Here is a 72,089-nt window from a genome sequence, read left to right as displayed (position 1 = left end):
AAAGTATAACAAAGCAGAGTATATCATTAATAAAATGCATCTTCTTGTATGGAAATATTGCAACCAGCCCTTAAACTAGCTCAGCATGTTTCATGCTATTAAAAGCTGAGTTCAGCCATGGATGTATTTTGACTAAGTTTAGGAGAAGTGATGCAAACCCAGATTTTATATATATATATTTACAAATATAATGCCGACAATGTGTTTTGGTTTACAACTGAAAATTGATTGGATTTGAGTAGGTCTAGGAAATTTCAAGGGCGAAAATGATAGGAACTTAGAGGATAAGTTTTGCAATATCTTCCAAAAATGCAGAATATTGTGAAGAAATGGAGAAAGGAGTGTAATGTTGCATAGCAGGATGTAAATGGTTAAACTATAAATAGTAACAACATGAGTCTGTCTATTATGAACTCGTTAGTTTCCTGTTAACAAACTGTTTTCTATCCACTCTCCAGTATATTTAAAAAAAAAAGAAAAAGAAACCAAAAAGCACTTACTATATCTGTAATGATTAACTAAAGCTCTGTTAATGTTTGTCAGAATTCCACATGTAAGTGACTCCTATTAAAGCAGCTGAGGCCATAGGGTAGCAGTTATATATAGGATAGTTTATAATTTTGATCTTTTTTCCTGTCATGACCTCGCAAAATGAGTTCCTAAAAATTGGAATCTGAGCCTATACATAGTCATAGCAACAAGCAGAAAAGTTTCCTCTCAGTACCTGTGAAGTGGAATTCTAATTATGTTTTTGCTTGTTGGTTTGTTTGAATGACAAATTTTTCTTGGATAAGAAAGTTAAAATTTCAAGCAGAAAACTCTGACCATTTTTCCTGAAGAAGGGAAGGCTGGCTCCAAAGTATACACTTTACATTGAAAGATGCTACTTGCAATTCTCACGGAGCTCAGTACTGGCTGTATTTACCTCCAGTTGTACTAGGTTCTAGTAGTAAAATTTATTGAAATAATTGGTGATATCTTTATCTGAGCTGGTTAGTTTAGGCTGTTCTAATAACCAGTGAAGAGAATCATGCTTTTCAAGTGTCTTAAAGATATCATGTAACAAGAGGAGTGAAAAAGTTTAGATAACCGATGACCTGAAATAGTCTTTTCTTCTCTATTGTCTGTAAGGCATTCTGGCTGATAGCTGTGAGGTAGAAGACTACACTGTAGATGTATAAATGTAAGGGTTGAATCTACACTGGAAATGAAATCCTTGATTTAGAAAAATCCATGACCTGTCTTTTGATAACTTCTTTAGGGACAGAATGTCAACACATTTTCTGGAGGGAATGTACACATTATATAGAAGGTAGCTAGTATTGCAAAGACCATTTTTCCAGTTTTCCACCCATATGATTGATGTGACTGCTAATTATGAATCCATTTGTAGGGAGGACATCTTTATATTGCATCATGGCCCATAGAAAAACAAAACAGTGGAGAATCCCTTGTTCAAAGAATCATGAAAAGAGAGAAAACCACTTCTGACCTGATTTATTCAAAGAATGTTGGTGGGCATTTTCAAAGAGATAAATGTTCTTGATATATATCTGTAGTAGTCACCAATCTCTTCTGCATCTTTTGACAAATGAAGATTTGTCAGTAGAATTAGGAAGGGAGAAAGGAAGACTACAAAGGAAGACTACTTCCTTTCTCTAAGGAAGACTACAAAACCCAGTTTTCATATATTTTTGCAATGACTGATAGTATCAGAGTTTGTTGTTTGGATTGCATGGGTATTGGTCAAACATTATTCCTAAGCGAGATCTCCTGTCACAAAAAGAGAAGAAAAAGAATGAATAATGAAGAGGGATAAAGGCTATCATGATATGGAAAAGGCACTGGAAATCCACTTAATAGCTTTTCCTTACAACTTCTCTTACATGTTATTTGTCTATATTGATAGACTGGAACACATAACACATGAGAATTCACAGCCACAGTGCCTAGTCTTTTGTTGTATTCCTTAAAGGAAATATTTTTTAAATTTACTCTTTTATCCTTGTAAGGGCCCTGCTAAAATACAAGAGTGTAATTTTGAGTAAATTGGTGACCCTGTTTGGTCAAGGAAATGGTGTTTTCAGAAGATAACAAACATATTCCCTATTCAGTTTCTAGTTTGCTGATTTTAATCACCCTTCTGGAGTTGAACATTATGCAGTTATGCTGTCAGATTATCAGTTTTATTGCATATGTGCCATTTTCCCAAAAAATCTTTGATCCTAGCAGTCAGTTTTAGATTATTCCATTTGAGGGAGAGGCAGAGAACTGAGTGTGGTCTCGCAAGTCTGGGGAAGTGTGGTCAAATCATGTTAAATCAGATACTCATCTTTTCCACCGGTTCCCATGTGGGATAATATTAGTCTCAATCAACCAGACAGATAATTATCATGCTTAGAAGTTCAGTATAGCAACAACACTGTTGTCATGGCACGGGGGAAGGTTTGGTAAGAGATGTGAGTAAAGGGAAGAAAGAAGTCATAGTACCTGAAGAGCTTTCTTTGCAAGGCAAACTCACAGAAAAATAGCCATTTTCCTTTCCTTGCCTTTACTTGCCTTTCCTTGCCTCACCTCCCCTTGCCTCCCCTTGCCTCCCCTTGCCTCTCCTCCCCTCTCCTTGCCAGTACTTTTTTTTTACAGAATACAAATAATTCATCTCATTTATAATTAAAAATGCAATAGAATTTTTGGTTTTGGTCTAAAATTGACTTTACGTTAGACATTGAAAGGGGAAGAATTTTGTTGTCTTTATAAAAAACCCAGTGAAAGACAGAAAATTGTGGTAAATGTAATGGAATTCTTTGCCAACTCTGTTCAAGGTTGCCAAACAATTTTGTAGATTAATGAAAAAAGGTATTGTAACTTTCTAGCCACTGTTGTGGAAAACAAGGATAAATTCTGTCATTTTCAAGAGATATACACCTCCTGTTTAGAAATACCATATTAAAAAAAAAAAAAACAAAAACCAGATACTACTTTGAATATTTGACTGCATCAAAAAAGATTTTTAAGATACACAGTTATGAATTGATGAATAGTACATGATTTTGTCTCTTGATTTTTTTTTTCACCTTGAAATGGGGCTGAAATGCTGTGACACAAGTAACATAAGAGAGTATCTATGATAACTTTAATAGTTAATAATAATAATAATAATAATATGATTTTTTAAAGTAGATGAACAATTTGAATTAAAAGTACTTTTACTATTGAAATACAATGCTCATAATTAGGGTTATAAGCCTAGTATATATTTTTAATTACTCAAATACATAGTTACATATAGTGAGAGGAGTTGCATTATATTTCTAAATAATATTTAGTATTTAGTGTACTATTTGCTTATAAGGATAAGCTAATTAAATAGTTTTCTAAAACTAGTTTTTAGATGCAGCTTAGCAGCTTCTTTTTTCAGCAACTTGCCTAACACCACACAATTTTTCTCCAATGTCTTTCTGTACACGACATTGTGAGTTATATTGTGATACAGGATGTCCAGAAATGCAGAAAAGCCAACACAATAGCAAGAAGGCAAGATGTTATTTATATTTTTTATCATCAGCTTTATTGGGTCATTTGTGCTCTATTTCCTGTAACAGAGGTCAGCATAAAAGCAGATGCTATAATAATTAATAGATTTATTTTCCCACCTATGAAAGGCCATGGAAAATTTCATACAAGCTTAACTTCTGTCTAGAACAGAAATACTTGAGGAAAAACCACGTACTATATTTTACTAGAGGAATTAAAAATATTAAGAGATGTATATTCTCATGAGAAGAGTGTTTAGTAAGATGTGGAAAGGCTTTCAGCGCTTTATAACAAAGCACATTCCTTGTAAACATAGTTTTCAGGAAATTTCGTATGCAAGCTATCCACGCCTTTTCCTGACAATGCATTGTACAATATCTCTAAAACCACAGCTCTTTATCCCAGCTCTAACACTTACAAGGATTATGGTTATCTCAGACAAATGGAGGGTCAAGGTTTAGTCCTTTTTTGTTTAAATAAAAGTCACTGAAGAGTATTACATAAAAGATGGTTGTATTTAAAACAATGTGTAGAAGTCAGCTCAAAGTGTAGGAGTCGGCTCAGAGTGTGCCTTGAAGTGTGGCGAAATTTGCTTTCTCAGACCATTGAGACTCATATTTGCATCTAATGCTCCTTGTATACAGGACTGTGCAAGTTTTTTTAAGTTCTTGGAATATAAAAATGGTTTTCCTAAATTTAGTTCTTAGAATATCTCTCGAAAGAGATAAAAACAGTTCAACGAAATTTCCCTTTGTTTTTTATTGAGACAGATAATTTTTTTCTTGCTTTCCCAATATGACAAAAGATGTTCAGCTTTTTAAAGCCCTTGTTCTATTAAACAGTTTAGGTAGTTCTTTACCTCTAAAGAAGCAATATATCTAGAATGTGCATTATTTAATTTTTATAAAATCTTATTAAGATTAATTTTTTTCTGGCATCATAAAATTATCTGACAACAGGTTTCTCATATGCAGCCAAGTGGAATAGAAATATATTCTTTTGAAGGCTGCAAAGGGGCATAAAATCTGAAAGGCAGACATGAATAATTAGCTTAGTTCTTGGATGGAATCTAGTGCCTATGCATTGCATATTAGATGCAGAATTTTTAATCTTAATTACTTTCACATTTCAAAACAGTCCAGACCCTCAAATTCAGTAGTGGAGAGGATTCCTTAATAAGTCATGCAACTGCAATTTTTGCTAAGATGTGTCTTCTGCATTTAAATTATCTGTCTAATCTGAGCCATTTGTCAAGGCTCATTGGAAAGTCAGAAATGAAGTTCCCCCATAGCCATATCCAATCTACTTTTCTTAGATCAGCTGCGGTAGCTTTCTTGTACTTTCTTTTTTCCCCCCGCCAACTCTAGAGGGAGCTTAACTGTTGACTTCAGCCAAGAGTACAATATTTAAATGGTTAAAAGTAGGAGCAGGGTCTTGGATTACAATACAGGGTGTGATAAAAGGTATCTGTTGAGGGTGGGGGCAGTGATCCTTATCTCAGTGGCAGATATTCTGCTAATGGGCCGTCCATTGAAACCAGGTGGGCATTGTTCTTTATCTTTTCACAACCCATCCTATCTCTAGGGAGGTATCTTCTGCTAATGGCCCATTGAGTCCCAGTGTGTGACTAATAAAATTATTTCATCCCATTGGAAGTTGCTCCAGCCAGGGGGAAGAGCCCAACATTTTTCACCAAAATAAAAACAGAGGTTTTGGGACACTAAGGGAGCCCCTTTCTCCACCGGACTCCAGAGGAAAACCGGATTTCTCCACATCACCACTGGACCTCCGGAGGGAAACTGCACCTTCTGCAGGAGCACTGGTCCAACTGAATCACATCTGTCACTGCAGGAGGATGCAGCCACCATTTAATGGGACTGCTACCAACACCCTGCCTGACAGGGTGTCAGGTTGTACTCTGACTTTGTCAGGGTTTGGAGTTTGTTTCTTTGTAGTACTGTATTTCTATTTTGATTTCCCTAGAAAAGAATTGTTATTCCTAATTCCCATATCTTTGCCTGAAATCCTCTTGAATTCAAAGCTATAATAATTTGGAGGGAGGGGGTTTACATTCTCCATTTCAAAGAGAAGCTCCTGCCTTTCTCAGCAGACACCTGTCCTCCAAACTAGGACAGAGCAGTGAAGTTTACCTTCTGTTATCTTTCTATGTTTATGAATCTTGTGAAAGCATTACCATTAGAATTATTATTATTATTATTAAGAAGATATAATTTAGTGTAAGTTAGATCATAACTTGATATGGATGGGCATTTTTCCTTATAGCTTGTTTCCTCCATCTGTAGTTCCATAGATTCAGAGCACCTTTTTTTCTTCAGTATCAGAATTTACCAATGTTTTATTGGAAATTTTTCAATGGTTTGGGTGCGTTTCTTTTTGTTCAAGTTAATTAACTTGGAAGTGAAAGTAGCTAAACAATACCAGACCTTGAACAAACCAACATGATTTTAGCACAATGTGAGTGAAACTCTGATCCAAAATAAACAATGTGGTAAGTTCTTGAAATGATACAATATATTCTGTTAAGTATTAGAAAAACTCTGTATTAATAACTCCATATTTGAACACTCAGGATAAAAATGTTTTGCAGCTTTCCCCGGGTGCTTCATGTGTCAGGGATAGAAAAAGACATTTAATTGCTTGTCCTCCAGTAAGAAACCTGCAATGATTTATTAAATAAGAGCAGAGGTCTTACCTGATGCTATGTTTCTAGCTGTGTAAATCTATAGAAAATGAAATGAAATAGAAACTGTACCTACTGAGGTTTTGCCTGGAACTATAATTTAATCTGTGGGTGGTTAGAATCTGGACTGCCCTAGAATGACATGCTCTAGGAGAACTTGAGACATTTTCAAGCAGCTAAGCAGGAAATCTGGACTGAAATTACAGGAATTTCTTCATTTAAGATGAAGGATTTGCAATATTGGCTTTTTGGTTTCAATGGTTGCATAGATCTGAAGAATGTTTTCTGATATTGATACGAGAAAACATTACATTTTTTTAATCCTCAGGTTTGTTTGCTCTCAAACTGGGTCAATGTTCTATGTTATTTTAGAGACATGGTTTAAATGGTGGACTTGACAACGCTAGGTTAATGGTTACACTCAATGACCTTAGAAGTGTTTTTCAACTGAAATGATTCTGTGATTCTATGATTCTATGCATATTTGCCAAAATGGGCTTACTGTCTAATTTTTGACATCTGAGAATGTGGTGAAAGCTATTTTTAAGTCTTCCTTTATTGTTAAAAAACAGAGAGAGTTTCTTCAGGAACTGATTCTTCCCACCTTGCAGTAGTGGTTAGATGAACATTGTCAAGTGATTCTCTCTTGGAAGTGAATGCAGACAGAGTTAAAATAGTGGATTTTAGAAATCATCTGACATATAGATGGTAAGATTCCTTATACCCCAAAGTTCTAGGTCTTAATTACTTCCCAGAGAGAATCTTCCTCTTGCCTTCAGAAACAAGTCTGTTTCATATGTAAATATTGTCTCCAGACTAATCCAATCCCTTTAGAGCAATTGTACTCAGAGCTGCTGGACTCTTATTGGAGGTAGCCATGTCCTTTCTCTTCCTTGAAAACTGTCAGTAGCTTTGGTGCAATATTATTTTTAGACTGGTAAGTTCTTTCTTACTCACTTTGTCAATAGTTTCATAGAGAACTTACAGTAAAAATCTCTTGTTTATGTGTGTGTTACATTATTCTGGCTGGAGTACAGGATCATCACTAACTCAAGTATCTTTAGAATCTTTGAAAAATTGCTAGTAATTTTTGTGACTGTTCATAAAAGAGTGCACATTTTGGAGATGAAATACCCATCTGTGAGGGTTCTCACTCAATAGGGCAGAAAACTATTGTCCCTGAAGACCAGTTTCAGGGAAACCTCTGTCTCCATCTTAATATGAGTAGGGATTCACAACTGGCATCACACACAGTATTTCTTCCAGGAAATTATTATTTGTTTCTACTCTGAAAACCAAGTGTGGCCTGTACCACATCTTCAGAAGCTGTCAGTTTCTGATGAAATACTGCTACAAATTAATACTTTAGGTTTTATTCCCATAGCTGCATTGGCTGCTACAGTTTTAGATGGTCTTCTTTAAAAATCAACTGGATCTGTTAAAGCTTGGCTGATGATTACCTGACAATTTCTTCTGCTGCATGGTAGGAAATTCTAGTGGTTTTTAGGACAGCAGCAATGCAAAATTATAGGGATTTTCCTATTGTTGTTTCAACTCCCTTTTTTGGTGTGCATTTAAAAATTTTTGACATAAAAACCTCTAAACCCATACAACTCCCAAAACCCATCAAGAGTTAGTCCTGTTGTTTTTGTCAATTGCTGCAACTTTAACCATTAAACAATGGAACCACCAGCCTTCACTCTTCCTGTTAAGTCCCATCCTTAGAAACATGGGTATGCTAATAAGAAGAGCTTTTGTTTCAGCTCTAAATGGACTTTTATTCTAGAAAATGGTAATAATGATTCAGTATTATCTTTTGACTTAGCTGAAAATACTGACATTCTTAAAAAACAATGATTTTAAATAGCTTATGAACTTTAAAAGCACCAAGACCATTTTAGCTGACAGCATGGGAATCCTGATTGGTGAGTCAAGCAATGACCCCTAGTTTCCCTCTACAAGAAAGTTCATTAGAGATGAACCTAATTTTGCAGTCTTTGCAACAATATCCTTCCTTTTCTTTTCTGTTGGGTAATTAATAAATATTTGTTTTCACAGCATTTATATTTAGAAGAATTGCTTCTTGCTTATGCAAGTAGTCTTTTCAGACCAGTTGAATTTATTCACTTAAAAAAATATTATTTTAGTAGTCAAATACTGCATGACTGAACTCCAAATATCAAATGCTTTTCTTAGTTTGGATCTATATATGATATAAATAACTTATTATTTTATGATTATTGAACCAACCTAACATTTTAAAATTTATGGATTTTAAATGAAATTGTCTCAGATTTTCACACTGATTTTTTGTTTGCTACAAAGAATTTTATATATTGTCATTTTCATTCTAAAGAAACAAAACAATTTACAATGTGATTTAGTTCCTGTTAATTTCAACCCAAAAAGTTTATATCTCTGCTTAAGGTAGAGGGCAAAATTATAGGTGATGGGATGCATCTTAAATCTTTTCTTTATGTGGCTTTAAAGATTATGAAATTCTCTTGTGATCAGTGAAAATTAAATTTATGTGGTGGTTAGGCATTAGCACAAAATTAATTTTGTTGTCTATAAATTCTGTCTTGGAGCTTATGAGGGATGACAGAGTAAAGCTGTAGCCAAGTACTCTAATAAATCTCTTTCTAGGGTGTTCCACTTTTATAGATGGCGTAGATTAATTTCCTGTTTCATTATTTGAGCACGTATGACTTTTCCTTGCTCCATGACAATTTCTGTGATCTGTTACTCCTTCAGTTCCAAGCACTTTGTCCTACATCTTCACTAGGGCATGCAGGTGGAATAGTCTTCTATTCATTAGATTCTGGCTGTGTTGTGTTCCACCAACAGCTGGATGTAAGGCCCCAAAAACCTTGCTTAAAAGGGCTCGTGGTTTTTCACATACTCTGAGTCAAACACATGAGAGAGAAATACCAAGATATCTTGAAGAGGTCAAGAGAACAGCAAGAAAAATACTGGCAACTGTAGGAAATCAAAGAACTTTGGCAAAAGATTTTGAGTAATAACATAAGACACTTCTCAGAAAAATAACTTATTCCGCTTAACAAACTCTAAAACTCTCTGATTTTAAATTATGCAAAATCTTGGTAAGAGGGAATTAGAAAAAAGGAAAAGAGAGAGACAGAAGTGATAGAGAAAAGAAAAACTGTAGCTACTACTCCTCGTTCTAGCAGTGTTCAGCTGACAGAAATTACAAGAGGAAGTAGGGTCAAGACACATGCTTGCCTAGTGTTTCAGGTTAGATACCCTTTGACTTTCCTGGGTCCTTTACTGAGGTGGGATTTCAGGTCTAGTGGCCACTTAGGAGCTGGATGAGGGGCTTCAGAAGTGAGATTGTCTTGTGCCAGTGGCTGACAGAGCTGGGATACACTCCTGGGCTGGAGTGGGGTGTATGGAGCAGTTCACCACCTCACCAGAGCAAGGCCTGACCTGACCCTCCCTTCACACCTGAAATACTTCAAGCCTGCATTCTTTCCAGTCTCTCACACTGGAATAGCTGGATTCAATTATGCTGGCAAAAATGATTGCTGCAAATTTGGAGCTAAAGTCCGACACTGCAAAATCATAAGTTGCATTTCCCAAGGGTTTTCCTCATCCTATCTGAGGACTATAGATGTTTCAATTTGGGCAGAAATATCTGGATGGCAAGTTATTTTTAGTAACATACAGCATTTTGTGTCTGAGTAGAATAGTGTCTTTTGGAATTATTAGGCATCTGATTCATTTCAGGCCTTATGTTGAGAGGAAAATTGAGAGCAACTCTAAACAGTCAGAAGTCAAAAGAGAGTCTGTCTACCATAACAGGCATCTGCATCTGTGAGAATGTCAAGGAGATTTTTGGATGATCTCTGAGACCAGTATTCCTCTGCTGGAAGTACTGAGGAGAACTAACAAAGTGGGATGAATATGGGTTGCCCGATCCTGAGTGATAAATTACCTTTTCAATGCTTGTTTACTTGTTGGTTTCATGTCCCTCCGAGTAGAGAGTGCTTGGGGACAATCTTCCAATGACACATCTCTCCTCAGTTTTCCCACTCTGGTGGTCTCAGCACTTTTGTAGCCTTTGCTCTTCTGATTGCTTCACTCAGCTTTGGTCTTATGGTTGGTGTTGATAGCTATGGGCAGAAATATTACATACTAACACGTACAGGATCTACTAACACATACAGAGCTATCAAGATGAATTACAGTAATTTCATGACCATAAGGCGCACTGGACTATAAGGCGCACCCCCCGGGAGTCGGCAAAATTCACAACTTTGTAGATCATATAAGGCGCACCAGACTATAGGGCGCACTTTTTTTTGCAGCGAGGCTCTGCCCCCAGCTCCCCCCGTGCGGTTTCTGGCCGAGGCCCCGCCTCAACCTGGCAGCCATGGGCCCCTGGGCCCGCCTGTACCCGGCAGGGGCGGTGCCGCGGGCCCCCAGGCCTGCCTGTATCCGGCGGGGCCGGGGCATGCCCAATGCTGCTCCGTGCTGCTGCTCCGTGCCGCCTCTCTGGGGCCGGGGCATGCCCGCTGCCCCTCCGTACCCCCTCCACAGGGCCAGGGAGTGCCTCTGGAGGCGCCGTCCTGCCTCCACAGGGCCGGGGTGTACCTGTGTAGGGGCCGTCCTGCCTCCACCGGGTCGGGGAGTGCCTCTGGAGGGGGCGGCTCCGCCTCCACGGGGCCAGGGCGTGCCCGCCACCGCTCCGCCCTGCTTCCACCTGGCAACCATGGCCCTGCCGGCTCTCCCCGCGGCTCACAGCTCTCACTTCCAGGTAGGCAAATTTCTGAACTTTGTCCATCAGATAAGGCACACCAGACTATAAGGCACACTTCCGGGTTTGGGGGAAAATTTTAGTCAAAAGGGTGTGCCTTATAGTCGTGAAATTACTGTACTTGCTTTCCAGAGGCTTTGTGTACAGATGCTCCAAAAAGTGATTTCTCATCCCATCAGCCTAGAACCTGAGACAAACAAGAAGTACCAGAGCCTGTCATGTGGAGAACCCTTTGTCAGACACAAAGAGAGGAAGGGGAGCCTGTGGATATAAAGGACGACAGAGCTTTCGACTGTGACAGACTGCTCCAAATCCACTAAGACCCTGCCAGGTACAATACTTAAGCAAGGCTATACTACTCCTGATGCAGGTACACTGAGAACGAAGAAAGTTAGGAAAAAGATAATGGAAGTGGAATTTTCATTTGGGATGTCTTCAATACTGAACTTCCAGCTTCACTTCTTGCTGTAGGCATGCCAATAAGAAGCAGTCTGGGCACCAGGAGAGATGGCACCTCCTCCAAGGGATAGATTGATTTTGCTGTGTTCAATTCTGACCAAATTTGTATTGATATGTGATCTAGTAAGGGACAGAACTGATAGAACGATTCACTGAGTGCTTCCTGAACCAATATTCACAATGAGCTGAGAGAAATGTACCACGAATCTCTCATTTGTATTTAAAAATTGCTTGCTGGAAGAAGAACAGAGAAAGCAAGTTTGCTGGAGTTCTCTGTATGCAATAACCTTGTAATGCAGGATTCTGATTCCTCTTTGTTTTTTTTTCTGAGAATAATATACTGGGGTGTTTTGTGTTGCTGTTTTAACACTCAGTTTTATTTCTGGGAGGACACTGGCAGAATTAGCACACTATCAGTTGGAATGATGGAAGGTGTAATTAAACATGCTTTTGAAATTAACTGTAAGGGCTGGCAGCAGCATCTTAGTGAAGAATACAAGTATTAAATGAAAGAATATACAATATGCTATTTATATTTGCCTCTGTAGTTTGTGGAGTAACTTGAAACAAGGAAGCAATCTCTGTTTTTTCAACCCCCTTCTCATAATATTGTAAAACTTTTCAGTCCTTGATACATAGCACTAGGCATTGCTGATAAAAACCAGAGGGCAATTTTGATGAGAAGAAATCATAAATCTAGGATTTAGCTACCAAGAAAACAGATCAGAAGCTAAAGGACAGCCAGGCTGTTTCTAGTTTAGCTAGATTTAACAGAAAATAAAAAAACAAAGCACTCTGTCTTTTGCCAGATATCTTTGTCATGAAAATACCATCCTGAATAAAGGAGAGAGTGTTTTGACTCCCAAGAGAAACTGTGAAGGTGCCAAGCCTGAGGACAGCCATTGTGCCAATAGTGATTGTGCCCAGTTCCGTTCCTTTGGACTGAGTCTGTTGCAAAATTTTTGTTGTATTTCTTGGTGTTAGAAAAACTGTGGTCTCTCTTTGTCTCTCCCTCAGCTCAGAGATGAATAATGGTTCCATCCTCTTCCTTTAACTTAAACCTGTAATAGTTCAAGAAGTCTGTCAGGAGTTTCTAACTGATCTTGTGACAGAAGTGTTACTAAGTACTTCAATGTCCAAACCTACTATGAACTGACAAAGCTGTTATTTATATCAATCATAAAGCCATATAATCAGAAAAAGATGGGAATGTTATATGATGTAACTGTGCAGAAGTTCCTCTACTGACAGATGGAGATTTAAGGAATAACAGATTGGGCGGTGTGTGGGGTGTGTGAGGTGGCAGGAGGGAGAGGAGGGGAGATGCCATAGGCATAGTGTTATAAGTACATGACATATTGTTGGCTTTTTGCAAATATTGGGATAAATGCTACATGCATAATGTTAAAATACAGTAATTTCACGACCATAAGGCACACTGGACTATAAGGCGTACTTTTTTTTGCCGTGAAGATCCGTGCTGCACGCAACAAAGTAACTAATTAGTAACGGAATCCCACGATCATGGAGTTTACTGGCAGGTGCTCAATTTGCAAACCTTTTTCACAGATTGGTGTAGCCTTTAAACGCAGCCCCAAGCGCCCTCCCCATGTGTGGGGCCCTGCACTCCCGCCCGCCCCTGGCTGGCAAGGCGGGGCTTGGGGTGGCGGCGGCTCAGGGTGCTTCAGGGCCACCACCGCGGCTCGCAGCTTCTGCGGCAGCCCACTCCCTCCCTCCCCACACCGCCCCAGCACTCTGGCAGGCCCCTGGTGCTCCAGGAGCCCCGTGTCCCCCTGTTGCTCTGGGAGTCCCGTGCCATGCTGGGAGTACCGTGTCCCCCTGGTGCTCTGGGAGTCCCACGCCGCCCGGGCGCTCTGGGAGACCTGCGCTGTTCGGGAGCTCCAGGAGTCCCCTGGTGCTCTGGGAGCCCCACGCTGCCCCGGCGCTCCGAATGCCCTGATGCTGGTGGGCTCGCCCCACACCGCCGCTGCTCCAATGCTGGTGGCCTTCCCCCCCGCCTGGGTTGCGCCGCTGGGCTTTCCCCACCACGCCCGGGTTGCTCTGCCACTGCCAGCTTTTCCTCTGTGCCAGCGCTGCCCCAATGCTGCCAGGCTCGCCCGGGCCTGGTACTGTCCCGATGCTGCAGCTGGACAGGCTCTGCTCGGCTCGGGACTGTTGTGGGCTCGCACTTCTGGGTTGGCAAATTTCACAACTTTGTCCGTTATATAAGGTGCACCAGACTATAAGGTGCACTTCCAGGTTCAGGGGAAAATTTTAGTCAAAAGGGTGCGCCTTATAGTTGTGAAATTACTGTAGCTTTTCTGCATGAATATAGGTTTTTTTCTTTTCTTCTAATAGCAGAAGTTAGACATAAGTTTTTTAGAGATAGTGTGCTTAAACTATCCGCCTCGTTGAGATGTCAGCCCGTGAACGTGTGCTGGGGACCCTGCAGCTGACACGGCAATTATCAACACTCACGGGCTGCAAAAGGCCAGGACCACCACCCAAATTAAAAATTGATAAGAAGAGGATTAAAACCACAAACCAAGAAACATGCATGCTCTAAAGAGGCGGACCCAAGGAGTAGCCATGCTAAACAGTTCCCAGAAAAAGTTTGCTTATGCATGAATGACCATGAATATGCAACAGGTTGATGTATTGTGAAGTGTATTTAAAGGGACGTTCCCAAAGCAGCCGTGTGCTCTTGCCCCCAGCCGTTTTTACTCTTTACTTTATGTTTGTCTCCTATTGGCTTTGTATTAAACCTTTTAAATTTTACCAGGACAGTGAAAAGTATTTTTCACAATAGTACCATCCTACCCACCACAAATCCTTCTTCTGGGGTTTTTATGCTTCCTTGCAACACTCCCACTCCCTCCCACTCCTCCACACCCAATATTTCTTTTTAGTGTGGTAGGGAAAGAAAGCAGAGAAATGCATTACCATTAGGAGTTTTTTAAACGCAAATTAATGGGAAATTAAATTTGTTTTAGAAGCCTAAATGAAGTGTGCCATATAACTACATTATGGCCCTGTTTATTAAGTTCTAAATACAAACTAGTACAATCTGCTAACAGTGTGGACTGTATGAAAAAGGGTGTGTTCCAGTGAGGAGGGCGGTGGAGTTCCCGTTCTGTGAAGGCACACGTGCAACTCTGCTGGGAGAAACAGTAATGCTTTTTTTTCTGGGCTCAGGGAAGCTTCACAGCCCAGATGCCCTACAAACCAGAAAAACTCCAACCAAACAAATGAGACCAACCAATGAGAAAAAGCCCAGGATGAGGACTGTGCAGCAGGAGCACTTTCATCTGTCAGAAGGACAACATCTTTTAACCTGAGTGGGAACATTGTTATTAATAAAAGTAAGGAGAATTGCAAGACTTAGTAGTGAATGCTGGTCAACTCTTTTCTCAGTTTTACTTTTTAAAATGGAAGTATAATTTATTTTTAGCTGTTTCCAAACATAGGTATACTACTTGAGATACAATAACACGTAATGGGATTTAACGTAAAGATGTCAATGAAACTGAGAATTAGGGAACAGCAATCCACTAAATAAATTGAGGAAAATGACTATTATCACTAGTGTTAGAATGTACAGTAATTTCACAAATACAAGCCGCACTGAGTATAAGCCGCATCTCTGGGTGTTAGAAAACATTTCAGTTTTTGTCCATAAATAAGCCGCACCCGAGTATAAGCCGCTCTGTTGTTCGCAGCGAGGACCCGCGTGCAACAAAGTTGCCAAATAGTAACAGAACCGCGGCAGGGCGGGGTTTACTGGCTCAGCTAAGGCTGTGCAGGCTCGGCCCTCTTGGGGCTGCCGACGGGGCCAGGTGGCCCAGCTCACTGCTGCCACTCGGCGTGGCCGCTCGGGGCCAGCCGCCGCTGCCACTGGGCTCGGTCACCCCGGCCCGGCACTGCCCTGCGGTGGCAGGCAGGGACGGAGCCCCCCCGCTCCCAAAGCAGCGGTGGCGGGCGGGGACGGAGCTTTCCCGTGCCTGTGGCGGCGGCAGCAGGCGGGGACGGAGTTTCCCCGCTCGTACCGTGGTGGCGGCGGGCCGGGACGGAGCCCGCCTGCTCCTGCCGCGGTGGGGGGGGGCCGGAGCCCCCCGCTTACCCCACGGGCCGCAGGGATGGCAGCACCGAACCCCCCGCCTTCCCCCCCGGGCCGCGGCAATGGCAGCATGGGGTCCCCCCGTCTCTCCCCCGGGCTGCGGCAGAGGAGGGAAGGAGAGAGCTCTCCCTCCTCTCTCCCCGCCCCACGTGCTGCCTGCAGGGAGCCAGGCTCCACCCGCCGTGCAACAGAATAACAATTTGTAACAATCGCAAAATGCCGGCTTTTACTGGCAAGTTGCTCGACTCGGCACCTCGGTTTCCACTTCTGGGGGTGGAAATGTCAGAAAATTATTCACATATTAGCCGCTCCTGAGTATTAGCCACATTTCCTGTTTGGGAGCAAAATTTTAGTCAAATTGGTGCGGCTTGTATTCGTGAAACTACTGTAATCAGTGTTTTTAGCAAGTCAAAATTTTTTGTCACTTCTTGGTGGTCTCAGGCCAGTTTCTTCGACAACTTTAATAATCGGTGACATTAGTGGGTTTTATATTGATTGATGAACCCCATGGATTTGTTTCTTTCCAGTTCTGCTGTGAAAATCTGAATACATCTCCAGTTAAATCAACAGAGAAACGAAACTTTTTTTTTTCGTTATTTCTTCTTCACTCTTTGCTGACAGTGAATTTCCAGAAAAATAACACAATATAGTGGGCCTGAGACCAATATTGTTAACATCTAGGGAATCTGTTCCATTGCTTTCCCATTGGCAAAACCTGTCTATTGGATCAAGCCTGTAACTTAAGAGAGGAATATAATGTAACTGTGAATGCCTGCTGAGTTGTACTAACTCTTGTTTTGGTTGCTAGCGGGAGAGTTGGCTTTTATAAACAAAGATATTTTTCATTACTTCATTGTCTTCATTTTTGCATACGGCCTCATTTTCCTTTAGCCTCATTTATAAAATCTAGGAGTTTCTGTGCTCACTTGCCAGATGATGTTTACTTCCATTATGAACAGCAACGATGTTAGGAAAACAACTTTGGAAATGTCTTAAACACCAACTTTTTTTTTCTGCATCATTGCTCGTACTTACTTGAAGTCATGTGCTACCTAAGGACAGGCTTAGGCACAGGTGAGTGATGCTGAACACTGAGTCATATGTGCAGCATTCTCTGACATCCCTACCAGCCCACTTCTTTCTGAAATTCTGATGCAATAATTTCTGCCCTTCCCCATTCTCCTAGGCAGACATTCTGATATTGTGCTGTCTCTTATCCCCATTCTGAGCACCCAGAGGCTCCCTCAAGCTTTTCCAGCTCTTTTCTTTACTCTGACTTCCACTAGTCCAACCTGCTAAAACTCTCACTGACATTTCCCGGACTCCTGCCCACCTCCAGGACTTCCTAGAACCTTCTAGATACTTGTACAAAAATACTGTGCTGCTGAGCAGGAGAGTAGTTCTATCCAGGTATCCAAGTTTAAAGAGCAATATACTGAAATGTATAAACTTGGATTGAATAAGAGTTTGAAGATTGCAGGAAATGCTAATTTTTTTACAGGGGCTTCCTGGATTTTATTAATTGGAATTCATAAGACAAGAGAATTCTACTGGGAGTTACAATAGCTATTGCCATACCAAAAAAATAGAAAATGGAATTTGTTTTATTGTTCAGTGGAAAATATATATATTTCTCTGCATCAGAAGAGACTCGTTACTTACAGGCTTGTAGCCAGAATCACTCTGAGGAACAGAAGTCAATACCCAGCTAATTTTCAAATGGTCTTGCTATGTGATAAGGCCAATTGTTTTCACTATGCTGAGGCATCACAATGGTAAGCAAGAGAAACATATAAAGGATTTGTCTAGTGTACTGTGCATTTGTTTTACGCAATGGTCTGTCCACACTGTTATGTTCTTGGTACCTGTTTCAAACCCATATTAAAACAACTGGAAATTTATGGGTTTTTTAGACATTTCTCTCAATGCTGCCACATGAAAATTTGTCTCATTCAGAAATGAATTAAAGTGTAAGATGGAGACCTATATCCTAAACAGCCAAGCTCAGTTATCACTTTTCATTTGAATTCCTCTGCAGATTATATTAGAAAAAAGAGTTTGGAAGTATGCCTACTTTTGTCTTGCTTTTTTCCATGATTTACATAAGAGAAACTGCACTTACAATATTTTGTGCTTCCTCTTTACGTGTTGCAAGAAAATTTCTGAATTGTAGATTTAAAATCCAATCCAAACCAAAAAGGTGTAATGGCATTTCAATAGCATTATACTACCCTGGAATGGCAGTGAAGGCACTGGCATGTCTACCTAAAACTGCAGTTGAGTGTGTTTCAGAAAGTATGTAATTTCTTTACTCAATATTCTGCCCTTATTTTTAAAACCCTGCAGTGCACCACGTGTAGCCAAATCATGTGCCTTGATGCAGGAAAGTACTTGGATATGAATTTGAGTTTCATTTCCAGGGAATGCAAAGAAATTACAGGTATGAAACTACTCAAAGGAATGGTACGATGGATTCATATTTTGCCTTTATATATCTTTATGTTGATAAAGATTTCCTCAGTGGCTGTGAGGGGACAGTCTTGGCTTTTGCAGAAAATAAGACTGAGATATGTCCCTCCTAAACCTGTTATTATACACCAAGCTGCTGATGCAAACCATAGGCAGCAGAAGACCTTTCTGTGGAAAGGTCTGGGAGTCAGATTGTTGTAGGGTTTTCAGATACTGGTTTTGAACCATTGGTAAGATTTGATTTGATCTTAATTTGGAGTTTGTTCACAGAAAGAGTATATTCAGGAATTCTGTTAATCATACAATGAAAATGTCAGCACAGGATATGTGACATATGACACAAATACCCATTGGTCTTTCAACTTTGCTTGATTGACTAATTACTCACAGCTTTGAATATGGACTAGAATAAAGAACATCTGGAACAGGAGTGCTTTGAACAACAATTTAATACATCTAGGCTTCACACTGATGTGCAGGGTATATCTAAAAGACAATATAGTGGAAGTATTATTACTGACTCTGCAGTATTCCTTATTCAAACTGACATGAATTTCAGCAGGGATTTTAAACAAAAAATGGCTCTTGCCAATCCAGTGCCTATGCTAGGCCATTGCTAGACCATTGCTATTACTCAACTGGAATTCTAATTCTCTGCTATTCTATACAGGAACCCCTTTTATAAGAAAAAAATTACTCCAAAGCAATTATTTTTGAAATGTTAGAAGGGGCCCTGATTTTTCATGTAATGCATAATTGTGTTTGTTTTTATACAGCTCCCCAGGAACTATTACAGTTTTTATTCTCAGCCTTTCAGTAAGCCAGAAAAATGAATGTGGGAACCATCATGCTAAATCAGACCAGTGGTCCACTGAATCCATGTCACTGTCCAATCTCTAATTAAAACCAGCTGGTTGAAACTGGGACACATAGAACTACAGAAGATTGTGTTTAATGTCCACATCTTTTTGCCTGTTAGTGTCTGATCACATCTTAAAACTCAATGTTAGTCTCTGCTTTACAGCTGACAACTGTATTTCAAACACTCACTCTCTATGTGGCATTGGTTTTTTTTATGTTAGCTTTTCCACTAAAAATAATGTGAGAATGAATGTGGCAAAGAACTCAAAATAGTATTAAGTTTATTGTGTTTTTCCTAGACTTAGGAAATGATTAGTTACCACATGCAGGTTCTCTTAGAGCACTAAAATATTCTAGACCTGCTGTCAGACCAGCAAACAGTAAAACACTGCTGAGTTTCTGATTATACATATTTGTCTAATCTGATTAGGTGACTCTTACAGAATTAGATATGTAATTGATATCATTAAGATTTTATTCAGTTGATATGGCACACAGAAATTCCAAGAATGTGCACAAGGTTGTGAGTGGGACTTCTAGAGTTCATTAGTGCCGTCCACATGGCAATGGAACAGCTCTAACATCTCTGTGCATGGTTCTAGACCCCACTGCAGTACAAAATATGTTGTCCAGGAGAACTGCAAATGGCATTTCTGATCACCCTGAAGTGCCATGCCAGCTGCTGCTACACCAGAAGGAAATTCACATATCTCCAGGGAATTAAGCTGCAAATCAAATAAAGATTGTTTATTTCTTCAGATACAAGAGTCCATGTAATATCATTACATACAAAGAAGCAGATACCACAGGCGCTTATTTTGCCATCTACTGGTCCTCCTTTTACTTATAGTTTTTTTCTCTGTGGATATGCTGGGTAGTAACTTGCAGAAATGTAAGCAGAAAACAGCTATAATTTTCATTATATCTCTAATCTATAGCTATAAAATATGCTTAATCTGGGGTAATAAGATCCTGCAAGATCTTATTTTTAGTCATGCCATTATTGTAAGTATAACAGTGCTCTGATAAGTGATCAAATATTAATGTCGGTCTTTCATATTTATAAACTGCCTAGATTTCCTAGATATCTTTACAAAATTGTGAATTTGAAAAGTGGACCATACTCTCTCTCAATAGAACAAGGATTAGGAATTTCATAACATTATATAATGTGGTAGGAAACCTGCTTTCTGACCTGGCTGAAAAGATAATTTATGCAGTCTTATGACTCAGTGGGCCTGAAAAGAGAGAAAAAAAAAAAAGAGAGGAAAGGAAAGAGAGCCCAAAGCCTATTCCAAACATCAAATGCTAATTGCAGCTGAAGAAAAGCACCTGAATTTCTGTCACAAAGGGAGAAGAGTGTTGCCAGGAGCATTGCACTGACCATTTGACATTTCAGCTGTCGGCCCTGCAGCATATAATCATAGGGTGTATTTAAGTTCTCCAGAAATTGCAAGTCTACTAAAAATGTAGTATTCTGACAGCCATCAAGCTGAAGGAATGACAGGTAAAAAATACATATTAATATAAATTGCATGGTGCTTTTTGTTATAAAAAGTGATTGAGCTTGCATTTGAGTAAGTTTCTTTTCATTCTTCTTTGAAAACCTTGAAGTCACTTGGTAGCAATAACACAATGTAATTGTTTTATGAAGCTATTATGAGTATTTAGCTTCATAATGACTATCTAAGTAGACAGAAATTTTTTCACTGCTGCAGGATGAGAGTCTTTGTGCCTTTGAAAAGCACATGCCTTTTCCCTCAGCATATCACACAGTTTCAGAGATGGTTGTGAGAGATTTGGAAATCCACAGCTGTCTTTCTTTACTACTCCATTGGAAGCTGTCTCTGCTAACAGCAATAACCTCTGCTTCTTCACATGATAACAATTCCAGAAGAAATGTCTTTTGTGCAATGGCTTCCAGATCAAAGTCATTCAGTGATCTGTGTGGCAAAGCCTAAACTGAATAAAATTTCAGCTTGGTGCCATAAGGTAGAATCCCATGTCACAGCAAATAGCAATTGCTTACCTCTGTCCTTGTGGAATTCTGTTTGAAAACTTGTCTTCAAGTGCTAGAGTACTTAGGTAGGTCCCTGCCCAGCACAACATTGATACATAGGTATAATATGAAGTATAGACATAATTTTACTAAGACCACAATAGTCTTCACATCGTGTGAGAATTTTATGAGTTAAAATTAATTACAAGTTTTAAGTAGAAAATGCAGGAAGAACATTTCCGTTATAGTCTGAATAATATATTTTTTTTCTCCTCAGTAAAAACCTTCCTTGAAATGTTTTCTTCAGCTTCACCTCACCAATGCCAAAGAGATGAGTTTGAACAGCAGATGTTAAGAAGATACTTTATTAAAATACTTGCAAAGATATAGCATAAAACAAAGCTGTGCTGCAAGTCAGTCTCAAATTTAGAGTATTGTGGACACAGCTAAATGGAATTACAGATTGCAGACTAAAATAATGGGTGTATTTATTCTTTCCAACTGAATATGTGTTGCTTACCTTGTATAATAGCTTGATTTTTGGTTTAGGGCACTTTATTGGGTCTTGGACGTCTAGTTTACACAGTTACAAGGTTTACAAATCTTAATTTAAGCTAAGATTTACAAATCTTAATTTCTGATTCATTTTATTGGAACATGTGACAAATAATGACACAGAAATGAAAATTCTGCATGTGACTTGTGTATCCATTTGGAAAAGCACAAAAAAATCTCTACCTTGCTTGCAAACCTGGTTTTGCTTTAGACAGATATACCTGAGTTTACATGGAAACAGTGTCTAGTTTACAGCTAAAATAGTGTCTCCATAGCAAATTACTACTGCAAGACTTATAAGAATACCAGCCCAAAGGCCAAAATGGTGACTTAGGACCACCTACTGCAGCATTTTTCTTGAATAGTAAAAGGGTAATGAAACTCAGCCACCCTTCAAGATTTGTCTAATACTGGGAACACTCAAAGGCTCAAAAAATTATAGAATTAAGTACAACATGAATGTAAGAAGACGCATCTTGTGTTCTGATGTGAATAGAATCTTGAGAGCAATCACAGCAACCACAGACCCAGACTGAGGGCAGACTCTGGGCTTGACTGTGGTATGAGATGTGTTCATTCTGTGTCACAGCCACAAATCTACAAACAAGACTGAAATGGAGATATAGAAGGAATTTAAAGTTGCTTTTCTGATTTAAAAAAAAAAAAAGACAGAATGATGATATTAAATACAGGGCAAGAGGCCACATACAATCCCATAGCTGAATATTCCTGTGGGGAAAAAGAGAAAGAAAAACAGGCTGACATGAAGAGGTGCCCCTATATTAATCTTAAAGCAAAAATCTGTGGTGACTGCTGATCTGAGATGGTTTATTCCCCATCTCTAGCTGTTAAGTTTACAGATCTCAGCTGGGCCCATTTGGTATTTATCCTTTCTCTAGGGAGAGAAGGGAAAAAACAGAGTACAGACTTCCCAGTCTTTGAAAGCCCAAAATAATAGCTGTTACACTTCACATTGGCTGACCTTTGCAAGTGAGGACATGCCTCCAACTGGCTCAGATATTTTCTCAGTAGAGATGTCAGTGTGCTGCACATACTCCACGTTACTGAGGGAAGCTTTAGGCACTTCTTAGTAATCAGGAAACAGCTTCCATTTTCATGAGAAGATTCCATCCAAACTGCACCTGGTGAGTTCACTGTGTTTAAATTGTGTGACACTGCTAAACCTAACAAAGAGTATTGCTTCATAAACTAAACACATACTTTATTGCAGTAGTGCATCAAGAGATGACTGCCTTAAGACAGTTCTTCAGATAACTCTGTAAACACTATAAAATGATTACTTCAAAATATGAAAGCACAAGAAAGACTGTTCCTCATGGCCTGTGCTGTAGACTTTATGACCAAGAGTTTAACTGCATCTGGTTTAGCCATTTTCTTTCAACTTCAGAAATATGACAATGAACGTGGCTTAAGAACTAGGATGGATTTTTATCATGAGAGCATGTCTGCCTAAAACCTCTTTTCTCCATAGCAGTGCATCAGCCACTATTTTAAGGGCAGCGATAAGACTGTATGATAGAAAGAAGAAAGGAAATAGCATGATAAAAATTAAATCAACTTCAAAATAAAATTACTTCATACTCCAAAATGTTCTACATTTTGGGCCATATAAATACATCAAGAAAAAGAGGGCAAATAATGAGAAAAGAAATACTATCTGTAATTCTTTGGACTATACTGAAGAATTACTCTTTAGGTAACAACAAGAAAACAATATTCGATTGGCCATGTAAAACACTTAAATTAGTAGATGGACTGCAAAGTGTGGAAAGTGGTGGAAAACACATTCCCAGTATTGGCATAGTGGTAAATTATATTTTAGATTCCAGTCCACAAGAAGTTAAGAGAGGCTTGGAAGATCCATTTTAATTTGTCTGGGATAGTAGGGGTGGACTTTAGGTAAAAGTGCTGGGAGTTAAATGACCTGGAACCTCTTGAGGATGACATGTGGAGTATCTTCATTTTACAGTTACTGGTAAGATGAATATGTTCTATTTTGCAGCTGCTATATGGCCACCTTATATCCATTTCCAAGTTCTGACAGACAATGGTGTGAGACTCAAAATTATTTTTGTTCAAGACCTCTTCTCCTGCAGTATTGATTTTAGTGAACAGTATTAAAGGGAGCGGAATTCTTTCATCTCCAACCAAACACAGCAGAAGTTGAAAGCATGCAGACTGGACCTTTTGAAGACACCGATACCAGCTGAACATCTTGTGGGAAAAATCTTTGTGCTTACATGACCATGCTGCTCTGTGTTACGTATCTTGGAAACATAAGATTAATGTTGTGCAGGAAATACTCTAACAGGCCAGAAAACTAAACAAACAGCAGTCATTCCCCACTCTCAGCTATTTCATCAGCTTTCTGCTATTGTTACAGATGGCTTGACTAAAAGAAGAAAGAAGTGAGTCTGAGGACCCCTCCTACAGGAAAACCTGCAGAGCATCATAATGAGTAAGGAAATCTCTGCAAACTCTATTAGAGGGTTCTTCTCAGTGATTCCAAATGGGGAGAGGCAAGATCGGCTTTTCTGTCAGGAACACAATGAATTCCTGTGGATATCAGCTACAGACTGGTGTCAAAGTGATCCCAGGCAATCAATTGCAGAGCAAACGATTCAGACATGGAGATACCTAACAAACTTGTACTAAAGATTTTCCCTGGGGAGAAACCGCAGGAGCGATCACACACATTCCTATTATGAAAGAAGTTCTCTGTAAGTTTCAAGGGTTAAATAACATCAAGGCCCTCTCAAAATAAAAAACAAACAGATCATCAGGGAAATTGATTCTGATTGTTAGAATATCAGGAAAGTGTATCCAGTTCAAATATTTTAAAGGAGATTTGTCTGACAAACCATATGATACAATTTATTGGACAATAACCTGTGCACACGGCAAACTGCTGTCTAGTTGCTAATACTGGGGTCATGAGGAGGGGAAGAAAAAAATTGCTATGAATAGAGTGACCACAGCATTGCAAACAGAAAGTTCATCAAATGAACTTCAATATCATGACAATGAGATTCACAAAAAGAAAATTTCTTTCCTGAATTACAGACTAGGAGAGGTATGTATTCCTAAAACTTCTCAGAGTTTCAGGTACACATGAAGTCTCTATATGGAGAACAGTTCACAGTTTACTGAACATCAAGAGTAGCCATGATAATCCTAATCAGTCATGATTTAGTGTGCATGCTGGATTTGTGTGGCAGGGTTTTGATAGCAGGAAGGCTACAGGTGTGGGTTCTGTAAGAAGCTACTAGAAGCTTCCTTTGTGTCTGATAAAGCCAATGCTATCTAGCCATCGGTCAAGGCTCAGCCATCAGATGGTGGTAGCACCTCAGGGACATTTAAGAAGGGGAAAGTCCAATACCAGCAGCAGCAGTCAGAAGTGATGAATAAGTGAAACAACTCTGCAGGCAAGGTCAGTGCAGAGGGAGGGAGAGGAAGTGCTCCAGGTGTGGGAGCAGAGATCCCTGCAGCCCGTGATGGAGGCCATGGTGAGGCAGCTCTAGGAGGTTCGTAATGGAGCAGAGATCCACTTGCAGCACATGAACACCCTGTGAGATGGCCATGCTGGGCCAGGCTTCTGGAAGAATCTGTGGAGCCTTGGAGGGACTAATTTTGTGAAGCAGCTGTTTAGGTTTACTTATTACCCCAGAGGGAACTCATTCCTGTTGCTGAAGGAATGCAGTCAGTTGAAGGAACCCATCTTAGGGTAGTGCGTGAAGCATTGCAGCCCATGGGAAGGATTCACATTGGAGAAGTTAATAGAGAACTCTTGTGGGAGGAACCCCAAGCTGGAGCAGAGTGAGTGTGAGGAGTGCTTCCTCTGAGGAGGAAGAAGCAGCAAGAGACGATATGCCTCATTGCAACTGACTGCAGGCCCTGCTCCCTATAGCCCTGCACTGATGTGGAGGAGTTAAGAAAATCAGAGCAAAGCTGAACCCTGGAAGAGGGAAGGGAAGGTGTTTTAAGATTTAGTTTTTATTTTCTCATTATCCTACTTTGAGTTTATTGGCAATAAATTAAATTAATTTTCCCCGAGTGGAACCTGTTTTCTTCTTGTGGTAATTGTTGAGTGGCCTCCTTGTCCTTGTCTTGACCCATGGACTTATATTTTCTGTCCTCTATCTTGCTGAGGACTGAAATGATATAGTAGCTGTAGAGGGCACCAGGTGACCAGGTAAGGTCAACCCACCACAGGGTGTCTTTAGCATGTGAAATTGTATGTCTTTGTTTAAGTTAAAATAAAAAAATGCTACAGTATGACAAGCAATTATTGAAGAAACAGGAAACAATGCTTACTGGAAAAGGGTGGACAAGAGAAACATATAAATACTGTGTGAAACACGTGAGAGCAAATCCATTCTGAAAGTAAGCACTGGCTGCAGTGTGAAGACTTGTCTAAGACTTCCTGCAGCATTGGGATGCAGCACTGGGATGTGATGAACCCAGTGTTAATTGTTAATGCTCTTTCTGCCTTTATGATGTATTTATTAAATTTACGTACAACTGAATTCTTCAAGAGCTGGTAAGCCACAACTGAATGTGAAGTGTCAATAGCGTATATAATTATTACATTGCTTATAAAACTAGCACTTAAAACCTCTAGAAGAAATTCGGAATGACATCAGTTTTTCATCAGGCTTTTGAGTTTCAGTTGCTAGAATGACAGACTGCACCACCATACATCAGTTTGCCATTTTATCTGTTTTTGAGTTGAAGCATTTCTCCCCATCTTTACATGCTCCATTGGCTGCCACTATCCCATTGTTGGCTTTTCAAAAACTCTTAGATCTTTCTCCATCCTGGTCCTTGCATTTGGACAGAGATTCGCAAGATTACAATGTCTCTTCAGCCAAATACATTTATTTTTTCCCTCTGTGATGCTTCCAAAGTCCTCTGCAACAGTTACATTACTGATGTGCAGCATAATAAGATGATGAGACAGTGTCTTTGTTGCCTCTACTGCTTCATCTGGCTCTTTCCATCTGTTGATTCCTGTAGACTGCAGACATTTTCAGCCAGGATTGTAATTTTCTTCTGTGTTTGTAAACAGTATAGAGCTGGGATCCCAGCAGGGCTCTTAAGAGCTTGTAAACAGCAACAGCACCAAGCAACAAAAAAAATAATGCATGCAGCAGAAATACTTTTGTTGATGACTCTATCTTTAATGGAGAAGATAGTAAATATAGTAAATAGTTTTCCTATTTTTTAATTATTATTGACTGAATGGTGTTAACAGCATGAATAAGCTGAAAGTGCTGCACTGAAGGGATTTATGGGCAACATGTGGTTTAGACATTGCTTGAATTATTTTGAGGGAAGTAGCTAAATGAAAATCATGGAGTTTTAAGTGAATTAAATGGTAGCTGGAATCTGTGCAGGTAGTCTTTAAAGAATGGGAAAGGAAGTGAAGATACAAGGGGGCAATGTATACAGTGAGAGAATGCAGGAAGGAAGCATTGTCTAAAGTAAGCAGATGGTTGTCAGAAAATTATATTAAGCAGTGAAACAGATCTAGGAAACAAGAAAAAATAGGAAAAGGAGTTTTGAGGGAAGAATAATCACAAAGTAGAAATGAGTACATGGCAGTTAAGAGCCTAAGTATTTCAAAACATTTAGGATGCTTGTCTTTTTGAAGAAAATATGGGAAATTAAATAAATTGGGTATGGACTACTTCAGCAGTCAATTAAAAAAAAGAATAAACAAATTAAGAAAGGGTTGTTTGTTTCTTATAAACAAAACAATCAAAGGAGTCTGCAAAGAAAAATCGAAAGAACCAAAAATTTAAATCATTATTAGTGTAGCTTGATATTAAAATTAAAGGAAACAAATGGGTCATGGTTTACATCACTGTAATCTAGAAAACCGTATTCCACATCTAAATGTGAAAAATGAAAATATGGTAACCTATGGTGGGAGCTGAAGCCCACTGCAAAGGTATTAAGTTTGTTACATGGATTACTGTTTTTGCTGGACTTGGAGGCACACTTATGTTAAGATACAGACATTCTAACATACTGCTTTGGATGCATTTTTTCAATAGGTGCTTCACAATTTCTGTGAGGGATCTTAGTATGTAAGAGGATGGTAATAACAGGGAGGTAATCTGCATCAGTTCCATGGTCCATCTAAGACATTTACTTCAAGAATGTTAGAACTAAAGAAAACACTGAGTAACACATCTGGTATGCACGTTACATTATTAATTTATTCATTATAATACCTTTATGTTCAATTTATTTTCTAACTTTGTTTTCATTTGTGTGTGTTTGTTTTATGACTCATTCTTTGTGGGGTTTTTGTTTTGTTGGGGTTTTAATTTTTTTTTTTATTATTTCTTTTTAAAGAAGTACTTTATGTGTCAGACCATCATGGAACAAACTTTTTTCAGTGAATTTAAACTAGTAATTTTATTTTCTGACCAGTAAGAGCTGGCTCAAAGTTGGCAAATTCTGTAAAGAAGCAACTGCTCATATGCATCTCAGTGGTCAAAAAAATATCACTACACATGATAGGACAGATGCCTGCTTTGTGTGACCACCATTGGCCACTGAAGACCCCCAAATAAGGCTCCATGTGCTCCTGGAACCTGGACTGTAGGATGAGCCACCACACTAGGAACTTGAGATAAGATAAAGAGGTGCTATTTTCTGAGTGTTATCTGAGACTTACAGGGAGGTTAGCAAAGCTGGGGGAGAAGAATATATCACTGATAATGGACACAAAGAACACAGAATTTATGGGTCACCTACTCACAACGCACAGATCCAAAAGAAGTGAAAGACTGAGCATGTGGACTATTTAGGATTAAGGGAGAGGAAAGAATTTAACTGGTAAAATAAGAGAACTCTATAGCCAATGATCATTAATTCCTTTGTTTGCTAAAACATATTGTAAAAAGTTCTGAATGGACTGAGGTTCCCCACCACTGATATGCCCTGAGTAAAGAAGGACCAATAGGACACAGCTGGATCCACAATTGTGTTGATCTGTGTTTCTCTCAATCTCTCTCCACCTGTCTCTTCTCTATCTCTTTCTATTTCTCTACCTCTCATTTTATTGTTAAACAAAATCTGTACTATTGATTTTGGCATATGGTCTCCTTTATACCTCAATTCAGGCAGAGACAGTTGTCTCTAATCAGATCTTAATTGTGTGAAAAACACGTTTCACTGTCTTGGTAAAATTTAAAAAGTTTGATACAATGACAATAGGAGACACACATAAAGTAAAGGGTTAAAACGGCTGGGTGCTTGGCAAGCTACCAAGAGCACCGGCTGCTTTGGGAACGTTTTTTAAAGTACTTTTTACAATACATCAACTTGTTGCATATTCATTGTTCTTTATGCATAGTTTAACTAGTCTAACTTTTTCTGAGAACTATTTATCATGGTTACTTTTTGGCTCTGCCTTTTTAGAGCATGCATGTTTTTTGGCTTGATTTTAATCTTCTTATTATTATCTTTTAATTTGGGTGATGGTTTTGGCCTTTAACAGCTGGTGAGTGTTGGTAGTTGTCGTCTTAGCTGCAGGGTCCCCATCACACGTTTACCGCCTGTTATCTCAACTAGATGGGTAGTTTAAGCATACTATCTCTAAAAAACTTCTGTCTAACTTGCTGTTAGGAAAAAAACTATATTCATATAGAAAAGCCATTTTAACATTATACATATAGCATTTATCCCAATAGTTGTGAAAAGCCAACAATATGTCATGTACTTATAACAATAGTCACCATGCTGAATGTGACAAGAAATATACAGTTTGTGAACTGCCCCTGTGGTCTACCACTTAGTACCTATCCTTGCTTTCTTGATGAAAAAGAAATTTGAGGATGATGTTTCAAAAAGTTTTCTTCCTTAAAGCTCCCTAAAATCTTCCCTCTTTGTCTGAAGTCCCCCATGTCCTATTACTGCATGCCCCTGTAAAATGTCCCTCTCCAGCTCTCTTGTAGGACCCCTTAGGCAGTGGAAGGCAATCTAAGGTCTCTCCAGAGCCTTCTCCAAGCTGAACAGCCCCCAATGTCTCAGCCTTCCTTCATAGAGGACTTGCTTCAGCCCTGTGATCATTTTATAGCCTCCTCTGGACTTGTACTAACAGATCTACTTGTTTCTTGCATCGGGTGCTCCAGAGCTGGATGCAGCACTGCAGGTGGGTCTGAGCAGAGCAGAGGGGCAGAATTGTCTCCCTCACTCTGCTGGCCATGCCGCTTTGATTGCAGCCCAGGAGGTGTTTGTCTTTTTGGGCTGTGAGTGCACATTGCTGGGCTATGTTGAACTTCCTGCCCACCAACACCTCCAAGATCTCCTCAGGGCTGCTCACAATCCATTCTCCACCCTGCCTGTATTTGTGCTTGGGATTATCCTGATCCAGGTGCAGGATCTTTTGCTTTATATTGTTGACCTCAGAGTAATTTGTACATTTGCACAGGGGTATGTTCTGCTCTTGGAGCAGAGACAGAACATTCTTCTCTGATGTAACATTGCCCAAGGCCTTAGTCTGAGGTTTTTTTTTTTTTTTAAATAACCTGTTATTTTGAGCAATAGAATTAAACTTGTCTTAAAACAGATGTTAATAATCTAATTGTGTTTTTATATTTCAGGCTAATAAAACTGGAGACTGTGAGTGTAATGAATGATGAAGAAACCAGAAAATCCTGGGTGAAGTGTTCAAGGACAGATAGTAAAGACAAAGATGTTACAATTAGTAAGTAGTACTGAGGTGATGCACGGTGATTAGCTTGTGATTAGTTTTCTGAAGAGCAAATTGGAACTACTGCAGTCAATAAGAAAGAAAAATAATGACATGTAAAAGAGCACACTGGCTATAAACAAATACAAATGTGAATGTGAATTGTAGATGGTTTATCAGAAATTGCTTTGGTAGATTTAAGGATCTGTGGTGTCACAGAGAACACTTAGAATTCATATTGCAATTCAGGGTTTCTGGATAGAACTCATAATTTTTGCTAAGAAATGGAAGATTTACTTCTATTTATAAAAGAAATAGCTGCATTGTGAAAATGTGTAATGCTGGTACAGTGGCTTCACATTAATTATTTTTACAGGAACAGGTTTAAAAATTGCACAACAATACAGTAATGTAATAAACAAACTGAAATTATTCCCCAAGACAACAGAGAGTACTATCTATACATCTGACTAATTCAGAGTAGAGTAATATTTTGTAATACAAAAGATGTTAAAAAGTAAAATGGAAATTTTTGAGGTAATATCTACTTGTTTCATTGACTCTAGTGGGTTTGGGATAGATCAAGAAAAAAATCTCCATGTGAAGGCAGATACAAGCTAATGGTTTTAATGACTGTAATCCTGTCTTAGAATTTAGATCTTGTAGACTGCTGGGAATTTTCTTCTCCTATCTATGGGGAGATTTTGGTCTGATTTCAGCATCACAGACATTCTTCCCATCATGATGTCCATATTTAGGCACAAATTCAAAAGCTGATGATTTACTTGATAGAAAAATTTATCTCTCTGTAGCTGACGCAATTTGAGTTTCCCATTGGCTCCAAACAGGAGCTGGATGAGGGTATGTGTGAGAAGGTAGCTCTCTAGCAGACTAATTCATCTTTCTGCTTTTTAAATTGATTTTCCATCATTGCCAGATAATGCAGTTTCAGTTGCTTACCATGCTATCAGACCAAGAGATTTCTAAGCTAGGTGTGCTAAAAGAAGGTAAATTGGTTTAGATAGCCTAGGCAAAATCTATGGGTTTTGAAAAATGGAAACAAAACCATACAGAGTAAAATAAGCCATAAATAAAGTTAGCCTCAAATACAGTCTTGTGGCTGCATCCTCCTGCAGTGACAGATGTGATTCAGTTGGAGCAGTGCTCCTGTAGAAGGTGCAGTTTCCCTCCGGAGGTCCAGTGGTGATTTGGAGAAATCCGGTTTTCCTCTGGAAGTCTAGTGGAGAAAGGGGCTACCTTAGTGTCCCAAACCTCTGTTTTATCTTGGTAAGAAATGTTGGGCTCTTCCCCCTGGCTGGAGCGACTTCCAATGGGATGCAGTAATTTTATCAGTCACACAGTGGGACTCAATGGGCCATTAGCAGAAAATGACTCGCTGGAGGAAGGATGGGTTGTGAAAAGATAAAGAACAATGCCCTGCCTGGTTTCAATGGATGGCCCATTAGCAGAATATCTGCTGTTGAGATAAGGATCACTGCCCCCACCCTCAACAGATGGTGATAGAATAGATACCTTTTATCACACTCTGTATTGTAACCCCAGATATACAAACAAGGAAGAGCATTTTACTCTCACAGTGTGGCAATTGATTTCCTTCTGTGCTTTCCCCACCCCCACTTCCTTCGCTCCTTGTGTATAATTCTATCCTTTCCCCACTCACACTGTTAATGCTGTTTTCTGGAATAGAAAACATCTCCCTACTTTGTTGGCCTGGAAAACAATGAAGAATATTTCCAGACATTAGGAAAATTGTATGCTAAACACATTTTGGATCCGAAACGTCGTCAGAACATTGATTTCTTATGCAAAACTAATGTATAAATCTTGATGCAAATAGCATTAACTTCTGGGGTAACAAACCAAATGATTATAGATTTTTGGCTGAAGTATCAGCTTCAAGAATAAGGTCTTCGGCTTAGTGTCCTGCTGTTGTCAGGATCCAACTTTTTCAGTGTCTGTCAGGGTCTGTAATTTTGGATTTGGAGATTTCCCCACTCCATCACACAAATTAATTTCTCTCAAGCTCCTGTTTCATACAGTGCTGTTCCTATAAATGATTGAGGTGGAGGAGTCAGGTCATCATTCACTGAATTGTTACACCTTTGTAGAATGAATTCTCATATAGTATTTTCATTTATATTTCTGTTGAAATAAGTGAAAAAGAATCAGAAGTTTTCCTGAAAAAAAGTTTTCCTTTTGTTATAGATATTACAAAATGGTCTATATTAATAGATTAAGAAGTAGCCAATTTTAGGGGTATTAGAATGTTCAGATATGTAGACTGGCATAGTGTTAAGCTATTTTCATTTCTACCTCCAAAAGATGAGAGCAATCAGTCTTTAGGAGCTGATGTAAAATAAGATGTTGTGGTTCAGTGATGTTGTGTATTATTAATTCAGTTTTGATAATGCTGTAGACTGTAGATGATGATGTAGATAAAACTCTAGGATATAGGGTGGGTGGTGGAAGGAGAGAGAGAAAACAAATGGAAACCAATTGAACTCAGTTTCAGACAAGTTATAAAGAGAATTCTTCATGCAATAGCTGATGAGAGCAACTCCCTGCCAAAAGATATTGTGAATACTAAGAAAACTACATGGATTCAAGAGGAAAATAGAAAACTTGATGGAATGGAAGTTCGTTGAAGATTACAAAATGTATATAAACCATTATATCTCATGAAGAGGTGAGAAGACTCTCAGATTTTAGGTAGGGACAATGTATATCCTTGTCATGCTCTTACCTCTACTCAGGTACTTGTCTGTCAGCCCTACTGGAGACGAGACTGTGGGCACAACAGACTTTTGCTGTTATAGAGCAGATAATGTTCCTATATTTTAGGGATTGAAGTTTAGTATTTACTAATACAATAAATAATTTTCATATACCTTATTTGTTATATATATATGTGTGTATATATATGTATGTATGTGTATATATATCAAATAAATATATGCCACAAATATGCATAGTCCCTCATTTTTTCAAACTTTAATATTACATTTAGAAATATTTATGTCATTGTATCACTGTGTATCTCCACATGAACAATGGGAAATTTAGACTGAAAATGTTTGTAAGATTTTCCTGTAGGAATCTCTATGTTTTGTAGTGGTTTCATTTGTCCAGAGTGAGCAATCAGACTTCTCTTGATACCAGATATCTTCACTGGGGCATTTAAAATAGAAGCATTAGGGAACTTTGGTGGCATTATGAATGCTTTTTTTAAAGAAAAAGATTTTTTCCAACCGAAACAGAAATACATGTGGATAAGTTCCTTTATAGTGAAAATCAGTGCAGACAGAAGGATATACCTACACAGATTGAGTTGTGGGGCTACATTCCAAACATATTTTCTATTTATCTATCTATCTATCTATCTATCTATCTATCTATCTATCTATCTATCTATCTATCTATCTATCTATCTATCTATCTATCTATCTAATGTTCTATCTATCTCCAAATATATTCCAAATATTCCCTGCCAGCTCCATGAGGTTTTCCAAAACAGAAAACTGAAGGTTTTCCAAACAGAAAACATGTGGTCAGTGATATATCATTTTGGATGCCTTTCTGATAGCATCCCATAAAGCCCTTAGCAACTTTTCTGCCTTGGTATGAAAAACAGTACCATGCATTATGGAGTGAGAACTTACTGATTTATGAGCATTTCAAAGGACCAATTCATTTAGTTCATTTGGTATATGCAAGAACAAATTCTAGAAAAGCTCATGTTTCCTTCACACTTTTTTTTTTCTTCTGAAACATTGAAAAATTGGGTTTTAATATTTGAAACACATAAGGAAATGTATGTTGACTTTAATTGTTTTCTGAAACCTGGTCCAAACATTTTGAAATCAATGAGAACTTGGATTTGATCTTGGTTGGTCTTGGATCAGCCTTTTAGTAATCATAAGGTAAATACAGACTCTATTAAAATCAGACCATGTTAGCTCAAGGCTTCATATTTAACTCTGTGCTTTAGTATTGAGTTGATCTCTTTTGACATGAATTTTACTTTAATGCTTATTCTGCATTCTGCATATTTAAATTGATTTCTTTTATTCTCTTTTCAATTATTAATGTGTAATGTCTATCAGAGTCCTGCTGTTTCATGACCTTAATTCCTGTATTTGTGATTTATTCTCTTCCTATAAGTAGGTAATTGTGTTTTGCACTGTTTATGTGTAGAAACGTTTGTGGAATACTGAAGTTGTTTCACTGTAGTATTTAGGCATGAGAAATTGTGGCAGTAAAGTAAATGATGAGTGAGTGGAGGTCATGTCTTTATTCTTTCCTTTTGTAAAGTGGTATCCAGTGGGTGTGATTAGCTGTGACTTTTTATTCAGCATCTGTATTTAATCAGCAGTTTTTTCCCCCTTTCCTAGACTGGTTAGTATAGCCCTTCACCATTTTATCTCTTCTCTGCCAACCAGTCAATGAAAGGAGGTTTTCTAGCTTTCTTCTCTATTTTTGTGGCCAACCTTGATAAAAGTTGACTATCTGATTTTCTGTAAAGAAGTGATAACATAAGTAAAGTAAATGACTAAACAAATCTTTTCAACTCTTTTTGGAAGTTTTGTGAAACATGGTACAGTTTTGACTCAGCAACACAGAGTAAAGGTTAAAAACATTTAAAAATTACCTAAATTTAAGTTCAGGTATTAAATTAAGTTTACTCTAATTATAATTGCAAAAGAGTAGTGTTTTCATGTGTTTGATATATTAGTGACATTACCACGTATCAAGACTTATGAATTTGTCTTAAGAGTTTCTCAGCCCTGAACATCCTCCTCCCTACCTGGGACAAAAGTGCCTAATCTCATCCTCCATGTAAGCAGTGGATCAAAGCAGATACATATATCTATGGGAAACCACATAAAGAAACAGCAATACATCTTTTGAAATTATCTCTTGAAGAAACAAATGACATTTGACAATTAATAAATTAAAATTTAATTTCCTGTTACTTTCCTTAGAGCTAATCTCACATGAGTTCTTTAATTATATCCTGTTGCCCTTCTGTTCCCCGTGTCTCTGCTTGCCATCGTGCCCAAATAATATGGCAGGATTTTTATCCTATGTGTAATACGTATAAAACATCATCACCACAAGGATCAGGTTGGATTGGCCCATTTGACTATGCTCAAAGACTGCACATGACAAATAATCAGCAAAAAAATCTCAGCAGTTTTCCCTTCCTGTAGGTGAGAGGTTCATGAGACCCTGTGGAGAGTTGATAACACAATGAAACTAATGGCCTGTTCACTCCATGTCATGGGAACTGGGGGAAGATGCCAATAAATTAGTAAAATATGGAAAATATGTCAAACAAATCCTGTATCCAATGTCATGATTTTAATATATTGTAGAACTATCTTCTGTCCAGGAAAGTGAAGGCTTTTGAAATGTTCTCCATGGGGGCTAAAATCTGTCTCTAAATACTTAAGATCTGAATTGACTCAGACCTTAAACCCTTGAAGAAGCCTACTCTTGAAATACAGTGGCAACATAAGATGAGCCATAAACTAAAATGGAGAAAAGATAATTTAAATTAAAGCATTTTTTTCACTCCGCAATATATTCACAAGTACAGACAGTAAGATAACTTCATCCCTTAGAACTTACATAATGATATTCTGCTCCAAAATATTTGTTTCTCTCATAAGAGTTTAAAGAGAGAAGAACTGTAGTTCTTGGATTGTGAAATAAATTTTAAGTCTTTATCTTTAATGAGGTTGTGTTACACATTACGCCAATTTTCCTTTCACTGAACTTCAAGGCACAGCTGAATGCTACCATACATGTCATTAAGGAATGTCTGCAGGCTGTTTTTTAAGAGTGGGAGGATAGAGCTATGTGTGGTGGTTTCTTTTTTTAATATATGCTTTCCTTATCTGTTTGGACATCCATTACATCATAAAAGTGGCTCAAATTAAAGTTATTCTGCTACCTTGTGGCTGTAGCTTGAAATATCATGTGTTCAGTGGTTTAATTTATAAAATTGCCTATGATAATGGTACGCATACTATTTGTTAAACTGCATTGTACAGAATGACACTAGCATGTGAAAAAAAAAGACACACAATTGTAGATTTGTATGGGGAGACACTGAGCAACATATTTGTACAAGAATATACATTTATTGTATTATATCATTATACATAGGAGATATATGTCTGGCATCCTAATCATTGTTTCATCTTTCTGTAAGAAACTCACTGTATAGATCTTGCCCTCTGAGGAATCTCATTCACAGTATATCTCACTGCTTGCTTTTGGTGGCAAGACAGTACTGTAGAAAAAATGTAGAAAGGAAAGAATGTAGGAAAAAAGTCTTAGAAATTAGAGATATGTACATTATTTAGTATGATTGTATCCATAGTGGCTGGGTAACAGAAATAATCTGGAATTATACCAAAGCAAATCCATTAATACCAAACTGCTTTTTCCAAACTTTTAAAACAAGTGTTCTTAAAATACGACTGCTTTGTGGATTGATCTAAAAGTGCTAATTAAGTTTTTTAATCCCGTTCAGACCAAATATGTTAGTACAGAAATTTATGAGTCTCCCTGATTTTTGACAGCATTTTAACTTTTCTTTGTCTGGTCTAGAGCAAGAGTTTCATAGCAGGGAGACAGAATATTACTTTTGTTTGGATAGCATTGGATAAAAATATGATGAAGCTTAAGTGTGTGAATTAGATACAAAAGTTATGTATTCCAGAAGAGCAGACTAAATGGCTTTTCTTTGAATGCATATCTCAAATCATGGATTAAAATTTTGCCACCATGAAAAACTAGAAAATGTTGTCATCCAGACTTTCCCATATATCATGTTTTAAGCAGATGAACAACAATTTTATTCAAGAAATTCATGTTTCTTCATACATAGAATCACCTTTACATGGCTAAGTGAAAGCTATTTTCTTTTTATGTCCCATTATTTTAATTACTCATGCAGTCTGCCATGAAAACTGTGGTTGTTTATTATAACATTGTTATGACATATTTGTGACTGTCTGGTGATAGAAGAATTCACTTTTTTAAATTTTTAAAATTTTTTTTATTAATCATTGTAAGCTAAAGTAAATTTAGACCAAAAGTTTTCCACATGGAGGAGTTTTGATTGTAATTATAGTTTGATGCAAAGTGTGCATTTATTCCAGACTTCTTACTCTACAGGGTGTACACTTTAGCATTTGAAATTACTACCCAATTTCAACCACATTTAGAAGGTGAAGGAAGTCTTAACAAGAAGAATCTTTCTATGGATTTATGGCTTTTATACATACAGCAACTGAGTGAGGGAGTAGAACCTAAGTATTTTGTCCCCAGAAAAGTTTATCTTTGGCTTCTATCACATTGGACTAATGTTATCATGTTGGATTGTGATACAGCTGATATTATTTCTGCTGATCTGTGACTTAATCAGGCTGGCAGCTATGCAAATTGTGTTTGAGGATGCTGTACCTATATTGTAGCTAAATTTCCCTGATATGAATTAAACTCTATTCTGCATCCAATATTTCTCACCACACTGTGCCTCAGCTCTTAAAATAGGCAGTGTAGAAAAATTTAGGTGAAGGGGACCTCTGTGGGTTTTTTACTGTGGCCTCTTAGTGCATAGCTTCCATCAAGCCTGAGTGTATGATTCCATGACCAATTGAGTTTCACAATCCCTAAGAATGAAAATTCCACATTGTCTCCAAGCAATCTCTTCCAACCCTTCAGCACTACCATGGAGAACCATTTAAAGAATATTTTATTGCAATTTCCTCTGTTGCACCTTCTGAGCCTTGTCTTTTCCCCTTATGCATCTCTCCGATGAGAAGGCTAAAATGCACCTTCCAGCAGGGGAGTCTGTAATCAGGTCCCCTCTTCTCCAGGCACTCATGTACTGAGTGCCCTCAGTTAACAGCAGATTCTCCAGTCCTTGATCACCTTAGTGGCTTGTCCCTCTAGATTCTCTCAGGTTAATCACTATCACTTTTTTAAAATCATGGAGTCATAGAATGATTTGTGTTGGAAGGGGCCTTAAAGAACATCTAGTTCCAACCTCCCTGTTGTGGGTGTGGGGCATAGATTTCATTGCTCAGAGCCCCATCCCACGTGGCCTTAAACACTTCCAGGGATGGGACATTCACAATTTCTCTGTTCCACTGCATCACCACCCTCACAGTAAACGCTATTTTTTCTAGTATCTAATAGAAACCAACTCCCTTTCAGCCTGAAGCTGTTAAAGGTTAGCTGTCTAAAACTAAATCCAGTATTCCACATGCAGCATTATAAGCTTTTAGTACTGCAGTGTCATCATTTCCATCAGTTTTTTGGTCACACTGTTAATACAGCCCAAAATATGTTTCATTTTCGTACAAAGGTACACTCCTCACTCTCTTTTGACTATGGTGAACAATCCTCATTCACAGTTTAATTGTTATGAGGCACAGTTTTTAATAAGCACTGAACGGCTTCTTTCTCGAAGGGAGAGTCCTCTTTGTTTTTTCCCCTTCAAACTAAAATAACCCAGACTGAAGCACAAACCTAAGCTGCTAATGACTTTCATGTGTTTTGACCTGTGTACTTACAGGGTAGTGTAGAGTTGAAGATGTTATTGTCGCTGCTCTTCTTGTGTCTTGTCTCCATTTTTACAGTCTGTATAACATAATTACAGCATTTCAGCATTTATTCACCTGAGACTGACGGGCTCTGACTTCAGTCTTGTGCTTCCTCACAATTTAACCCTGCTTTGGGGATCTGGTTCTGCATTCATCTGAAGAGTAGCAATTCCTGTGTTAGGAACCTCAGGTGAGAACTTCTGTTGAGATATTTTACTAGAAGGTTTGTTAGTGAACAGAGTCCTTTTGACTGTTGTTTCTGTCTTTGAAACTCACTTTGCGCATCTTCTGCTTTGAAATGTTAATCTATCAGCTTGCTCTCAAGGCCAATTTCACCTGGTGTAAAACACTGTTGACCTGCAGGAGGGTTCACTGTGTTTTTTCCATTCTACTTTGGTAAGACGTAGCCCTTTGCTACCTGCATGGATCAAGTATTTCCTAGAAATCTCATTTCTAGTTCAGTAGGCTGGGCCTTGGTCTCATTTCAGTCACACACGTAAAAACCCCACAGTTTCTATGAGTTTGAGCCTTAACATTCCTTAAATTTTCTAAGTCTATATATGTAGGTTCTTTATGTGAATCAGAGTATTTAAAAGGTGTTCAAGCTTCCTGGGAAAGTTTTTTCCTTGCATGTTAGATTCTTATTAAGGTGATCAAGGTAATGATCATAATCTCTGTAACTGTCATCCTTCTCAACTCTACAACCATGTTTCCAGATGAGTTTCCACTGAGAACTTTGTTTTTTAAAACTGCATCTTTGGTGTTTTCCGGGAATTGCTTATGGCTAAATATTAAAGCAGACGTCTCAGTGTCAATGTCTTCCAAACAGCACAGGAGTACTCTCATTTTGGTGTTGGCATTAACACGCATCATAAATTAAGTCAACTTTGAGATTCTAATCAAGGATCTGGATGCATATTATCTTAGAATTTTTATGGATGCAGGGAAATGATAGAGGAAACAAGTTTATTCAGCTTTGATCTGTGTAAAGAAGCAGGTACCTAACAAAAGAACCATATAGGACCTCTAAAGAGGTACATCAGCCACATGCTCTTCATTTCAGCTTTATGTGGGTAACTAATAAATTAAGCAGAAAAGTCTTTAGGAAGACCCAGGAAAAGTGAGAGTTGCCCCTTCTGTGGTTCATAGAGTTACAAAGAGGAGAGTTGTATCTATTGCATCCAGAGGTTGTGAATTAAATGCCTGTTACTTCATCATGTATCCTTAAATTTTAGCACTTCCGATTGTCCACTAACCTGTGGACTTCCATCACATTCCTGCCTTCATTCAGGATATTTTGAATTCAGAGAATCAAAAGTGAATTTCATCCTTTTGCCTTCCTGCAATTAGGAATTTCCTACAGTTGTTAGCTTGTTGTGGCTGACTGAAAAAATTTCCACATCCTTCCTGAATACACCACTTGTAATTCTAATATAAAAATTTGATTACAACATAACAGAAGATGTCTTTTCAAGAAAATTAATATTTATAAGCTATCTACGTGAAACAGTTTTTCCGTTTTTACTTAGATATATGCATTTTCTTCAGTAGCCACAAGATGGGAGTATTGACCCTTAAAGCTCTCATTTTGTTCTTTGGTTTTCCTTCTTAACTACTGTGCTGTGCCAGGCAGGCTTAGAGAACATGTTTTGTTCCTTCCTGAACAAGTTCTCTGCAATGAACTAAACTGGAGAGAATTTCTGGGATTTTTTACAGAATGTTAGTCAGCCTTATTCCCAACATTAATCCAGGAGGAAAAGGTCGCAGGTACATGAAAAGATTTTCTTGAGACTAAGCATCACATTTCTCTGATATAAATTTCAGAGTGGTTTTTTTTCCCAGTTCTGCACAGATATGCCATCTTTTCAGATAATGGGTTCCCTTTAGTACTGTCACAAGGCTGTAAGGATAAGTGGAGCAACAGATCAAAACACTTCTTGCTGCATTTACAGGTCACCATCTGCAAGTTGGAAGGAACACAGCTTATGTGTAAAATGACTGACTGGATAATTTTGGGAATGAGAGCTTATGTTAAGAAAACATTAAGGACAAGAAAATCCCAGTTAAATGTTATTATATGGGCAACTGGACAACTATTTGTTCTGCCTTTAGGCTTGTTCTGAAAGGTTTGAGCGTGCAGAGATTTCCTCATGACATGATTTGTCATGTGGCCCATAGTGCCTGTGAGGGCACTAAAAGAAAATGGACCAATTCTAAAGTTTCTGAGCATTGAGGAATGTTCAGATATGAGTGTTCTTGGCCTGTGCCCAAATTATTTGGAACTTTATCTGCACATGATGTGACCCATATCCCTCTTACATCCGAAACATGGCATCATCCAAAATGTCTTTTATTGGTTTTACAATAGTCACACCTCCCCTTCTCCTTTGGTTAAAGAGCGAAGTATTTTATAAAGTAGTGTGCCTGGTTACCTTGTTACCTTGTTAGAGGAATTTTGATGTGTATGCAGAAATCTGTGAACAGCCTTGAATTCATTATGGTTGATCCACTTGGTACATAGAAGAGAGAAAATTACCTAACCATTACATTCCATGTGTAGGTATTAAAACAAGTGTAATCAGACATAATATAATTTCTGGATTAGATGTGTGCTATAAAAAACCCCAATATTCTAATATATTTTCCAAGTAACATGACTCCTATTGAAATAATTAAAAGAAAAAAAAAATATTTTTTAGAAGCCACTGCAAAATTTTAAATCAGACTGTGGGGTTTGGGTTCTTTTTTGTTTATCTGTTTGGTTTTTTTAAGTAACATGCTGAAGTTTCTTTCTGCTTTGTTATTTTACATTCAAAACTCTTAGAATTTGTGCTGGGTTTAAGCTAGTTTATTAATAGAAAAAAGAAGACACTTTGTTTGGTGGGGTTTTATTCTTTGTATAGATGATGTGAGTAAAAAAAAGTTTAGTCATTACACCTTGCCTTGGTAAGTGCCATCTTTTCAGGGGTTGACATCTGTACCTACCTACCTAGATAATTAGCCAGCTTTGGTCTGCATTTTAACAAAATGAAAACTTGAATCTTCTTGCTCCTATATTGTGGACACACTGAGAATTTTAGTGCTGATAGTCCTTTAGTCTGCCAAATTATGAAAGCAAAGACTGAGCTGACTTCTGGCAAGCAGTAACAAAATTGCAGCTCTCCCCACATATCTGGGCCTCCTGCTCAATCTGAAACCTTGTCTGCCCTCACTGTGAGCCTACTGGAAACTTGATATGTTGGCGTCTACAAAGATGTAAGAAACTTGTCTTAGACATACAACAATAGCTGAAGAAATATACATTTAGACTTAAACCCACATTTATGGAATTAAAAAAGAAATCTCACTATGAAAGGAGGAAAGGAAATGCAGCATTTTCATGGCAAATAGCATGATGTCTGTGTGGCAGAAGTGACCTTGGAACAGTATGCTTTCTACCCTCCTTCTCTTGTTGCTTGTTTTTTCCCTGGATGTGTAGTACTATGATAAATGACTGACAGTAGGTTTCACAAAAGACTACTTCAGTGCCTCCTGAGTGTGACACTACAGCTCTTCTGTAGAGTGCCCTTTCAGGCCTTCCCAAGGCCCTCCTCAGCCATCTGGTGCATATTTATGGAGGAGAGGGATTAATTCCCAGGTGAGAAGCAGATGTAGCTCAAGGAGTACAGAAAATATATAACTCATTGTTAGTTTGGTTACATCTTGGGAATGTCTCCAGAAAAATAGGGTTGGTTTTCCTTGCTTTACCAGTACATTTTAATTGGGATTTTAAGTTCTTGGCTGTTAAACTGCCTGGTAAGAAGACATATATGAATATTTTTGTTAAATGAGAACACTTTGCATTCACATGTAGAAACAGTGAACCAGAAAATATAATATCAGAGATGTGACTTTTTAAAAAAATGTTATCTGGTTGAAGGAGCCACCGTATAGTATGAGCCTGTGTTACCTCTGTAATGACTTCAAATGGGATCAATGGTACATACAGTAAAATTGAAGGTAATTGTGAAAATCATGTTTCTATGTGTCCCCAGGTCTGGAAGGCTGAATTCAAGTCTGTTTCCACATTCTGTGTTAAAATCAGATTCAAAGCAGAATCACAATTTGGTGAGGCAGGAGATGCAAGTTGATAGGCAATGTCATGTTTTCGGCAGTAAACAGTCATGAGAGGCTTCAACGTGCACCCTCGTTTCTTGGGGGATTTAATAAGGTGTTTCTGACTGCCTCACTTAGGAGCCTTTCTACTTTTATGGATTTTATTATAAGCAAAGCAATTCCATGCCTACTTCAGAGCTCATGAGAGAATTCAATAAAGTATCTTTTACCTGATATACTAATTAATTAATTTCAAATGCACTGGCAGTCCTAAGGAAACCAGTAGTCCTTACTAGACGTAGATTCTAAAAGGATCTAAAAAGAGATGTCACCCCAAAGGAAGATATCATGCTACTGCAGAGACATTATAGATGAGATATATGACTCTTTACCGTAGCTGGATTTACCTGGTTTATTTAGTTATTGTACCATGATGAACTTTGGGTTATCCTACCAACATGAACACTACTTGTGGGTTTTTTTCAGTATGGTGAAGAGTATGTTAACAAAGCAGCATCACAGAAGTATGAAAGAGAGGGGCATAATAGTGTGAAGAACTCTAGGGTAGTTCAGTTTTTCATCACCAGTGCTGACTAAAAAGTGGTAAAAAATAATTTTCTTGAAAGGTCTAAAGGCAAGTGTATTAAAATGTTGAAGGCATTTTTAATTCAGTGAAGGTTGTAGACAAACAAAAATATTTCCCATACCTTGTACAAGCTCAGAAAGGGTTGTTGAAGGGATCTGTAATGTAAACCTTGTAGAAGTGGAACAGCAACATAAGGCATTTCTTATCTCTCTATTTTTTTTTCTGTCATCAGGTTGCAATCTGCATGTAGCTATACTGCTCAAGGAGCCTGTCTGATGGATAGAGATCATATGGGCCATGTCCAGCATGGCCTTTTGCCTTTTCACACTAACTGGAACAGCCAAGGAAGAACAATGAAGGGACAAGATGAGTTGGGGCTCCAGTGGAATTGAAATTCAATTACACGCCTCCTGTAGATCTAACCTCACTGTTAAAATTGGCCTGACAATTTTACCTTTAATTGAGCCTATGTGAACTCTCTTTGATGTTAGAGATGGGCTACCCTTATCCACCTTTCTTGTCATACTATGAGCAAGCCTCATGAAACTGGGTAGCAAGATGCAGACCTTTCAGGAAACTCAGACATGAACAGCTTTCTCCAGCCCTTGAAAGTACATGGGATTGATCTGTTTGCTGTACAATCCCCAAGCCCCAGGCTATGGATAAAATTTCTTAGAAGAGAGGCAAAGTAAATCAATTCTGTTCTGTTGCTGGGGTAAAGTTGGTCAATAGATGATATTTTAAAGCACCTCCATCAACAATTTATGAGATTTATTCAGTTTATGCGAAAGAGCACTCCATAATCATCACTACACAGTGATGGCCCAACAGGGTGTTGCTAACTGGATATCATTTAATAAAAGTTTTTCAAGTGCTCAGCATGCTTTCATCAGAGGGTGATTTTTGTTTTTATCCTTGTTTTGTATGAACGTTAGGAGGTAATCAAGAAGTTATAAAAGTTGATGATTTATGAAGCTTTTGAAGTGGTGGGTGAAATTGTAGGCTAGATATAATGCTTATATTGATCACACTGTTGGTAAAAGCATGATAAGACTGTTGACTAAGAGTACTATTAAAATAAATTTCATGACAGGCTGTTAAATAGAGATCTAGTATTATTTAAATAACTTGATTTTGGTTAATAGTGGTCATGGTCAACACTGGGCAGTATTGTGTTGATAGGCATACAAACCTCACAAATATTACCATATTGACGCTGTGTTTTCAGAATTGGAAAATTAGTTACATAGTTACCAGTCTTGCTTACACCAGCCCCTTATTTATTATATTTCCAGCTAGACTAGTAACTTTTTAAAAATTTTGTTCCATGCCAATGGCTTCATCCCAAACTGCTTTTTCAGTATAACTTCTTCTGCTTGTTGATAAGGTTTTTTGATTTTTTTTTTTTTAATACAATTCTACTTTTACTTCCTTTTGCTTTTCTCATGTTCTGAAATTACTTTGATTATGGTCTTGCTTGTTCTAATTTTGAAAGCACAGAGAGAACAAATTCATAATAGGTGTTTTTTTGTGTATGTAATCCCATATCTGTTAACTCCTATTGCATATTACCCACAATTTAATAAGAATTTCAGAACATATTTTTAAATGTTTATAGGTATCTCTAATTAAGTAATTTTTAAACCTTTTTTCTCTGACTATGCCTTTATTTCCATTTCTAGCTGCTTGCATTCTGAATAAAGCGTCAGAATTTACAATTCTCTTAATGAAAAATCACCACTCTCACACATACACAAACAAACAAACAAACAAACAAACAAACAGTCAGCTTTCTTTCCAACAGACTCCCCCAAAACAAACAAAAGCAAACACAGCAGAAAAATGTCACTGATATTTTTTCTTGTTTTGATTTTGCTTTTACATCTCCCTCCTCTAATTTATTTGCACTCTATTTCACTGCATCCAGTTGAAGAGCTGGTATGTTCATACCAATGTCTTTTCAATTTACTAGTTGTTATTTAAGTTAAAACACACAGAGAACCACAAAGTTTGGAAAACAATCCAGTGCTACCCATTAGGGCTATGCAACTTCCCTCTCTGTCATTTTAATGTGCAGAATTTGGTTTCTTTATTTTTCTCATATTGGTGCTGGCTGATGTTTATTTAAAAAAAAATACTGGTTTGTATCTTTTGGAAGGAGATCTCTGTTTTTTGTCTGCTTTTTTTCTCACATGTCTGATGTACACATCACAACCTAGTTGTGATATGAGAAAGTCCAGTTTTATTAAAAAGAAACTGCAAAATCTGTTTTATACCCTGGAATCTTTTTTCAATGTAAACAAATGTGTGTAATGAAAAACAATTTTCAAGGACCTCACTTGAGAGCACTGCTGCCCTGGTCTCTATTTGTGGGTGATCATCTGAGGCATGATACAGATCTCTACAGGCTGTGTTGTGCTTGTCTTGAATGTTTCCCCTTCAATCTAATCTACACAAGTTTATGTTTGCGTTATGACCCTTTATTTTAATATATAAGTAAATTAAGTAAAATCACTAGAATAAAATTATCAGTATCATAAAACCGACACGAAAAGGATTAATTTCCTCTTTTAATGATAGGCTTGGTATTTTTCTATTTATCTACAATCTTCTTCTGATAATAATTTTAGGTTATTTGTTTTTTTCAGAAGCATTTCAGAAGCTCAGTTGCTGATATGAATAAAATAATGTTCACTGGTGTTAGTTATTGTCTTCATTATATAACTGAACAAATGTCTTAAGAATGAAATTGATGGAAAGACATAGTGCATCTGCTGGAAGTTTTTTTCAAATTAATTTAAAAAATGTTGCTGCCAATAGAAGTTTCTTCATTATTCATACAACCACAGACATCAAGACTAATATGGTGAAATATTAGCATGTCAAGAAATGATGTCAAATCTGTGTGTAGCTTTCAAATCTCTTGAAAATACGATGAGTTATCTCTGTAGTACTTCTAAAGCTGGGAAATTGTAGGTCATATAGGAAGGATTTTTCAAAACAAAAAAATGTAGATGTGTCTCTATTGAAAGGTTTGATTCCAAAAACCACAAAAAACCGGACTGGAGCTCTGTGTTACATATACAGGAATTATATACTATTACTAGACTAAATATGTGACTAAAGAGTAAGAATAACTTTTATGAGGGATTAGATTTTCCAGAAAACTTAGTGTATATCACTCCTATAATAAAAAACCACAACTTACTTGTTCAATAATTTATAGTATTTTAAAATTCTTATTTTTCCTGTGCTTGCTGAAATTTGACACAGCAATATAACCATTCCTCTTCTGATAGTGAAGAGTAATTAAACTTACAAGACCGTAGGTATTCTAGGGTTTGTTAGGCATACGTATGCAATGTCAGATTGAGAACAAGAGGATTGTGAAATTAAAAAGGAAAAATATTTAAATCCTTGAGTTTCTGTAAGACATGCAGTGAAAGATTAATAGCAGTGAGAAAATATTGCTGTAGCCATTAAACATTAGGAAAGAATTGTGAAACAGAACACAAAACACTGGGGAGTGGCTGGCATAAGAATGGCCTTATATCATATCATGTATGTGAACTTGAAATGTATGCTTGTATTTATGGAAATTAGATCAGTTATGCAATCCTTTGAAAATTCATTTAAGCAGAATGAGAATACTCCATGTGTTCTTTCATGATGACATAAATGATAACAACATTGATAAGCCTAAACTAAAAAAAGAAGAGAGAGAAGATTATATTATTGTTGACTTTTTTTTCCCTTGCTATAACATTCAACTGAACCATCCTGAGTAAATTCACTAAGCTGCTGGATCATCTGGCTTGAACTTTACAGGTTCAAGCTAGGGAATTGCACCATTTTCTCTTCATAAAAGTCCTTATTCTCACCTGAACAGATGTGAAAATAATCTTTTGAGGTGTGTTAGAAAATTGGCAATAACTTTTCTATATTTTTGCACTGGACACTGATCTTTTTTAGCATGGATTCCCACATGATATAAACCAGAACAGCTCTGTTGAAGTCACTGGAGCAAATCAATCAATACTGGCTAAGAATTTTGTCCCCAGCCAGTGTTTTGATGGGAAGGCAGAAAAGAGACTCTTTACTGTCATGTACTGAGAAAAATCATGTGTCTTACTGGGTTAGGCTAAAAACTGCCCTTTGGAAAAAAAAAAATTAAAAAATCACTGCCTCTTGGCTAAGCAAAAGAATTGTGCAGTTTTGAGTGCAAACAATAGAGTCTTTGAACTAAGGATATGCAGGCATGAAACTGTTTATTTACAAGGAAAAATGACCCACTTCTCTAGAAACATGACCCAATTTAATCTGCTAGAGAAAAAAACTGAAATGCTATTTGACCTAAATTTTGTGAAGCAAAAGTTGTGTGGAAAACAGAGAAGTATCTATATAGTTCATGAGGTAGCTTCATTTACAGGTCATTTGCTCCATGTGTCAGACAGGATTGTGTTTCTTATAATAGGCTGTGATTAGGATTACCTGAAAACTTCCACAGAGCTTTGATCTGTCGTATCACTCTTTTGCAGCTGTCTCAGGGATGCAAGTACACTGTAAACATTGGTATCACTTAAGTACACTCAGAGTCTCAGGACAGGCTAAGATAACATTTGGTGAGAATGAAGTACCTTTCCAAGACAGATGTGCAGAGGCAGGAAGACCTGATTCTCGAATTGTCAGATCTGAGATAATTTAGTGTGATTTTCCTAAGAGATCAGCCTACAATGCCACTGCTTTTGGAAATAGGCAGAAAAATTATCTTTTGATTAATTTAGGAGGTCAGTATGGTGTAAATCTCATATGCCTGCCTGGTCTAAAGAAATTCATGCTCCCTTGTCCATGCAGGAGTCTTTCCTGGGAACAAACCTCATCTGACTTTGACCTATTTGTTTTTCTCTACATATCCACGAATGTACTGAATCATCAGAGACTGTCAGAACTGGGTCACTACAGAAGTATTTATTCACTATATTTCATGGCAAGTCTTTCCTTGTACTCTTCTCAATGTGAATACAAATCCTGAAATTTCAGACAACAATGTAAGAAACCTGTGGTATTCAAATCAGGTTGTAGTTTTAATTGAAAGATCAGATATATTCTTTTCTGTTCTCATTTATATTGAAAGCTGGAATACTTGTGAATGCTTGATGGTCACTTCTTCCCGGTCTCAATAGAATTGCAAATGCAAAATGAATAATGGCTGCTTCATATATTTTGCTTGCAGAATTATGATGAGATTCAATAATTTGGAACAAAGAATAGTATGAGCACTCTATCATCCAAGTTTTTGGTAAAAATGACAATGTGAGGTAGGAGTAGCAAAATTTGGTTTGAGGCAGTGATCTTTGGTCAGAACTGCTATCAGTAAAATTATTATGAGACAGTCTTCATCATGTAGATTTCAATATTTATTTTGCAGTTGCTTCCTCTTGTATGCATGTAGGCCATGTGCAACAAATAGGAGAATGGAGTTTTTAAAAGATGCTTTTGTTCCTTTGTTATTTTGTAGGTATTTGTATTACCTCTGATTCTTTATATCGCCATTGGATGGGCAGTAGAATGTCCCATGTAAACTTGGAAAGAAACTGAAAGATGCTCGGAAGTAAAAGAAGACTAAAGAGTATCCTCAAAGTACATGGTGACCAGAGGTAAATGGACATTAAAGAATTTTATTAGAGCTCGGTCATCCTGCCTTTCTTGGTGATTTACCTTACTATGGGTAATCCATTTTGTGTCATAAAACTTCAGCTTTAGCTCTCTGATTCAGTGGCTGTTGCTGCTAGGATTTTTTTGCTGCTATTATGATAAACAAAATTATAACCTTTTTTTGTTGAAGGTGGAGAGCAACATATTTTCAGTCTGCATGAATCTCAAATTTCTCTCCTTCCTTTAACAGAGGATATACTGGTTCATCCAGCCACTGAAAATGACTTTTTATAAGTGCATGGATGCAGCTAAATGACATGTGCAAGGCCTGAGCTGGCCTTTCCTGTTACCCCTGCTCAGCTCTGTCTATAGTGCAGAAATTCTAATAAAAGTCAAATGAGTCCAATACGATTGGCAGAAGTAGATAGCAGTTATCTCAAGCATAAAAGTGGACCACACAGCAAAATTCTCCCCGCCCAGGTGTGCATATATCACAAATAAAGAGATTTTAGGAATATCATCTTATCAAATGCATTCCTTTCATTTGCAAAAATTTTCAGATGCAAAATATAACTATCAGTATCTGTCCAATCTGTGTAACTGAATTACTTTCTTTTTCTGGAGAGATAATTATCTAGCAGTATCAATTTTGACAGTGATTCTCAACAGAAAAATGAATTATCACAGATTTTTTTTGTATCTTCAGTGGGTGATTTTAAGATACAGGGTTTAATTCCCCTAAACGAAACAGCTCTCTAAGCTAAGCAGTGCTTGGAATTATTTGATTGTTTTCTTCACAATACTGATCTACAAGTTTTCCGCTTTCATATTTGCCCTTGTACTAAGTGTCGAGCTAAGCATTTATTGTACGTCACAATGACAGATTTATAGCCTTGATTACTCATGGTTGTTGCATCAACCGTATGCATTTGCATATGAACTTTTCACAACAGACACATCTTATTTAGAGATAGCTAAATATGTGACTAGCCATGGTCTTTTTAATCTTAAGCAGGAATTTACCATTAGAAATCAAAGCTAATGAGTAAAGATAAGAGCATTGCCACTTGCTATACAGTTGGAAATAAATACTTGAGATTAGTGGCAGAAATTAGTGGAGTATTGGATTGTTGAGACTAAGAAAATTTTAAATTTTTAAAAGAAATATTTTGGAATTAATTCTAACTACAAAAAAACATATGTTCAGAATTTCCTCTGACAAACACTTAGCAAAAAAGAACTCTGCTTTTAGAAGAGTTTCATAATGAAAAAGGTTGTGTTAGTACCTGGTTGACAAAATCTTCCACTTTCAAGGTCACCTGCCATTCCATCTTCCCTCTTCTGTCCCCCTGCCTGCATTTCTGCTCAAAGTGGTGCTTGCATTGTGGTACAGCTCCTAGAAACCATGAATGAAGAAAACTTCTTATGGACACTTTTGATGTCAGGTATAATTGTACAGCTACTCTTTTCTTTTTCTATTATTTTAAATCAGAGCTGTTTTTTTACATTTAAGAGGTACTTTTTGCCTACTACACAACTCCAGTATCTACACTTTAAAAATCTGAATTCTGGCACTTATTCCAGGTATGTTTATTTAAAAATTATTTTTTAACAATAATTTTTTTTCAAAGAGTATCTATGGTTAATACAGTATTTATTAGTCAATAGAACATACTTTCCTTTACTGTTTATTTAAAAATACTTCTTGTGTTTATTAGCGGCTGAAGTCTTCTTTAAATTCCTCTCTGAAGAATTCATTTAAATATGACTCCTTCTGGTGAAGCACAGAAGGTAATTTTTAAGGAAAAAAAATTGATTTATGCACGTACTAAGTGCTTCTGGAATAGAGTTTGCGGATTCAATCTTACAGTGCTGCACAATTTCTTACAGAGCTGTGGTTCAGCCACTGGCTTAGGAGTAAGGAATGAAATAAAATCTGCAAAGGAAACCCTCTCCCCCCATATACAGAAGATACAAAGTAAATTAACATTTACCATGTTCTTTAAATCATCTTCAAGAATCTAATAACATCTTTAATAGACATAACAGCATGACTGCTTAATAGCTTCTATTTTCCATTGTTGCTTTAGTGTCATATTTTTTGCCAAAACTCACTCCAAGAGTGCACAAGTATCACTGCTGAGAATGGAAGCGTGGCTTATTCCCTTAGTTTGCTGTTTGGGAACACAAGTGAAGTAGAAGCTGCTGTAGTCTTACAGTCTTCATCTTGCTCTATATGCTGCAAGCGCTCTGCCCTTCCTCCTGTTGAATGAAACCATGGCTTGCTTTCCTCCACTTGAAATAATCACCTGTCTTCTGGTGATTAATTTAGTTATGCAGATTTTGTTCTGCTTGTTTTTGGAGCCTCAGCCTCCCTGAGTTTTAATCATCAAATCCATTGCACATAAATCTTTTTCAGGCAGACATTTGCTACCTCCAACATGGGTGGTATATTCTGAGCATTCACAAGGTCACACACCACATCCAAGTCCTCATGGTCAGTTTTGATGTAGCTGTTCACCCCAAATTCATCTTGTTCATGTTCCTTTTCTGAAAGTATTCCTTCCACTAACTGGCTATCTTTTTTCCAGACCCTTATCCAAAGCTTTTCCTCTCGAAAGTTATTTTTTTGCCAAATCCTGGTTGCAGGACAGAGCACAGAAAATCAACAGTTCTGACTGTTGTTTACTTGGGAGCAAATGGGATCTTTTCTCCAGTTTCCACCTGAGAGGAGAAGTGCTTTAGTCCTAAGAAATTTCCTTCATCATTTGATGACCCTACCAGCAGGTTATATGTTCTGCAGCTTCCTGTCTCAGAAAAAAAACCCCAAACATTTTATTTTAATAAAATATCTTCCTCCTTTCCAGTCAGCCTCACTAGCATCCTACAGTTCTTTTTGCTTTTGGCAGCTCTCCCAGAACTCTGGGCTGAAGGCAGAAAGAAACCACACTGATGCTGTGGTTTCTAGAATAGACCAATGCTCCTTATGACATATTTCATGCAGCTGTGTTTTCTTGGCCATCTCTCTTACTTCCCCAGTTAAATCCCAGACTTTTTTTCTCCATTAGCACATATGGTTTTCTAAGATGATCAGGTCAATGACTCATTGTACACACTTGTTAAATGGGATAATTTTGAAGGTGCTTTGCAGTGAAGTGGTCTAGTTCAGTTTGGGTGTACTGCAATATAGAATTGCTAGGTCTTGGCATTGGAAAGAATAGATGTTTTTATCTTATGTCTCCTTGCATACTGGTAGGCAGCTTTTCATGTTAAAATACACTAATTTATCAATATCTAAACTGTATTAATGGCCATTAAATACCTTTAAATATGATCACTCTCTTCAGGGTTCTGTTGAGGAGGTTATGGAAATATAGATTTCATCTCTGTGACTGTATATGTGTGTGAATCTATATATTTCCATACATATATATACAGAGAAAACACGCTTTAACTTACATTTTTTTTCAAGATACATAATGACAATAACTCACAGTCAATGACTGCAGTATAAATTCGAAGAAAAACCTTAAATTGCTATTGGAATATGTGTCAGATTGACAAATATTACACACATACACACATATATGCAATGCCTTTTTTGAACATGATAACCCAAATTTTATTTGTATTGTATGGGAAAAAAAAAAGGTATTAAATCTGTCCATTTACATTGCAGTGATTCTACATCTCTAAGTAGATTTTTGGAAAAAATAAGATATTTTACAAATTTAAGTGTTTAACTGCAGTAACATTTCAGAAAAAAAATAGTTGGATAATATAAGGCCATATTTGAATTAGAAAAATTGTTTATATTTTTGAAAGTTAATGAAATAGCTTTAGATATATGTTTTCCTGTGATAGTCTCTTTTTTTTTTTGTTTTTTTTTCATAATTACCATGCTCCTACAAAAGAAACAAGTGGTTACTCTGCATTTGAAGGTGCTCAGAGAGCAACAGAAATGTGTTATAGGAACCTGTCGCCCTGTGAATTCTCAGAGCTGTTTCCTGGTGCAGTTCTACAGATTCTATAGAAGTGAAATATTTCCTTTGTGGTAATTATAAACATGTGTCTTAGGAAGAAGTCACCAGACTTTATGAATTGAGGAATTGTTATTATGACTTAGTGTCACAGGCTTTCGTACAAAGATTGAAATGGCTCTCCCTGCCCAGATGGCTGCTCCCATCTCATCCCTACCCTCCAGTCCCTTTTGTGTGCACGTGTCAGTCCAATTACATTTCCTGACACCTGATAGCTATGTTTAGCTGTGGTTTCCAGATCACAGATTTTTCAGTGGATACAGTGAAAATGGTAGGGATGTGCAAGCAGCAACTTCATTTATATTAAAAATTTCCATTCTAGATGTAAGGAAAATACCGTTGCTTTGAATAGTACTGTGCTACGACAAACAGGAAAGATGAAAAAAGAGTTTCTAATAGTGAACATGTGGCATGGTTTATTTCTGTACCATACAGAAGGGACCCTCTGTCATGCAGCAGCAGCAGTTTGAGCAGATCAGGGTGTTGTAAGAAGGCTCCTGAAAAAAATAATAACTGCTACTCTACAGCTCTGATGTTTGGGGTTGTACAGTTTGAACAAACTTGCTAGGTTCATTACATTTTTTAATCCCTAGGGTTAAGACCTGAGAGAATGAACTCAAGACTTTACAGAGCTAATCCCCCATCCTGAATTGGTAGAAGGATGCATCTGGGATTTTGCTTCATTTGGCTGACTAATTCTCTCGCTGTTTCATTGACTAATTTGGTAGTTCAACTTATAACTGTTCCTTCTATACCTCTTCATAGTTTCTTGCAAGGGTCTCATAGTATCTCCTATCTTCACATTTTTGTAAATGCTAAAATTCACTTAATCACGTGGCTTTTACATGCTTCATCTTGAGGGTGCGATATGGCAGCATTCCAGCACTGGGGAAAATGATAGTATGAAAAGGAAAACCACAAATATTTGCAGCAAAGCTCTGCATTCTTTTTTGGTACAGGATTTCTTGACCTTGTGACACGCCAGGGAAGATACCCATTTTCAGATTCAGGCTACCATTTCTATGCAGCTTTACTCTAATATGAATTTTTGAAAAGATTGCGTGAACTATGGCTGAACTTCTCTTGACTACTTTGCTGCTGAAAGTCTTCCTTCATCACAAAACTCCCAATTAAGTTTTGGTTCGTAAATGCCCCATAGTATCAATAAATAGTTGCTGAAATGCAGCTGTATGTATTAACAATATAAGAAGTTCAAGATTGTTACATTTTTAATGGGATAAAACATTCTTATTTCAAGGAAGGAAACAAGTACCTTACTTTCATTTATAGTATGATAGCCTACAAGAGTTGGGAAGAAATTTTTCTTCCCTTATGCAATTATCTAGTTACATTAAAAGGGTGAAAGGGGATTTGGTTTCCCGTGAAATCTCAGGTGCTAGCGTCTGTAGGAAATACGATGATGACTAGATTAGATGAAGTAGCAGTCTACGTTAGCATGGAGACACCGATTATTCATAGGTTTTAAGACCCAGAAGGGACCATTATGATAATTTAGTCTGACCTCTTGTATAACAAAAGCCTTATAATTTCACACAGTAATTCTTGTGCTGAGCTCCTAACACATTCCTGTGCATTAGTAGACCAGTCCTGAGGCCCTACTTTGGCACAGAACAGAAAGTGGAAGTCACTTACACAGAAGGATATTTTAGTCCTTTCCCTATCCTACTGGAAGAATGATAATTTCACCTGAGTGCATAAGAAAGGACAGTCAGTAAAGGTTTTAGAAGCACAGGTCCTTATTCATACCCTGAAATTTGAATATCATTATATTCCAAAGTTTAAACATAGTAGTTTATTTTAAATTGGTGTAGAAAATGATGGAATATTACAGCTTAGACTAACTGGAAATGACTCATTACTATTTTTGAAATTTTTTTCTGCATCACCTTTTGGGCCATCGAGGTATCTGGGCACCACTGGTTTCTATGGTGATGGAGGAGACAATGGGCTCCAAAATTATTTTCTTTTCTATGTTTCTAAATCTGTGTTAGTACATTTTTCATTATAATGCAGTTTAGTCTTCATTGCAGTACTGAAATATGAATGAAGAGTGAAAAGGCCATGTTCTAGGGTTCAGGTGAATCAGATCAGTGATATTCAGCCAATTTGCACATAATTGCTTCTGTTTATACTTTTGTACATAAGGTCTTTAGAAAAAATTGGGTGAGGCAAGGATGTGGAAAAATCTGTTTTTCTAGCCATCTATCTTAGATGGAGTTTTTTGTTTGTTGGTTTGGTCAGGTTTTGTCCCTCTATGTGTTGTTTTGCTTGGAAAGTAAACCTCAACTGGTTATTTTCCCTTTCACATGACACACTTTCCTTCCTATTTCTCAGGTGCTTGTGTTCTCTGTGAGTAGTATGTGTTTTCAGATATTTGCATCAGGGAATGTATGCCTTTTCTTGTTTGTATTGCTTTTTATTTAAGGTATATGAAAAATATAACATAGTGTGTAATTTGTAATTGCATACTACAAATAATGTGTTTGCAATATGGCATTTTCTTAAAAATGTGTACATAGTTACATTAAAATACAATCTATTCACTTAGAGATCACAAAAATGTTCTGACTCATTACCTGAGATGCTAATGCCAGAAAAAAGCACAAAAGAGGAGAAGGAAATATATTTGTGGGTTACATTTTTATTTATTTTTCTGCTTCTTGGGAAGCCACTAGAGAAACTAAACCATCTAATGGGAGAAAAACACTAGGATTTAATCTGCTGCATCATGAGTTCTGAACTTCTTCCTTTTCCTCTGCTGTGTATACCCACCTGTTTGCCATATGCACCAGAACAGTCTGAACTTTATTCAAACGTGAGCAAAATTAGAGACATGACAGATTTACACGTGGTCCTGACGCAGTCATGACCCCTACACTATCCAGCATAAAAATTTGTAAGTGTGGATAAATTCCACTGTGCGTGACCAAGCTGTAACTGTGTCTGCAGATATGATAGCTCAGAGTCATCAAGTTTGGAGATGATGCAAAATTTTATGCTCTATGAATGTTCATTTTTTTTAGGAAATGGACTGGTCTTTGAAACGGGACTTCGCAGCTTACAAGCTGAGTGCCTCAGGCAGTTTTGCCAAGAGAACTTGTGGTCATTAACCTCCAAAAATTTGTTTACTGAGAAGTTTTGAGCTCTGATCTAGGCCATACTGGAGATATCAGTAACATTAGCCTTCTCTGGATTGCTTTCTCTCCTGGATCATTTCTCAACTCCTTTACATTTTTGAACAAACACAGAGCAAAAAAATGTATATGAATCGTGCTATACATCATTGAATGAACTGAATTCTTCTATTGACTAGGCTAAAATTGCACCAATAGGCACAGAACTGGAAACTGTAACGTCATGAGAAAAGGACTTGGGAATAAGAACCAGAAGGATGAATATTTTCCATCACTGCCCATTGTCATGTAATTATCCATTTCAGACTGGTTCTTTTGTAATTTTTGTATTTTTTCATTAATCTTAAGTCACATAAAGATAAGCACAAAACAAATGCTAACAGCAATTACTCTTGCCACCTAACATTATCAGCAAGATATTATTTCTATTTTTCCCTGATTTTCTAATTTTATTATTCCTGATGAAAGTAGTCACAAGGGAAGGCAATCAATCACTTTGTTGACTGTATTTCTTTATTATTTCCTCAACTGCTGTTCATAACTGTGAAAACAGACTCTATTATGCTTTTTATGTCCAAGAAACATGACATTTTATTGTTATTTTATAATATACTTTTGTCCTTGAGCTTGATTTTTAGTAATATATGGAAATTATGTTTGTTCTGTAGCTACCTCAGCCAGCTAACATATATAAACAACCTACAACATAAGCAATTAAGAAGTCAGAATTCCGCCTTACTCTTTGCTGACTCTTAAGCACAGTATAAAATGTGAAGATATTTGTGAAACTGTAGTCTCTTTCTGGATATAACATAGGAGCATATAAAACCAGGATGCATCAACTACCTGGTACTATAACTAAGTCGAATTCCCAGTAGTTTTTGCATCCTAATTATTCAACAATGAGTGTATATATAATGGGAAATTTGCATAGAAGAAAAAACAACTCCTCATCCTATCACGCACAGCCAAGCCCACCCCAAGCAGAGGAGAAGGAGCACCTAAAACTTAACCTCTAAAAAGGAACCAGATATCTCTAGTCTGATGCTTTCAGAGAAATACGAATATTAGCCAAATAATTTCCCATTTTGTCCTCACTTTTACAATCTATGCAGAGCTAGCTACCGAAAGGAAATACCAGTGTGCTGAGACAATGAAACTGAGCACAGGCTGTGTGATTATTGTAGATGTTTCAAGACATTTCCTATGATTCCCTATAATTAGGCTCCTGCTGACACATTGTCTGTCTTCCAGTGATGATTCTCACTTTGAAATGAAACAGTCAAAACTATGATGATCCAAAAGAGCATTGGGCTTCTTGAATGACAGGAAAGGAATCTTTATTTTTTTATTTTTCTCAGATGTCTCTCTCTATCACCAGAAAGAGCCATGATCTGTGTGCTTGCATATTCCATGTATCATGAGTTTACTCAGAACATTCAGCGTAGCAGATGGCTGGGGACCTCAAACTGATATGATATGTGCTTTAGTAAAGGCCAGTGTGGACCATAACACCAAAAGCCAAATAGGAAGAAAACTAGGAAGAAAATAGGAAGAAAAAGAATGTGTAAAATATTGCAAATTGCAAATGTGACCAACCAAAAAAAAATTTTTGAAACTGGTTAGTGCAAGAATAAGGGAAAATGGGATGGAAATTTCAGCCTTTAATGGCCAGAAATATTGTAATTTTCCAGAACTGTGGACTAATTTATTTTTGTTAGATTGATTTAATAATACAATTTTACAAAGTGGAAAGAAAAAGAACATGAAAAGTGCATAAAGTTTCAAAGATTTTTTTCATAATTTGTTCAAAAGCAGTTTCCTCTTAGTTAATTACACTTCGAAATCTAAAACTTTGTTAGCATTATAACATCAATATTTAGGCATCACGGATCATCTTCTGTTGGGAAAATGTGAATTTTAAATAATATACTGTATTGTAAAATACCCTAATTTGTTTAATGTGTTTTTATCTCTTACGATCATAACAACCCTGATTCAATTAGCTCAGTGGTTACTCCCTAGTTTTGCTGCAATAGGATTTTTCTCTTTGGCATATCTGATATGCAGAGGAGTTGCCTCCTGTCATTGCATTCAGAGACGGATGGAAATGCTAATTTTCTAGGGAGGAAATCTTTGTCTGCTGTTTTATTAGTAATATGACTCCAAATCATCTTACAGGTGTTTTTCAGTGGTGAGGTTAGACTCCATCTCAATCTGATAAGGAGTTCCTAATAAGAGGAAATTAGGTCAGTACTTGCAGGAAAAATTAAGTGCCATATGTCCTGACTCTTCATAATGATCATTAAATCCCAAAAGGACATCTACACAATACATGCAATTTTGAGAAAATAAAGAAAGTGTTTATGATGCGGTTACAGTTTTCTGAGAGCTAATTAGGATCAAGATATTAGGTACTCTTGTTAATAAGAGAAGATTAAAAAATGCTGTAAACAGAGAATTCTGCAAATTGATCCCTTTTACCAACCTTGATATATTTACTTTTACGCATGAACATAACTAAATATGAAACAAATTTGTATATTCTAAAATATAACTTGGGAAAAAAGAGATATTTACTTGTTATTTACTTGTTTTTCTCTGTTAATAAACATTTTTTAAACATTTATTTAATTTTTAAAAGAAACTCCTTTTCTTTTTGGATTGGAGTTTTCCAAATCTCAGAGACCATATTTTTAAGCAATATGATATAAAGGGATCAGGCATTGTAAGCCACCCATTATTTATTATTATCTAAATTTGAAGAATGAAATATTCCAAGGATCTTATAATTTCGTATTTGCTTTATATTTATGAAAATAGAAACCAAAAGTGTATTGACATTGGAAACAATGTGAGATTTTTTTACCAGATTTTAATGTTACATAGGTCTGTGATCAGATACTGTTGCTTTTTAGCAGCCTATCTATGAAAAAGAAAATCCTTACTCTATGAAAAAGAGAATCACAGCCGGTGTTCATTCAGTGTGTTTTATATGATGTTTGTATGCATGCTACAGTTTAATTTTAGAGGAAGTATTGGAACTTGGTGCTTTGAAACACAGTTTGTGTTTGCTCTTTATATCAATAGCTACAAAATGGCACTTTATTTCAGCCTAGAAATAATCTATAAAGCAGTAGGAAAAAAAAATTATACTATTAGGGAAATTAGATTATCCTGCATTCTTCAAAGCAGCACAAAATTGAGCATTGTGGATTTTTTTTACTACAGGTAAATTTAAGATACTATGAACACTGGTGATATTTTTTCTTTTTAGACTGCAGTGAAACACCAACAGCAAATGTGTCATAAATATAATTTAGACAATGTAAATGCAATCTACAAAAGTCAATTGGTTTAGTTTTCAGCAGAAGTAAAATTTAGTAACACAAACATTGAAAAATCCTAACAATACTGTGGAAAATATACAGCAAAGTGTGTTAACACATTTTGGAAAGGTAAAAGCTAATATAGATGCTTAAACTCAGAGCAAATAACTCAGAAGTATAGGAAAACATGGTAATTCTCTGACAGAAAAATTTTTCCTGGTTTTAGGAAGACACATTTTTCTGCTACAAAATAAAATGTGTTCTAAAGAAGTATGATGGTGGTATTTGTCTTTGATTTATCTTAGTATAAAAAACACTATTCAGAGGGAGATTTATTAACAGAGGAATTGCATTTTCTCGCCCCTAATTAGCTCTGGGGACAAATTAAAGTTTATAGCCTTCAGGAAAGTGCAGTATATATGTAAGTCACGATGATCCAGTGGTGCCATTACTATTTCTACATAGATCATTACCTCTTTCTAGTTTAGATTCAAATTCTAAAAACATTTTAGTTAGAATTGGGTGTTACACAAATAATTTTTAAGTTTTTATATTCTCACCACCTCTGAAAAATCAAGTAGTTTAATAAGGTCTTTTCCTGGTTGCAGCTAGGGTGGAGCAAATTTCTTCACATTAGGTGCTAAAATGCTGTGGTTTGGATTCAGAATGAGAATGGTGTTGATAACACACTTAGCTATTTCTAAGGATTGTTTATCCTAAGTCAAGGATTTCCTTCCTTTGTCTCATCCTCTGCCAGTGAGGAGGCATGCAAAAAAGCCTCCCAAAATCCCAAAACCGACTGTGAAGGAGCATAGCCAAGAAAGGTGATTGCAACTGACCAAAGGAATATTCCACACCACAGAAGTCATGCCCAGGATATAAACTGGTGGGAGTCACCTGGAAACACAGCAGATCTGGATTCGGGAAGGGGAGTCTGACATTGGTCAGTGGGTGGTGAGCAGTTGCATTGTGCATCACCTCTTTGTTTCCTTTTTATGATCACTATCATTATTTACCATTATTATTGGATTTTCCATTAGAATAAATTATTAAATTTTCTTATCTGAACACTTTCTTCTTAATTTACAAGTTTTTCTTTGATTCTCGTCCTCTATTCACCAGGGTGGGGGGCAAGAGAAGAAAGAGGTTGAGTGAAGGGCTGTGTGGTGTCACATCTCCAGCTGGACTCAAACCAGGTTTTTAGCATTGAAGTATCTAATTTTAAGTTTGAGAAAACTTGGATTGTATATATGGCGTCTGAGATGCCCTGGAAGATAATTTAGATAGTTTATAATTTATAATCTTGATAGTTCTAGTCAACAAAAAAAACCAGATAACTGAAAAATTTGACTATGGAGGTTTGGCTTTGGTTCGTTCCTTTGGCTTTTTTGTCTTTTGTGAACTTTAGCAATTGTGTTAGGGAGAGGCCTAAAGACAGATTGCTATTTTTTCATGTGCTCAATTACATGTGCTTGTAGAGAAGAAAATAATGTACTTCCAGTACTCCAGGAAAACTGTCAATTCCTGTGGAATGACTATAGGTATACCTCAAAGTTATCTTAAACCTTGAAGGTTTCATTCAGCCTGTGAAAAGCTATGAAATTACAATCTCTTTCTAAATAAAACCCTTTTTTCCCCCCTAAAACTAGCAGTACTCTAAAGCATGGTTTACTCCTGTACTGGAGAAAAGAAGCCTGATGATTATAGAATGCAACTTAACCAGAGAGCTAGAGATGTAGCACGAGATTTGCTGCTTTAAAAGCAATCACTTCACTGTAGGGGAGAAAATTTTCTCAATGCTAATACGTTTACTAAATTCCAAAAATTGTTCAAAAGAACAATAGTAGCAACAAGGCCATCACAATTAACTTTTAAGTATTGCTGTCTGTTCACTTACTGTGGTACATTATTATCATAGAATCATAGAACAGTATATTGGAAAAGATCTCAAAGACCATCTACTTCCAAACCCACTGTCATGGGAGGAGAGACCTTACACTAGATCAGGTATCTCAAAGCCACATTCCCCTGGTAAACAGTGATAAGACCAAAGGGCATAGCATAAAGCTGTGTCAGAGGATGCATAAATTGGATTCTTTAAAAGTTTCTTCACCAAAGGGTGGTTGGGTTCTTGAACAGGCTCCCCAGCAAAGGCGTCAGAGTTCAAGAAGTGTTTTAAGGTACATGGTGAGAATCCTGGGGTTGTCCTGTGCAGGGTCAGGAGTTGGACTCAATGATCCTTGTGGGTCCCTTTCAACTCAGAATACTCCACGATTCTATGATACAACCTGGCCTTGATCACTCCCAAGAACTGGTCAAGAAGACTTCTTTGGGACAACCAGTTCCACCCTCACAGTAAAGAATTTCTTTTAAATATATAATCTAAACCTCCCCTCTTTTAATTAAAAATCATTCCCTCTTGCCCTTTCACTACATGTCCTCATAGAACATCCCTCTCCAGGTTTTCCTGTAGGACCCCGCTAGGTACCGGGAGCTCTGTTAGATGGAACCTTCTCTTCTCCAGGAAGAAGCTCCCCAATTGGCCTCCTCTGGACCTTTTCTGACATATCCCAGTTCTTATGTTGAGTGCCCCAGCTCTAGGTGCAGTGATCCAGGTGGGTGTCAGCAGAGCAGAGCAGAGGGGCAGAATCCCCTCCCTGCCCTGCTGCCCATGGGGCTCTGGAAGCAGCCCAGGACACGTTTGGCTCTCTGGGCTGTGAGTGCCATGGCTGGGGCATGTCCAGCCTCTCACCCACCAAGACCCTCAAGTCCCCCTCCCAGATCTGCTCTTGATCCATTCTCCACCCTTGTACTTGTGCCTACTTGGCATTGCCCCAACCCAAGCACAAGACTTTTACTTAGTGTTGTTGAAGTTCATGCAGTTTGCATGGGCTGACCTCTCAAGCTGGTGAAGATTCTCCTGCATGACATCCCTTCCCTTCAGTGCGTCAACTGCCCCACACAGTTGTCTGCAGACTTTCAGAGGGTGTACTCAATCCCATTGTCCTTGTCACCAAAAAAGCAAACAGCACCAGTCCCAGTACTGACCCTGAGGGATGGTATTTGTCATTAAGCTCCACTTGGGCATCAGGCCACTGATCACATCTAAGTGCAACTATCCATCCAATCCCATTTCTATGATGTCCATCCATCAAATCCATTCTCTCCAGTTTAGAAACAATAATATAGTGTAGGACAAATTTACAAGTGCAACTATTTAATGTCTTTTCCCTTGCCTATTAATACCACAACTTCATAATAAGAAGGCCACCAAATTTATCAGGCATGATTTATCTCTTAGTGAATTCATGCTGGCTGTTACCAATCCATCCTTATATTCCACGCACCATAACAGAGTTTCCAGGAGTAACTACTCCATGGTCTTGCTTAGATCTGGGGTGACACTGGCCTTCCACATGTCTGTCTTTTCTCTTTTGAAAGGATTAACTATCTCTGACTGTGAGCAGTTCTTGTAATTTGGAGCAAACTGATGGGAGCCACAGCTTCTGCAGTGGATTTGAACTTAATCTGCATGTTGCATCTCTATTGTATTGCCATGACTAATTTTAAAACAAATGCTTTTGAGCATGACTGTCTTCTGAGCATGGCTTTCACAATAGGGTGGGCAGCCAGATAACAGAAACACTTCAGTGCTGGATTTTTATGGCTTATAACTGGAAGGGAAAATGGCTAAAAGCATTAGTCTCTTTGCTATTCAGAGTTTTGACTGCTTTAGCTAGGGGGGTTGGATTCATGATCCATTTACTGTTTCCTGTCCAGCATCTAGTTGGTGCATTATGTTCCATGTCTCATTTCATTAGCTGAGCCCTACATGATGTCAATTGAGAAAAGCAGTAGCTGTACATTATAAAATCCTTGTAATGGTATGACAATGACAGTATTATAGTAGTCTTTTTCTTGGTTCCAATGTACATTTTACCATTAAATTTCATTCCTTCGTCTCAGATGTAGTGATAGAAAGAGATTCAGCTATACCCCAGCAGGAGTTGTAAAATTTTCCTTGAAATGTTACATAAGGGAACACTTGATAGATGGAAAATACCGATATTGCTTTCAGTTCCCCAAATGTAGAATAGTAATCTTGGTAACCAGCCTGACAACATCATAGATATTCACTTCCCTTTGGGAAAAGAAAAAAAATGTGGGAGGGAGGGATGGTGGGCAGGGAAAACAAACCCTATTTTCAAAAAGTAGGAATTACAAATTGTCAAAATATGTTTTTATTTAACACTTATGTCAGGGAGAAAATTTTTGATGAGGATAAATTCAATGAAGTCTTATGAGAGATGTGGTTACACCAAGATTTGGAAGAATTAGTGCAGTGAAATTGGTAAGATTTGGAAGTAGGAAGGCAGGAAGCAATATGATGTGTCTGTTTTGCAAGAATTGGGTGCTCATTCCCCAGCTGGATTGAATTTAGACTGCATACTTACCAAAAGCAATTATGAAACTTACAAGATCTTATTTCATGCCCGAATTCATGTTAAAAAAAATATTTGAAATATGAATTTGTTGTACAAAGCAATTATTAATTGACTTAACTGCTTTCAATAATCACAAAAAAAATTACACAAACCTGAAAAAACAGAGAGAATAATTGGAACCAAATCTTCATGCCTATCTATACCGAATGTTCCACTTTTGTGCAGGTTTCTCCATTTGCTCATCTTGTATGGGTAAAATGAGACTCTAGCAGGGACTACTGGGCAGCTATGACAATGTCTATTGAGATGTACTTGAAGGTTTCATGAGACGCTGCAGCTACAAGTACAGTAGTACAGTAATTTCACGAATACAAGCCTCACCATTTTGACTAAAATTTTGCTCCCACCCTGGAAATGCGGCTTACACTCAGGAGCGGCTAACATGTGAATAATTTTCTGAAATTTCCAACCCCAGAAGTGCAGCCGAGGTGCCGAGTCGAGCACCTGCCAGTAAAACCTGGGATTACGCGATTGTTAGTGTTGCGTGGTGGGTGGAGCGGGCTTAGGGCTGACGGTGCGGGTGGGGGAGGCGGGAGACTCCTTCCTTCAGGCAGTGCAGCCTGGGGCAGAGGTGGGGGGCTCTGTGCTGCCATCCCCGCGGCCCAGGGGAAAAGCGGGGGGCTTCCGCCCCCACCTGCTGTGGCAGGAGCAGGAGCAGGCAGGCTCCGCCCCTGCCTGCTGCAGCGGGAGCGGAAGGCCTCCTTCCCCTCCTGCTGCCGCGGGTGCCGGCGGGCTCTGTCCCCGCCTGCCACTGTGGGGCAGCACCGGACCGGGGTGAGCGAGCCCAGCTGTAGCAGCGGCCGGCCCCAAACGGCCCTGCTGAGCAGCCTCACCGAGCTGGGCCACCTGGCCCTGTCGGCAGCCCCGACCAGGCCGAGCCCGCACGGCCTGAGCCGAGCCAGTAAACCCCACGATCTCGCGGTTCTGTTACTGTTTGGCAACTTTGTTGCATGCAGGTCCTCGCTGTGAACGACAGAGCGGCTTATACTCAGGTGCGGCTTATTTATGGACAAAGAACGAAATGTTGCTGACACCCAGAGATGCGGCTTATAGTCTCTGTGGCTTGTAATCATGAAATTACTGTACATTTTCTACTAACCAAATCCAAACCTCTGTGAGATTTACTAGGTACAGAGTACAGAAATATCTGCTTAGAGCTAAAAAAAGTTCCATTCTGAAAGGCCAGCTTCAATTCCCTACAGTTTTTTGTCAGCCCTTTATCTCACAAACAGATATTTCCTAGATTCATGTGCACAAAGTAGCAATTTTGCTTCTAGTAAGGTGGGTGGGATAGCTGTGTGTGTGCATGTGTGTGTGTGTGTATAGTTCTCACTATATGAAAAGAAACCAAACATTTTTAGAGAAATTCACAGTGGTATGAAGTTCATGACCGAAGAAAAGTAAAACTGGACTGCACACTTTGCAGCATTAAATTTATAGTGCATAAACTCTTGTATTTTTATAAAATGTTGTGATAAGGAAATATTTATGCACACATCACAACAAGGCTTGCTTACTTCATTGTATTATTAGTGATAAAAAATAATGTATTCCTAAGGAGTTCACCCCACAAAAACTGGTCATGAATTCCTTTTAATACTTCACATTTTTCAGTGCTTTTTATTTGAAAGGGAAATTGAGTTTCTCTTGTCTCAAAACAGAATAGAGGCACATAATCATTAATTTCTTTTTTCCTTCTACATAGTTTGTTACATAGATAGCTCAGTACAGATTTCCATGATTACGAGAATACAGAACCTTTTCTTCAATCTTCCCACTTCATGGCATGACACTTTTTAGTTTTACTCCAGTTGATCTGCCCTGATCTGCCCATATGAAGTCTGATTCTTTACACATGTATCACAGTCCTTTTTCTGTCTGGACTAGAGCTCATAAGAATCACAGAAGCAGCTGAAACTATTAAATACCATTGCATATTTACTAACATTTGAGGCTGCTAAAAGAAATTGGAGAACTATGCTTGTGCTAGGGTCTTTAGCTGTTTTCTTACTATGTTAGTAGTTGTCCAAAAGCAGACTATTACAGACAATAAGCTCCTAATATGAGAAAAGATTCCACAGGTCATGTGGGAAGATATGAAATACAGACAAGAAATAAAAAATCATTGAGTATAGTATTGAAGATCCTGAAAACTGTGAAATTGCTATAACTATACGGTTAATTCCTAAAGAATGTTTAAATCTGGAAGAGAAAATAAGTTTATATTGCAGAATATATTGTCAATATATTATTTGTTAAAAGAGGTTATGCATTTCTCCCTTCCAGCTTTTCACTATGTATTTATTAATAAAACATTCTTAACTGTATAGTATTTTGTAAAAATAGTGGACAAATGAAGATTTAAGAACAGTTAGTTGCTTTGTTGCCATGGTTACCGAGAGTAATTGACACTGATTGCTGAATACAATAAAATAGAAACAGAATGTACCATTTTAAAGAGGGTACATATAGAAAATTTAGAAGCAAATTAACACTCAAGAAAAGAACAACAGCACAATTTATTTTCAACTGAGTTGTCTACTTGATATAGTTTTTGTGCACAAAGCATATATTAAATGTGGCAGAGTGATAAAAAAACCCCTCCATCATTTGGAAGTGGTTTTAAATAATATCTCTTCAGTTCTGTAGATGGAAGTGCATGTGTGTGTGTCTGTGTGAATGTGCACACATGAATATCTGTTGTAGGGCAGCAGACAAATAGTGTCCTTTATTCCAGATACTGATAATGGCATACAATTTCATCTATACTGTGTGTGGTAAAATGCTTAGTTATTATTCTAGATTATGGACAATTTAGGAAGTCAGGTTGTCTGTTTCCAGAGCTCTGCTCCATGCTGTAATTTCAGATAAAACTCTTAAATAAAGTGTGTTACTTAGTATAATAGAAACAAACAAATAGGGAGTTGTATGTCTTCACACACAATGAATTTGAATATCATAAGAAATAGACTTACGATTTTGAACAACTAGAACAGAGAATATATCTGAATTAAAAAAACCCCACAGTGTGTTTAGCCTCTAGTATTTATGCATAATAATACAAGTTAGAGTTGATTGTCCTTTAAGGTTAGGAGATGGGCAGGAGAGATGAACTTACAGCTCATTTATGTATGATTTTCTTCCACTAGAAAAGGTTCTGCAAGACACACTTACACCCTAAGCTGGAATTCAGGAAATGGTGAGATTGTTTGATACTCTATTAGTGCATGAGGTGGGTTTCTACAGCACTGTAATTTTTCATAAACTGTTAATTACCTTGCAACACTAAAGACTACAAAGAAATATTCTATGCAATGATTTGCATTGAGGAAATTGAGGCAGATTTTTAAAGTATGCGTGATGGATTTGAGATACTGAATGACATAATTTTCAAAAATCTCAGGTCATCTTAGGGTTAATTTTTTAAAGCTTGCTGGTTACTGGGAAGTTTTCAAAATCTGGTTTCTTACTTGGGCGCCCAAAATTGGGTTACATCATTAGCAGACATAAAATTTGAATACTCAGAGTCCTATTGAACCACAAGCATAATCTAATTTAATATTGAACTGTGCCATTTTTTCCTCATGCTCATGCATGCAATTTAGTTGGCAACCAGTTTAAAATGTTCTCTTGGCAAAATATTTTAAATGCTCACCAATACAGCTTGTAAAATTTTCTTTTCAATAAAAATGAGCCACTCAGTGCAAATAAACAACTTGGATGAAGCTTGACATCAGTAAAAAAGGAAAGATTTCACCAAACCCAGGGTATTTCTCATGTGATCCCAGTGAAATGACAAGAAAAATTGAAATTATGAATTATTGTGCCAGTGAATATGAAATAATGATCATTAAGACAATTCTTGGTAGCAATGTTGACACAGTAGAAAAATTTTCAGGAGGCTGAATCAGAACTCTCTTATGCCCAGATTGTCATGATGAAAGCCTTCCCAAACTTTGGGACTGCAATTCTGTGCTTTGTCTCTTTTGGCTTTCAGTAGAACTCTATACAATTCCTCAGAATTCAGGGGGATCTTACTTACATACTTCAGTATTGAGTAGGAAATGTCACAGCAGTATATATTTATCCATTTTAGGCTGGGATCAAAGGAACATCTTTGAAAGGGATGGATGGATGGACTAGTTTTTTCTGTAAACCAATCTAATGAAGCAATGGATTCAGAGCTGGGAAAGCAACTCTAACCTGAGCCTCATGAGATATTTAGACAAGTGAATACCAGTAGAATGCTAGTGCTTTCTACAGCATGTTGTTCTAGGCAAGTTACGCCTGAATAATAAAAGCAAGAAGATTAGAGTGAGCTCTCTTTAAAATGAGAAGGGGATTTCCTAGGCTTGTTTCTTGCAAGTGGAGGAACTACTTCAGCTGCTGCAGTTAAGGAACTGAAATGATAATCCTCTACCTTCTTCTATCCCAGTTTGATGCTTCCTTTGTCATTGTTCCAATGCTCCTGTCACTCAGGGATCTGGGGTTTACTGTGTATAAAATGAAGTTTACTTTTGCATAAAATAATATTGGGGTAGCTATATATCTTGGGGTATTTCACTATCCTAACGACTGACATTAGCTTGAAGAAGTGAGGAGAGCTGGCTTGAGGTGCTAGGCACTAATGCAAACACTCTGGACACTGTTTCCCTGCAGAGGGAAGCTGTGCAAGAAGCCATCCCCATCATCTGCCTCTCAGTAATCCCCTCAGGGTACATCTATGCCTTCAGTCATACGTGATTGTGATGTTTGCTGTGTGTGAAAATGCACATTAGCTAGGTTTAGAGGCTGAAAACATATGCCAGAAGCGGAGTAAATAAGCTTAGCAAGGGTGTTCTCTGAATCTGCTCAGGGCTTGCAGCAGTAGCCCTGCTCTGTGTACCTGATCAGTGATGTTAGCAATAGCTCTTGTGCACAGGCAGGGTGAATTGAATTGCTGTCGTGACAGCTGCATAGACAGATCCTGAGCTGTTCATGAGGCTTCACGGTTCTATTCTGAAATTGTGGGTTTGAGTTTTCTTTTCTTTTTTCTTTTCTCTCTCCTTTTTTTTTTTTTTTTTTTTTTTTAATATATACCAGCACCTTCCCCTTATTTTTTGCTTATACGTTGATGCCATAAAATCCCTTTTGTATATCATGTACACGTGCCTGATTGTAGGATTGTAGGACTAGAAAATGGTACTTTTAGTCTTTAAAAACCAGGCTGACCCTGTAGGTAAATCTGCAGGAAGCATTTCTGATGCAGTGACAGTTTCACAATAGATAACAAAGTATTATCCACAGGTTTAATTTTATTATTGCTCTTAGTTTTCTTCCAAGGATGCTTAATAAGAAAGGTCAAGGTATCATCAAAACATTGACAGATTTTTGCTGAATGACATAAAACTGTCAGAGATGCTGAGCTTTGATGTTCCATTAAGTGATCAATGCGGATTACTGACTTTTGGCTAAATGCTGCTCAACTCTATAAGGTCAATATTTGTTAGTTCATTGGTAGAATAATTAATCAATCAATACAGGATGCTTGAGTCAGAGAAAAAATATTACCAAGACTGAATGTCTGACATTAGGATCTAAAATTATTTCTTAATGTCTTTGAAGTGTTATTAACTCCCTGTTTACAGAATTTATTTGTAACCATCACATTTCTAGTGGAAGGAAGAAAAAACAGCCAAGCGAAGAGCACTTGTAACCTTGAGCTGCAGGAAGGAAATACCTCTAACAAGCAGAGTGCATCATCATTAGTTTGTCCCTTTCACATCATCACACTCAGCTTGGAAAAATAATTGCATGCAATTTTTCTATTTTACAGTTGGGCCACATGACACAATGTTCTTTCTTTAGAGCTCCTACTCCAGTTCTCCCATCTTGTCTTTTTGTGGTCGTTAGCACTGCTAGTAGCCTCTCACATGTCTCCACTGGAAGCTTTTACCACACTGCATGTACAGTGCCTTCCATGACAAGGCTGTGAGCCATCAGGCAGAACTTTTATAACACAGACTGCTGCAGTAATAATAATGAATATAGATAAAAGGCATCAATAGGTACACTGGGTATTTTCCAGATATAATAGCTTTAAACGTCACAATTCTATTAGAGTTTATAGTCTAATGCACCTGACATTGCTTTCAACTTACATGTAAAAAAATGTGTATAGACTTCTTGTCTACAATGCTAAGATGGGCACTTCTTCACTCACTTCATGTGTCCAGAATGTTTTCAGGCTCTGAGAATTGAAAGAGGGAATTCTTTCTCAGTGATTTACAAAAGGTGTTTTTAGTGAGTACTTCAACGAGTTTAAATGCAAATTCCTTTTTTATATGCTTTGTTTTTGTGTACGCACAAATTAAATAATTGCTGATAATTGGGGGTGCACTCAATTGTGAGATCCAAATGTCTTGAAAATTTAGGAAATTACATGATGAATGTTTGAAGAATAAATAGTTGACACCCTTCATTAAGAAAAGGTTGTTTTTCTCCTTACCAAATGTAAATACCAAACTCAAATTAATTAAGCATAAAACGAAGTGTAAGTGGGAACTGGAGTAGCAATAGAGAGACTAGTTTTGCTAGGATCAGTCGCTCAGGACTTGGAAAAGGTAGAAAACAACTTCATGGTGTTTTCAGGGGTGAGAGACAGCATATTTTGTCAGACTTACATGCCAGGTGGCTTGCAAATTCTAGACCTTAATGGCATCTTCCTGGTTTTGGTTCCCAATTAGGCCATGCTCTGGCTTTATATAACTCCCTCAGTCCTGCAGTTTGGTAGAAAGATTCTGCAAGGACGAGGCTGAGCACTGCTGTGCTGTAGTCTAATCCTCATCATCTGTCTGAGAGGGCACATTGCTCAGAGAAAATGAGGCCTCACCAAGTAGGAGGGCTGAGAAATTATGGTCCCCACTTATCCTGACAGCAACAGTATAGAATTCTTCTTCCACTTTAGCAGTGGAGAATGGAAACACTAAGAGCCTACATATCTGGAATTTAGACCAGGGCAGGAAATTACACCCAGATCTACCAACTATGGATTTATTTTGAATCAAGTGAAAAGATGTAAACCTCATGGTACTTAATTACAATTATTAGAAGTATGATAAAATCTTATAAGAGTTTTGATCCAAGGGTTATGACAGTTATATAAAACATTTCCTCACACGGTTAAATTAAAACTATGTATTTTGAAGGCGTTGCTAATTGGTAATTATATAATTTGATTGATTTTTTTAAGAGATATTTTGTTACAGGAATAATGATTTGTGGTTTACTATGATGGAGTACAGAAAAGACAGGCTCAGAGCTTTTCTCTCACGCTTTTGGTTAGTTTAAAGGTTTCATGAAAGGGATCTAACACCACAAATTACAAGAAAATCCCCTTACTTAACTTCTGTGAAATTTTTACAGTTTGGCTGTTTCACATATTACCTGAATGGTTTATTGCTTTCTGTAAGTCTGTGTAGAATTAGAAAAATGTACTTCACACATTTCGAGTCCTATAATAACATCATAGTTCCATTTGCTTTGCAGTGTCATCTACTCATTCAAATTGAGATGACTGTAGGTGTCAGATGGTGTCATCTTTGTAGAAGGGAAAAAGAGCACTCCAGTGAAGTTTCCTATGTACCATGTTTCACTGGATTGGACTGGGTTACTGTGCCACAGCTTTGCAACTAACATGTCATGACAGAAATAAGTCAGTAAGGATATGAGATACCACAACACTTAGCTCTGGCAAACATATACAAAACTGAAAATGAAATGGCACTGAAATAGATTTTGTATCTCAATTACCATAGATTCCTCTTCATCAATAGTTTTCATACAATGACTAGAATTTTACGCTGACAAAAGGCTGTCATGATCCAAACTGTAGTTCCAGGCG

The sequence above is a fragment of the Catharus ustulatus genome, chromosome Z (assembly GCF_009819885.2).
Source record: "Catharus ustulatus isolate bCatUst1 chromosome Z, bCatUst1.pri.v2, whole genome shotgun sequence".
In the NCBI taxonomy this organism is placed as follows: Eukaryota; Metazoa; Chordata; class Aves; order Passeriformes; family Turdidae; genus Catharus; species Catharus ustulatus.
The sequence above is the reverse complement of the archived record's forward strand: the minus strand, read 5'-3'. Positions refer to the sequence as shown.